This window comes from Protopterus annectens, chromosome 4.part1, assembly GCF_019279795.1.
Source record: "Protopterus annectens isolate FY-2018-M chromosome 4.part1, PAN1.0, whole genome shotgun sequence".
NCBI classification, from domain to species: Eukaryota; Metazoa; Chordata; order Ceratodontiformes; family Protopteridae; genus Protopterus; species Protopterus annectens.
This window is the reverse complement of record NC_056734.1, coordinates 868649094-868721182: the sequence shown is the minus strand read 5'-3', so window position 1 is coordinate 868721182 and position 72089 is coordinate 868649094.

The window sequence follows — 72089 nt, the reverse complement described above, 5'->3', positions numbered from 1 at the left end:
GATTTAGCAAATGGAATGAACATGAAATTGATCCTAATTAGAGTATATATCAAGAGACAGCTTTTGATTCAGTAGATTGGAACTACTTGTTTAAAAAGTTTGGAAGCAATTGCATTTCCAGAACAGTTTATTGGAATATTATAGAATATGTATAGACACCCCAAAGCATATGTTAAAATTGGATCTTACATTTCTCAGGGATTCACTATAAACAAAGGTACTAAACAAGGGTGCACCTTGTCCCCTTTACCATTTGCATTCATTATCGAGCCCTTAGCTAATAGTATAAAAAGCAATGGAAAAATGATGGATTTTCAATTAACAGAGATTGTCAATCTAAAATACATCTTTTGCAGATGATATTTTACTAACTGTAGGAGATTTAAATTATTTGATTGAAGAAATAGATGAGGAAATTGAAAAGTTTCAAGAAGTGTCACTCCTGAAATTTAACATTAATAAAACTGACACTTTAGTGCTAAATCAGTCACTAGATAGTAAGTTTAAAGATAAATATGAACATAATTAGAAAGGAAATTAATTAAAATATTTATGAATAAAAATCTATCCAGATGTAAGACTATTAGCAATTTTGAAAAAGTAATTGAAGAAGTGTTACTTCTTATTATAAAATGGAATTAATTTTTTTCTTTTTTTTTTTTTTTACTTTTGAGGATAGGTTGGTGCTTATTAAAATGATTATATTACCCAAGATTGCATATATATTGCATTCAATAGCTTTAATGCCAAACAAAAAACTTTTAAAGAAAACGGAAAAAAATGTTAACATCATTCTTATGTTATCCTTAAAAACTGAGAATTGTTTGTAGAAATCATATAAAATTATAGGAGTATGGTGGTATTATATTCTAGATAAACTCAACCTACACTAGTCAATGGAAAGCCATCCAAGAGTAGATTATAGTAAATTCTTTTAAGTTTATTAAAGATGATAAATTAGAAAAATGTAGTAATCCTTTCATCTGGTTAACAAAATTTACTTTAGAAGGAAATTCATGTCAGTCTTTAGACTCTGCATATATGAAATCAAATTTTAAAACAATTAACAGATATGTTTTTAAAACTCCATTAACATCAAAATGGAAAAGTTTGTGTTTTCCTATTGCACACACCACTAGAATTACAAAAACTCAGAACAATGTTAAAATGAATTTATTAAAAAGGAATGGATTAATATTATGGTCTGATTGCTTTGCAAAAGGAAAAACTAAGCACTCACAATATTTAATGAAAGAATATAAGTTGGATGAATATGCTAGCTAGCTAGTATTATACATCAGTAAGAGATTAAATTAATTTCTGGATAATATAAGTGTAGAAGAACAGAATATTATTCCCCCATTATATAAATATATGAATGCAGTTGTCAAATGTCAATTGATGTACAAAGAAAGCTTGTCCAAGCTAAATAAGTTAAGGATCTTTTTAGATAGTAATGGATTGGGTGACTCAATAGATGATAAGAATAAAGCTTTGATACTTAAATTAATTAGTCAAACTTCTTCAAGTTTATACTGGAGAGCTTTTATGTGGAAATATATACATTGAATGTTTGTTACTCCATATAAAATCTCAAGTTTAGTAAAATGACTTCTTCAGTTTGTTGGAGATGCAGTAAAGATGTAAAATCTGATTGGACACACAGTTATGGACTGCAGAAAATTAAATGTATATTGGGAAGAGATAAGTATGTTTTAAGGGGGTTATGGTATGATAATGGTTCTTTAACTAGATCAGTAATACTAATGAATGTTATACTTCATGTATGTGTAAATGTCAAAGAGCAAAGACTCTTTTGGGCACTTTTGACAGTTCCCAGAAAAGTTATTATTGGAAATTGAACTTAGTTCCTACATTCAAAGAATTTGTAAATTTAACAAGAATGGTATGTAAAACTAAAAAAGAAGTGATTAGAATAAAGAATAAGATATATAAATCATAGTACAACCTTTAGTTGTTGGGATAACCTTGAAATTTTGCTACTAAAATATCAAGATTCTTAATATGTTAATTGTATAAGATTACCTTGGTGATTCAATGTATTCCTATTATGTATCACAATAATGTGAACTTGAATTTTTTCCTTTCTGTGTTTATATTGTAAATATGTTAAATTAATAAACATTTTGTTAAAAAAGATTTGATACAGGATACAGAACTCAGGGCAGTAAAGCATAAGTAAACATGGTGTTGCATAAGCCAGAAGAAAAAATGAGCAATACAGCTGACACAAATAGAAGTCAACTTACATTGTGTAGGAGCAGTTAGAAGTAACAAAACACATTTTAATACAAAAGAAAACTAGTACAACTCAAACTTATTATCCTACCTCAGTCTGACCATGAATAATTTTAAATGGGACTTCTTCGAGACAGTCACCAAAGCCCTAGAGGAGAGTAAATCTGTGTACACAGTCTACACAGACTTAGCCATGGCCTTTGTCACAATCCTCCACTCAGGCATCTCTGATAAACTCAGCCAGGTGGGTATCAACCCATATATTGTCAGGTGGGTTGCAAAGTGGCTCACTGATAGAACTCATACAGTCAAAATAGGGACTCCACCTCCTCCAGGAGACCTGTAACCAGTGGTGTTCCATAGGGATCGGTTCTGGGACCCCTTCTGTTCAGAAACTACTTCTCTAAAGTGCAGGCTAAAACTAAAGGACTGTGTCTGACAAAGTTTTCTGAGGACTGCAAACTGGGAACAATCATTGAAACCCCTAGTGATGTCAACATCTTGCAAGGAGGTCTTATACAGACTAATCACTGCTGCCAAAGTCACACTCTTAAACTTAATGCAAAAAATGCATTATTACCCCTTTGGCATAAACACATCAGTAGCAATACCCTTAGCATACAGTCAGTGGTGAGAGATCTGGGGACATGGGTTTACAGCAACCTTAAATTCTATCACCATGTCTCCACAGTGGTAAGAAGGGCATTTTATATTACTTGTCTCATAGGTAAGGTCATTGCCTCCAGACAAAAGAGTTTATAACCCCCCTACACACTTCCCTCATGAGGCCAATAATAGAGTACAATGCTTCCTTTAGTATGTACCTTTCCAAACACCAGCTGCAGTTGGAGAGACCACAAAGGTTTATTATGAAGAAAATTCAGGGTCTTCAAGATCTGTCTTATGCGGATAGACTGAAATCATTGTCACTTTACTATGTGTCATACAGACTGCTCAGAGGTGACCTGTGTCTTCCATATAGAGCAATCTCTGACGCAGCTTTGATGGAAATGCTGCACATTTGCAAGTCAAGTGGAACATGGGTCACTCACGCAAAGGACCTTAACCTGGTATGTGACATCAACAGAGCTTGCTGGACAGAGAGATTTGTCTCACAGAGGTTCCTCCACCTTTGGAACAAACTTCCTATTCATGTTAAACAAAGCCCCTCTTTGGCCCTATTTAAGTGCAATTTGGATGATTGGATGGGTAACTGGAAATTCACCCTGGGAGTTCCACCAGTGTCCCTCTTTGAAAGGGGCAATAGGTGCTGATTTTAATGTCTGCTTGAACCAGACACCCTTGGGAACATGGGTTGTAAGGGCCCTTAGACTGTTAGCCTAGTAACCTCCTATGATTCTATGATTCTATGATCCCATGATCCTATAAGGCTGTGGGTATGCATATCAGCATATCTGCAGTGCACTCTCCATATTAGAAGCTTCAGTGGAGACTGGAGACCACACATAAGTACTTCTTTTAAAGGTTTAGGACCTCCTGATGGATTGCAATACTTTTGGAAACAAGTGATAAGCACTTGCTAGGGTCCAGTGCATGGTGAGCCCTTGAGCATGACAGAAGGCATGCACAATGCAGCCCAGCTAGGACTTAACTGAAGAATAAAATAACAATTCCCCAAGTTCTATGACAACATTAGCCACACTGCTCATTTCTGACACATTGAAAGAACAAATGGACTATAGGCATTATAGGTATAGGGGCCTGAATGTGTCACATTGTCAGATGGGGAGAAAGTCTGATAAGATGGAATCAGGAGCAAAAAAATGTGTGAACAGATTTATATATATATATATATATATATATATATATATATATATATATATATTTTTTTTTTTTTTGCAACCAGCAAGGAAGAACTATCATAATTGATTCAGGGAACTTGCACAACACCAATGAAAGGTATTGCATGTACTTTGTGTACCTAACTTTTGATATAGCCTACCTCTAAACCATAGGTGGTGATATACATTTGTGACCCTAGTGGTATGCTGAAAAGATATATAGCTAGGTGCATGATCTAAAACACATTCCCCTACATTTGCACAATGGCAGAAGGAAAAAAAGAAGCTTATCCTGTCTGTTGTTTAAAAGCACTGAAAGTTTTAATTCCCCTCCTTGCCTGTCTCCTTAATTATTCCTCCGCCAAATTATAATGTCTGCTTAAATATCTCTATGGATTCACTCTCTAATATTCCTTCTGGAAGCTCAATCCATAGATCTATATTTTTCTCTATGAGTAAGTATTCTGACAGATCCATGGATCACCTGGTCCTGCAGTCTACTGCCTGTACTCCCTCTTTAACCCCTTCTCCTTCCTGTTCAGCATAACCCTTTTATATCTCAGTGACATTACCTTCTACACCCACATCCTGTCTTGCATCTCTCTGTTTTGGTAAATAGTGAGATGAACTCTTTATCTCTGATTATATTTTTTCTCCACCATTCTATGCACCCTTCTAGTGGCTTTAATTTGGATTGTTTTGAATACCTTGATGTCTCCAGTCTAGTAAACCCTATGCAGAGTGTTGAAGGTGTGGTCTGATCAAACTCTAAAAGGGCAGGGCAATGGAGAATGCACTTGGCATTTTAATGGGGTCATTCAGTTGCCTGTTTGAAGGGTCTACCATAGTACACAACAGACAAGACATCCTACACAGACCTGGCTTGTTCCATGCAACATAGTATGAGAACAGCAGAGTTTGGCAGCTGGTACTTACAGGAACAATGAACAGCAAGCAATGGCACACCACATCTATATGCTGAAGAGAAGGATGTAAGGGATATGCTATCAATTGCACAGGTACATGATTGGCAGCACATGATATTTCTGTGGCAGATTGAAACTCTCTCTGATGAGAACATATATAGAATAACTTGTGTTAGGTGTGAGCATGGCATGCATGAAATTGATGTCCCTCAAATGTTTGCTAGTAATGTCCAGAAAAAAAATATACACATGTATACATGCATGTACCATTATGTTGGTCAGTCTTCAAAACTGAGTACAGTGCATAAAACATGCACTTTGTGGGCTGTACATCAGACATATAATCCATTTTTCCAACTGTATGATGCTTTTGATATCATCATAGCCAACAGTCTCAACAGCATCTGCGAACTGCACTGTCAGTATAACACATGGAAATTAACAGAGGTTACACATGAGTGTTTTGGGGGGATGCTGCTGCTGCTCTGTCCATGTCTATCAGGTGAGATGTCATCACCACCACCTGGCTATACATGCTCTTCTCTTTGAGGATATGAACTTAAAACTGGTTGCTGTTGTGAGGAAGCCTGTCTCTGGCCACATATCCTAACCCAGTACTAGGTGTTTGTAAAGTAGAACACTATAAATGGCATGTCAAGCAGGCATACCATTATTGTCCTTGCATACTTGAAAATTTTATTATAAACTTCATTCATTGGACCATGCAGCAAGGGTAAGGCCAAAACTCTATGCAACAACTAAGATAGGCAATGAAGCAGTAGCCTTGTTGCCTCAGAGCAAGAGGTTCTCTGTTTCGATTCTCAGTAGGGGCGCCTTCTGTGTGGAGTCTGCATGTCCTCCCTGCATTTGTGTGGGTTTCCTCCAGGTGCTCTGGTTTCCTCCTTTGTTATAAAAACATGCGTCTGGAGTGTTTCTCCCTGGGCTTCCACTAAAAATTGGCTTTGTTCCAAGTTGGATTTTCCTGGTAAACAAATAATAAATAAATAAATAAGATATATAAATATGCCTTACAGCAAACCAATAGCACTATCCTATGCTGACTTGCCTATAGCAGTTTGAGTGGGCATACTTAGGTATAATGGGATAAACTACTGGGGAAGCAGGACAGTTTGACCCCAAATGATTTGACCCTGGAAAATTTGACCACAATGCAATCGGATGCACTTTCATATTAAAATTCACATTTATTGTCTATGATAATATTTATTGGACAGTTTGACCAATTACATTTAATAAAAGCATTTTAATACTTAATCCCATGGATTCAATAAACTCCATGCAGGAATAGTGCTATTCCTGCATGGAGTGGTCCATGTCCTTGTAGCCACAGCAGTGTGCCTTGCATATTCATGAAGGCATGCTGCTGTTAAGGCTAAATGGACATGAACCATGAATGAGTGCAGGGGGTGTGTTTAAGTAGTTCACGGACTACAAACATGCCCCCTGCACTCAAAAAGTGCATGTTCAGTGTCTGTGGACACTGAAACCAAAAACAAAGGTTCTTTCAGTTTCCATGGACACTGAAATAAGTAGTAGATCAGGAAATAAATGCAGGGGGTGTGTGACAGGTCTATCACACACCCCCTGCCTTGTAAAAGTGGCGTACAGCACTTTGCAAGTGCTGTCAGTGTCTGTGGACACTGACAGCTAATAAAATAGCTCATGTCAGAGTCTGCAGACACTGGAATAGCCAGCAGATGACGAAGGAAATGCAGGGTGTGTGTGACAGGTTGTGTCACACATTCCTTGCATTGTTGAAGTGCCGTACGGCCATAACCGTTAACTGTAAAGGTGTCTGCAGAATGCCCAGATGCCCGCCTCACATATGTTTCACCCTCCTAGAGCAATAAAGCAGTACAAAGCCATAAATAATGGGGGGACAAAGTCACAAAATTAGGGAAACATCCTAAATAGTGCTCTGACAAACCTGAAAGCTGATAGAATAAAAGGTTTGCAGTAGCATGGACTTCCTGCAGGGTATGAAGATTGAAACAGAAATGTTTGACATGTGAAAGCACCATATGGCCATACCCATTAACTGTGCAGGTGTTTGCAGAATTCCCAGATGCCTGCCTCACATACTTCTCACCCTCCTAGAGCAATAAACCAGAAGAAAGCCCTAAATAATAGTGGGACAAAGCCACAAAAATAAGGACATGTTAAATAATCCCCTCAATTTCAATTTCAAACCTGTATCCACATCTTTTATAAAAAAGCTTCTCTCCAAGCTAAAGCCAGGTTCTAATGCCCCTGACAATATTCCCCCTTCCTTCCTCAAACATGCAGTTGAAGGTATCACCCTTCCAATTAGTATTCAGATTAATAGATCCTTAACTGAGTCATACGTACCCAAACTTTAGCATTCAGCCTACATCCTACCTCTTCACAAAGGAAGCAAAAACACCTCTATTTCTAACTTCCCCCCTATCGGCCTACTCTCTCTAATATCTAAAATTCTAGAAAAATGCGCCCACCACCAATTCTTACCCTATCTCATTCAAAATCACCTCCTTACACCCACCCAGCATGGCTTCCATCCCGGCCACAGTACCATAACTGCATTACTATCCTTCTTAGAAACTATCAGTCAAGCTTGAGACTCTGGACTCATTGTATCCACAATATTGCTAGATCTTTCAAAAGCTTTTGACACCATCTCCCACACACACCTTCTTCATCATCTGGCTAATCTCAAACTCTCCCCAAACACTCTTTCCTGGTTCTCCAGTTACCTATCTGACAGATCTCAAGCAGTCAAATGGAAGAACTCATTCTCTTCCTTTTTGCCTACATCTACTGGTGTTCCTCAGGGATCCATCCTTGGACCCTTGCTTTTCAACATCTTCATAAACAACCTTCACACCTTCATCCCTGACACCACATTCAACCAGTATGCAGATGACTCTACCTTGGTCTGCTCTGCCCCAAACCTTCCTGAACTCCAGACCAAAACCCAATTAGCCTTTACCACCACAGAGAACTGGATGCACCAAAACCACCTTTCTCTCAACTCCAATAAATCCAAAATACTAATGTTTCTCCCCTCCAAAGTTTCCTCTGTGGACAAAAACACTTTCAATGTTCTCAGCCAGACTAACACTGCCATTGAAGTGGTCCCCTCTGCAAAACTCCTTGGCATCACCATAGACGAACACCTCAAATTTGATATTCATATACAACATAACATAAAGAAAACCCACCAAAAGCTAGGTATGCTAAATAGGAACAATCACTTCCTTTCAAACTCCACTAGGCATACCCTGGCAACATCCTTCCTCCTACCTTCCCTTCTATACAGAGCCCCTCTCCTAACCAACTTGTCTGCTACCAACACCTCTAAGCTCAAAGCTTGCTATAATAAGATCTCTAAATTTGCCACCAAATCCAAAACATCAAGTCACCACTGCCACAGCCTTTGTTCACTGAACTGGCTAGAACTCCCTAATCACCTAGACTATCTACAACTAACCACTGCTCACAAACTAATATTCTCCTCTAATAAATGCCCAGCCTTAAAGGACATCCTTCCTCCATACATCCCTAACAGACCACTGAGATCCGAAAACCAAAACCTAATCTCCATTAGTAAACCGAAACGACCAGCTGGCCAGCTTTTACTCTCCTTCTCACTAGGTAAAAAAATGGAACTCTCTGCCTACTTCACTTAGGACTATACCCAACACTGAATCCTTCAAAACTCAACTTTTTCTTCACCTATCCTCCAAATGGAAATGCTCCTGCTTTCACCCCACTTAAATTCCATAGTGACTCCTAACTAAGCACTCCTACTCCTACTCCACTATACTCTCATACTTATTCTAATTTCTCAAAATAACTACAACTAACAGACTTTAAGTGACTGTAAGCATATAAATATTGAAAAAAATATATATATATTCCATCAAGTTCTCTTCAACTCTCAAATGTATTAACCCTACTTGTTTTTACAAACTATATTGTATGTATTTTTTTATTTGTAATCTTTATTTGCATTCTGTAACCTATATTGTATTATGCTGTTCTTGGAGCTTTATTCTGTAACCTATATTGTATTATACTGTTCTTGGAGCTTTTCTCCCTGGGCCTTCACTGAAAATGGGCACTTCATGGCCCAGTGGACTTCCCCGGTAATCAAACTGAAATAAATAAATAAAATATAAATAAATAAATATTGTACTGACAAACCAGAAAGCAGACAGAATAAAAGGTTTGTAGTAGCAATGACTTCCTACAGGGTATGAAGACTGAAACAGAAATGTCTGCCATCTGAAAGTGCCATACGGCAATAGCTGTCAACTCAACAGGTTTGTGCAGAATGCCCAGATGCCTGCCTCACATACCTGTCAACCTCCTAAAGCAAGAAAGATGTGGAAGGCCAGAAATAATATAATCATTTTTTTCCATACTAAGGAATGTTTAAGAGTAGCTGAGCGGGTGTGCATGTTATGGCCCTTTGCTTAGCATTACTTAAACAACCCAGAGGAGATAAATAAAAATATACAGCTAAAAATTCAGAGTCCTGGCTTTACATACAGATGTTCACGGTTTGAGTACCAGCACAGACAATTTGTTTTTACATGGGAAAGCAGTGTTAAATAATTATTTTCATCTTAAAGCATGTAGTAATTGATTTTTGTCAACCAGGGTAGTGTAGCTGGTGTAAAATGGAAGTGTGAGTGCATTTAACATGTGAAACCACCCATGTATACACAAGTGTCCCATACAGTATAGTCACACCCCTTACTAATGTAATGAAAGCACATAGAGGGATGTCATGTAAAGTAAATCATATACACTTACTAAATTAAGTCATTATAAGTGTTCAGCAATTATCCCTTTAACTCATTCACTCAGGAGCAGCTCAGAAAATGCTGCCTGCTTACTTCCACCATAGGAACAATAGTGCAGCCTGAGCTCATTTTCAGATAATCCATTTGTAATACCATACAAAAAACAAATGTTCATAACTCTTTAACCATAAGAGCTATACTAAAAATGTAAATGCAAAAGTTGTTCAGCAGACACTGACCTTTCCAACAGTGTAAATATTGATGGTGCATATCTAAGTCATTACTAAATATTTGCCAAGGAATGCTGATATTGTGCATATTTTTTACCATTTTGGTAAATCAAATCACAATATATTGGTGAATGTACCATGTAGACCCATTCAATTTGCAATTAATTTGTTTGTATGAATGTCAGCTTTAAAATTATACCGTAACCATTACTGTGTGATGCTCCATTACAGAAATATTCACAGAAATATGATTATATTTCTGATAATTGATAAACAAAGCATGATATCTCATCACCTGTAACAGATAGAGACTACATATCAGTGTACAAGTTGTGTGGCTCAATGTCAGCTTCAAAATGATACATCATTTGTGTTGTCACCTTGCTCCCTTGCAAAGATATGGGCATAATAATGAGAAATATTGCAAATGTATAATTTTCATAATCCTACAAGACTAAACAAACTGTGATATCTGTGCATGTGTACAGCATACATACACAGTTCTTTTACCATGTTGTAAGGAGTGATACTGTCTTCAAAATGAGGTATTACTTGGGACATTGACATGCTCCCTTGCAAAGTTATTTACCAAAATATGAAAACGATTCATAGTTTTCATAACCTTACTCCTAAACAGACTGTGATATCTGTACATGTGTACAGCATACAGACACAGCTCTTTTATCATGTTGTAAGGACTAACACTGTATAAAAAATGAGGTATCACTTGGCACAATTACATGCTCCCTGGAAAATGTATTTACCAAAATATGAAAATATCATAACTTCCATTATCTAAGTCCTAGACAAACTGTGATATATGTACATGTGTACAGCCTACTGGCCCAGTTCTTTTACCATGCTGCAAGGACTAACACCATCTTCAAAATGAGGTATTACTTAGTACAATTACTTGCTCCCTAGCAAAGTTATTTACCAAAATATGAAAAATAATAAGTTTTATTTTCATAACCTAAGTTCTAAACAAACTGTGATATCTGTATATGTGTACAGCATACATAAACAGTTATTTTACCATGTTGTAAATACTAATACAGTGTTCAAAATGAGGGATTACTTAGAACACTGACATGCTCCCTAGCAAAGTGTTATAAGAATAAATAAAAATAATTTGTAAAAAATATAATAATTTTCATAACCTAAGTCCTAAACAAATTGTGATATATGTATATGTGTACAGCATACAGACACTGTTCTTTTACCATGTTGTATGTACTAATACAGTCTTCAAAATGAGGGATAACTTAGCACATTGATATGTTCTCTAGCAAAGTTATTTACCAAAAATGAAAGAAAAACTTGGTGGGGTGGGTTATGCATAACTCCACATAGACAGAAACCAAATTCTGGTATGTGCATTCAACAATGTGATAACTTTTAGTAATGTGAATGACAGGGGCAGCTGCTGAGAGCTTTACTTGACAAGTGATAATGACTCAGTGTTATACTCTGACTGCACATATTGTAAATTAATAATGTGATAACGGCTTACATGTGATTACTGCAATAGTCTGCATGCTCAGATGAGGGTGATAACTGCTGCACATAACCTGTTGAATAGACATTCATTACATTCCTGGTGCAGGTGTAATGTCAGAGTCATTACCATCTTTTAGGAAAAGGCCTGACTAATTCAGAAAAAGTGGCATAACAGTTATATATTACTGAGCCCTTTCTCTCACATAAACTGCACACCCAAATACAAAAAGTCAGAAATACTGCCCTACATACTGAGTTGATCAGTGCCAGAACTACTATAAAAGCCATAATAACATTTATATAACATATCACTGAGCCCTTCCTGTCACCTAAACTGTACACACCAATGATAGAGCCAGAAGTATTGCCCAACAGTTTTGATTGTTCCATGCCAGAATTACTTCGCTCAAGGTGAATGCTACCATAATAAATGCTTACATTCCCTAAGACAGCAGCTAATCTTTCTGTGACAGCATCCCTCTAATTAGTTTTGATTTTTTTACTTCATTCAATCCCTATATTTAGCAATGAATACAACTGCTTCTTATACAACTATCACACATTCTACATTCCATAAACATTTCACACAGTCATAGTTTCCCATAACATATTACTCCAACTTATTCACCTTGTCTTAGCATGCATTTTTCTGAAGGATATGAAGTCTGAAACACAAATGTATATATTTATTTTGTGACTTCAGTCCTCAGATTATCCCAGTAAGTTTTCAGAAAATATCTAATTTTATGAGGAACTGATGAAAAAAATGAGGCAGAAATCTGGACATTCTGCCCCCAAGAGCAGCTCCACCTCCACAAGGTAATATTGCAGTAGGGAATGACTGACAAACTGATAAAATGAAAAGTTCATAGATACACAGCATGTCATACAAAGGAGGATAGACTCAGGATTGCAGAATCCCTGCCAGAAAACCACAAATTGTATGAGGAAAAGGCCAAAATATGAGGGAAAATCTGGACTTTTGAGAGGTATGCATACCTCTCAACCTCTTATTGCAAGAAATCTGGACAAAGCTGAATGTAATGGCTATACAATGCCACAAAAATAGAGATAGATTTTAAATATTGCTATTTTTAACTTAGAAAGTTGCTAGAATAACAGCATGCATGTTAGCATGCATTTTCTGAAGGATATGAAGTATGTAACTGATATGCCATTATTCAGTGATTTCAATCCTCCGTGAATGTGCAGAAAACCACACATTTTATGAAGAATTGGGCAAAAATGTGAGGGAAAACTCTGGTCACACCTACACCTACCTTATCTCTACTCACATACACACACACATTCATTTGAACAGAGTGGCTGCCTACTAGCCTATGTCACCTAGTGCTGGATGGACTAGGAAGGACTTCTCTCCCCCATGCCCTCCTCAAATTCATTGCCTGTTGTACCAGGGGGTTATCCTCATCTCTATAATTTTTGTCACCATCTTATCCCTACCATCTTCTACCCTTTCATACTCTCTTTCATATTCCCCTTTCCTCTCTTCATCCAACAAAACCCATGCAATACCATCCACCAGCTTTCTCTGAGCCACATTAATTGCATATGTACAATATATAGTCTATAACCCCAAACCACCTGAACCCTTCTCTGACCACAGTCTGCCTTTTGTAAACCCCTCCATCCCCATTTTCTATATGTCTCTTGCAACCTTCCACTATAAGTAGAGTAAGACCATTGCCACCTTTAATATGAAGAAATAATTGTTGGATGGGTGATCTCAAATTCACACCCTTGTGCTGCCTTCCTCAAGACTGGAGCATTTGAATATGGGTTATTTTAACTTGTAATGGTTGAGTGCCAGTCAGCCTGCTAAAAAACAGCTCCAAACTCAGGACGTACAGCACAAGTCCTATAAGTATTGGGTGCTGTAATTAAAATACCTGAAAACATCAAGTCCAAATGTCAAGGGCATTCCCAAGATTTTATCTGGCTCATGGCAGTGCTACAAGCACCTTCAGGCAAAACAATTAGAACCATTATAAATGATACTCAAGACTAGGACTCATTTAAGTGTATAGACTGTCTCAAGTCACACCACCCCTGAGCAGAAAGTGTTGCATGCCAATTATAAATAAGTCAGTCATACATTAAATGACTGTTGTCATTCTATCTGTTGTGTGGCATTCCAGCAGTTTTTCAGAAACAATCAAGTAAATCATTTCATGTGTATATTTTTACACAGGTTTTTAGCTTTCTTGCCAACCATTTTGGTTGTGCACATTTAGAGTGACAGTATTGTATTTTCTTTATATGTTGCTTTTCAATTGTTCTGGATAATATTTAAGATACAGAAGCAATCACTTAGCTGATCATATTAGTGACATGTAATCAGTCAAGATCACAGGCTACCTAGCCACAACACTCAATGTCAAACGATTGCACCCACCTACTGCCAGAGCAACCGAAGGAAAGTAAGCCAGATATGAACTATTACCCTTATTTAAACCACAATGAATCTTACTCTGCTATTTTGTGGCAACTCTACCATTACCCGACATTCTTTATACAAGCAGTATATGTACTCAGACCTTAGTTTCTCTCGTCTTCTCTCCTACTTACCCATTTCTCTGCTTACTTAAAACTGGTTATTGTTGAGTGCAGTACTATGGTAAACACTGCAATTCCACTGAAAATAAAAGACATATTTACCAACCACTGCTCTCAATACTTGGGGGCAAAGACCAAAATTCATGGACGCTACATAAATCTGTTTATAAATCTATCATAAATAAACCCATAAAAGTAGATTTACATCGACAAGCATATGCATAAGCTTACTTTTACACAAAGTAAGTGACATTAGGAGAATTCAAGTTGCTAACAGTACCATAACACTGCTTCGTGAAGTAATACTCAAGATAGACATTATCATAAAAATAAAAACCATTGCCCAACAGATAGCTACAGAAAGCACATAGTTGTACGTTTACAGAATTAATGGGTACAATGCAGGAAAAGAGGAATACACTACACAAGGGGCACAGTTTGTACAGACTTGAATCATTTCAGCCAAAAGTGGCCAGGATAAGATATTTATGCAAATAAACACAAGACAGACATTTTCATAAAAATGAAAACCATTGCCCAACAGATAGCTACAGAAAGCATGTAGTCTTACATTTACAGAATTAATGGGTACAATACAGGAAAAGAGAAATACACTACACTAGGGGCATAGTCTATACAGACTTGAATAATTTCAGCCAACAGTGGCCAGGAGAAGATATTCATGCAAATAAACACTGACCATCTAGCACTGCGTAGAAGCAATGGAGCCTATGTATGGCACTATGCATTTCTCAAGTGTGAACTACATCTGGGGAAAAAAACAGCAGCTGTATTTCTGTACCAAGGATACAGATCCATATTGTACTACTTTAGACCAATTATCGAGTCTTTCCTAGGATTTGCGACTTTGGTTGTGTAAAATAAGCATTTTTTTGGACCTTTACACTCTAGGGCTTATAACAGCACAGTGGCCTAATGAGGAGGGTGTCTTCTGAGACCGTAAAACAATAAAATATCAATTTATTCACATTTTTCCCCCATTGTGTCCGATGCTCACCAAATGCTTGTTTTGCTACGCAAAGCTTTCCAATCTGGAGAGACAAAACAATCACCAGGGTAGGGATGTGCAATGTTATCTGACCGATAAGGAAAATGACAGCTTACTACTATAGACTGTACATTAGGGGGAATATTATGGTTTACTTGTAAGCATTTTACGTTTCACTGAGAATAACCATAAAAACTACTTCGTGCGTGGAGTAGAGGATTAAGTTTAATAACATTGACCAGAGAGTTTAACATCCCAACCACCACTTGGTAGAGGAAAATAGTGACGTAGCTAGCGATCATACCACCCCGGAAAAAAGGTAAGAAAAGGGGTACCCACATTTCATCAGAAACTTAAACACAACCTTAAACATTCCAAATGAATATAAGCAGAATAAAGCAACACAGACGGAAAGAAAGTATTCTCCTGAGCAGAGTTTTCTCACAGGGGAATCTCACAATAACAGGACAGTATCCCCTGCCCTAACCCAAAGTGGACCTTCAATAAGGGCATCTTCGACATCCACTATTAGCAGCAGTGCAGCCTCCAAAACCATTCTTGCAAATTGCTTACTTATTCTTGCGAAGATTTTAAGAGCAAGTGCTGCTATGGCAGCAGTATACTGGGAGGCAGGGTTACAGTTCTTGACTGATCGGAACTTGTACAAAAGTACTAACTGAACATGAACCAAAACCAGGAGAAGCACTTTATCAGAACAAAATTACCAGCATGTAGTGGAATGAACTCCACTGTTGAAAAATAATGAAAGATCAGCTTCAGGAAGTTGGGTATAATTATAAGCTTTATCACAAAAAAAAAAAAATCACAAATGGCAGCTCAGGATTCTGGTGAATGCAACTTTACAAAGCCGCCATACAAGGTAATAGGATTACAAGCCGATTTTCTAAAAAAAGTCCAATATGCGCAGCACATAACTAACCTATGAACCTATGTTGAAACCTAAGTTATGAAGGTAACTGATAAAGGTCAGTGACTTCTTCAACTTATTTTTCAACAGTGGAGTTAAAATAGAACTGTAAAGTTACTTGTGGTTGTAGAAGGCATTCGGGTGTAACATCATGCATTTCCTATCGTCTTATAGTGCGTTCGGATTTAAGCACAGAGGCGCCATGTGATGGTAGTCGGAGTTAATGAGTTAAGCACTGTTTAACTCAGCTTAGCGGATTTGCGCTCTACTTAGCGGAGCTTAACATGTTCAAAATGGTCCAATGATGGCAAAGGGCTGGGATATCACCATATTTAATTGTCGCAGGCAGGAATACAGACAGAATCTGTTATAGTTCACCTGTGCAGGTACTATCACTGGTGTAGGTGAAGGAGAGTGCTTTCGGGTGCAGAGCTGTAGCATTTAGGAGTCCAGGGTCATGGCTGGACTCCTTGTAGAAAACATGAGGAGACACTGCTGCAGGGCCAGTACCAGGGGTCACAATACAAAGTGGAGGCCTGGGACCATCTCGTACTTGATCTTACTAGTGCCATTGGCATCCCCAGACTGCTGAGCAGGTATGGCACCACTATGGTGACCTAAAGCAGAGGAAGGGGGCACTCTTGGCCCAGTGCATCCAAGATGCATTGGGCACAGAATACTCCAGTAGTGAATAAATATCATTATCAAGTAGCTTGTAGCAAATACTAGCCTGAAAATGTGATAGACAGGTATGAATAATGTTTGTTTTTCTCCCCCACAGCTGCAGCAGGGAGGGCTAGTAACATAGAAGCCCATGCCAACAGTCTGCTGAGGCTTTGCCAACAGACAAAACATATGATGCATGCCTCAGGACAGTGTCTAGACATCTGGTCAGTGGAGATGTATGACCGCAGTCATGTAACAGAATGGAAAAACCCATGACAGTTGCAAACCATGTCACCCAGCACCTTCTGAGCCACAGTAGGACCAACACGGCACCAACACAAATCAGCTCTGGGCAGTTATCCATGTATATCCAAATATATCATGCACTACAGGGATGGAACTGTAGGAAAAAGCAGATAGTGGTGCATGAATGTCCACCCACAACCATTTGCAGCACAGTCACAGTAACATGCCAGTACCCCAGATGAACTCTAGAGTAGAACGACTGTTTGAACAATATATCCTTATTCCCAGTCACACACTACATTGACATATACTGGCCCAACTCACAGTGTACTGGAAATCCTGAGGTTTTACAGGACATTTCTCAGTCTGCCCCTACAAACATACACACCTGATAGACCACCAGCAGCCATTGCAGCATGCACAGTCAGATAGAAAAAGGATCTGTGACACTCTCATCTCTCTCCCTGCTCAGCCAAATAAACATCTACACACAACACTGCTACACAATCTTGGCAGTTGTTTCACAATGGCCAGACATAAATAACTCATATGTACAGATTTCCACAGAATGCCCAGGTTGTGAGATCATATTCATGGCCACTGCTGCATACAACTTCCAGGAGTCTGCTAAGTCAATGGGATGATACCCTGAGTGCAGTCACTAAATAATGATATCACATACCTCTGGCTATCTTACTGGACAAAACATGACATACTTGGGGGACAGGGGGGCCGGAAAGAGGTATATATCTCACATAATGGTGTTATAAACCAAAACAGTTGCCAGTGTGACAAGGCTTTGTTGTAACATAACATCCCTGAAGGATATGATGTCTGAAACACCAGTGGATGTCAACAGTTACTGACTACAATCCTCACATTATCCTACTGCTTCCAGAAAAACATACATTGTCTGGGGAACAGTCCAAACATAACAGATGAACCCCTGGGCAGTCTGTGGACATCAAGACAGTTGAGAGGTATATCAGAGACATATCACTGTCAGACATCAAGTAATGCAGAAAATGCATGTCCAGATGAACCCTGTTAAACTAGGAGCCTTCTATGTGTATAACAACCCTACTAACTTACAATCTGTACCCAATTCTTGGGCTTTGTTCCTCATGTTGTTGGGCTGTCTCCACATGTCCTCTCCTGAGAGGTATTCCCACCTACTATGAAGCTGCAGCCCCCACACCTCCATCATGTCCTCCACACAAGCAAGGAAAAGGGGCAAGGCACACATGAAGGTTGTAATTATAGCACTGTGTTGCTATGGCATTGGCAAATGGAAAGACAACACAGCTGTTCTGGCTGTAAGTAGCAAGTGGGAGACACCTATTGGTGCACAGGCTATCACCTGCTCATGAGCAGTACCTACAAAAGACAAGCTGCTGCCTATGCAACACAGGTCACAACCTATCTACACAAAGACAGACTGCATTTACACAAACCTAAACATTTGCATCCTTGTGAGGAAACCCTGAGGACTATAACAGGTATGTCAATCATGTAAGCTTGTAATGGAATGCAGAAGGGGGGATGTAATGATGTCAAATAGGACATTAAACACTAGCCCCCAACAAGTCCTGCTGGACCCACATGCTGCTGTCCAGCACCTATGGCCATTTCCACTTGCCCTGCCTGCATTGACATGGAGCACGTCTCTGGCCCCTGAGTCACACCAACAAAGGTCAGCTCATGTATGACAACTAATGGAGTCTCTGTTGTCCAACACTGTTTGTTTCACTGGTAGACCAGCTACCTGGGATGTTGTAATTATTCATATGTCACCTGTGAATGCTACTCTGATACATATGCTTGTCTTACAAATATAAGAGATGTACATAGGGTATGTACATACTACATGACAGGTGCAGATGTGTGAGTTGAACTGTATGCGATATACTGAGCCCATACCTGACAACTGTAGAGAGTTTTGCAGACTGACCACATGTCTGGTTCATATATGTAGATAATGCCTCAGACAGTTGTGTATTGTCTGGCACATCACTGGCAACCCATTAAGGACTGAAGTCATAACAAATTAGCATACATTTTATTGTCAGATGTCATATCCTGCAGACTATACCCCTGAATGTGACACCATCTTTGCTGACAACTAAGTGTGTTTCAGCTAGATTCATAAAGTGACACTATTTATTGGCCTTTGCCCACCACCGATGTGTGCCTTTGTGCAGATGTCTTGCTCTAATAGGAGCTAGGTGTCTCACCATGAAACCAATGTCAATGCAAACGCACCTTGTTCTGTAGGATGCTAACATTTGTGCAGTCACTGACACCTGCTTTCTAGCTGTGGAGAGCACACCAACCTTTCAGGTCACTCATCGCATTATACATTTAGACCCCAAATGGAGGCCCACAAAGCCACAAGAGGTGGAGTGCTGACCACTAGCATACACATACACACCTCCAGGCTGGCCAAACAGTATGATGCATGGGTGACATCCCGAGTGCAGTTAATAGTTGACAAAACACCTACTCAAATCATAGCTAGCTATATGCCCCAACCATGTCTACAGACACCCACCACATCTATTGGGACCTGCTGGAATCTATCAGGATTCAACATCTACCCTGTTCCTGGGTGACTTCAAATACCAAACCATAGTGTGCATGACCTATGCCACCTGAACATGAATTCATGTAGATTCCTCAGCTTTGTCAATGGCAATGCAGTGGATCAGCTGGTCAACACTCCTACAGCAGGTGGAAATCTCATGCACCTAGTCCTAACCAACATGAGTAGCCACTGTAGCACTCCTACAGTGCCATTCCACTTGGTAATATCTGACCACATAGCCATGACTGTTCAGGTCACCATCTCCCCTGCCCCATCCTTTACAGTGTCAAACCAAATGATTTCTACACAAATGACTATAAATCCCCTCAGAGCAGGTAGAAGTAGCTGTACAACAAATGTCCCATTTATTGGAACTAGTAGCAGTGTCCAGGCCCACACCACAATACTATGTGGGCACCTACATAGCTGTATGAACTCAGCAGAACCTGACAGGACAACATTATCTCCCACAAGGTAGGGTAAACACCTGTGGTGGACAGCAGCAATACACAAATACCATAATAGGTGGAAACAGTTGCTGGATGGGACAAGAAGGAACAGGTGCCTCATTGGAAGCAATGTTACCTTGGTCTGCACAAGCAAATAAGGGCACAGATGATGTACACTAAGGCAGTCTTTGAGAGCAAATTGGACACATTCACCAAGGCAAATCACTAGGCCTTCCTTATATGTCTGCAATTCCAGAGGCAACACACACATCTGCTCTGTAGTTGTGGTCAATAACACCACATGCACATATGGCATAGATATAGGCAACCGGTTGCAGACAGGTGAAGTGCAAAACATCACTCCCTGTCCCCTCAGTGGTACACATGTGCATGTACAGCACCTGCTCCCCTCCCCTCATCATCAGGAAGCAAGTCCATAATGCCCTCTTAAAGGCAACACACAGAGGTCTCCATAGGCATGATACCATCCCTGGCTGCATCCCACATGAACACAGGCTTGGTCTCTCACATCCATTCCACACTGTAGTCAACCACAGCCTGAGCACCGGTGTCATCCCATCTGCACAGAGGACAGCCACTGTCATCCCTATACACAAGGGTGGAGCAAGCCACCAACCCAGCCAATATCATGCACATTGTCATAACTAGCATACTCTGCAAGGGCATGAAAGGCAATATCAGGGACATTATGAACAGGGGCATTGGCAACATCAAAATGCCTGGGTCCACACACTATAGTATTGTCAAAGGGAGATCAGGCCTGCTAAAGCTGATTAACCTCTCTGCAGTGGTCAACAAACACAGGGATGAGGGGGAAATGGTAAACAGTGCCTACCCTCACCTAGCCCAATCCTCTCACACTAATCTCCAGTTGGATAGGATACATATGCCTACACAGCTAGGCACCAACCTGTAGGTTACCAAATGGGTAGCTAACTGGCCCAAAGTAGTAGAACCCCACCTCAAATAGTAGAGTCATCCACAACAGTGTGCCCCAAGTATTGGGCTGGGGGCCTCTACTGTTTGAGATATACATATCTGAGGTACAGAACAAAAGCAGTGGTTGTGGCTGACCAGGTGGATGGATGCTTGCAAGCTGCCCACTGTCTTACATCCCCTACTGATGTGATCATCACCCAAGAGGCACTCACCCAATTACATTCCCCTACTGATGTGATCATCACCCAGGAGGCACTCACCCAATTACTGACTGGTACAAGAAGCATTACCACAAATGGAATGCCAGGAGAGGCATCATTCCCCCTGCTGTGGCAGATGTCATCCACACTAAGTATGACAATAATAATGTACTGAGCATGCAGTCAGGTGTGTGGTGACTTGTGCAGTGAGATTGATAGCAACCTGAAAGTTTCCCACTGTGCGTGCACAATTGTATGGAAGGCAATCTACATAGGCCACCTCACAAATATGGGTATGTTACAGGTAGGTCAAAGGTAGATGTAAAGTGAAGGCAGACCTCTACAGTATTGAGCAGTACTGTTGTAAAAACAGAAGCCTATACAGTTGTTAATGTACTTTTCTTCTCTCCCCCCACCCCTCAGCTGTATCACTAATTATTAGTCATATACTACGAGTATGTTTTTACCAAACGTAATGTTGGGACATGTGTTACATTATTGTTCATATAATTAATTGGTTGAATGTTAACATACCTTCTTCAAATACCATTGCTGGTGGACAGTTACCGTCATTGTTACTGGCATGCTGTTACAATGCTTACTGTTGTTTCAGTTGTGCATGTGTTCTGTTTGCTATGAAATCATTTCACATCTGTTGCTTTGGGTTAATTTGAGCACCCATGCATGTCTTTAAAACTAATAATGAAATGTTTTGTTCATGACTAACCAACATATCTTGGAAAACCTCAATACCATAACATGTTTGCGAAGGCCGATCCCAGCAGATCTACGTGCCCCGGCCCATCTGGCTGCGACACTGGGCCCCAGCACATCTGGGACCCACCCTGGAACTTCAACTTCTGCAGTCCCTGCACCACCTAGGCACAGGCACAGAGATGAGCCTGTCATCCACCATCATTTCTGGGGTATGGTGTGCAGTGTCATCTGCTCTGAGTTGGGTAACCAGCAGCACCAGATGGAGGGCTTCCTGGTGCAACATAAGGAGCAGGCTGCCCCTCCTGTCCATCTCCCAGCACAGCCAATGCTGGGGCTGTGAAGGTGCAGTCATGACTGGCTGCAGGTGGGGATGTCAGCTCCACTGTATCCATATGGGAGCTAATGGGCCTCTGATTCCCAAAAACCCTCCCTGTCCATGGTGTTTACTGTCCATGGTGTTTACCCCCCACATGTATCATACACCTCCCCTGTCTGTTGTCTTGTCTGTCTCCCTACCCAGCCTCCTCCCTAGACATACCTACAATCCTTCACCAACATCCCACACTCACCTTATCAAAGAAAAAAGGGCATCTGTCCCCAAAAAATGATCACCTCATACATAGCTGTCCGTTTTGCACAGTTGTCTACTGGACACATGTAATCCAGTCCAATTGGCTTAACAACACATTTCTGTTGTACTCCCCCTCTCTCTGGGGTTTGAGTGTCCAAATTCATCTCCAAATTCCATATAAATGCACATCTGTTGCTGTATAAGAAATGGACAGCTATGGACCTTGCCTATACATGTCCTGCACATCCCTAGCTACCTTTCATATTGTTTTTTGATCTGCGTGCCACTTTTTCCCCTTTTTCATTTATTTAAAGAAATTAGAGTGGACGTCAGTGGGAGTAAACAAGTCTGTGCAATGCTAAGTGAAGCTAAAACAGAGTAGGCATCTCTACGGTTAACCATATCTTGGCATCACTTAACATCACGCAAACCAGCTTTAATCTCTCTGTCTCCATCAGCCACTGTTCTGCCTAGCAGCAAACAAATCAGCATTGCCAAGTCTCAAACCCAGGACACCATACACTAGAGTCAGAGCAATGTACCATTACACCATTTAAACCACAGGGCTTTTTTTTTTGCTTTTTCAAACATATCATTCAGTAGAGTCAGTCAACAGTAGGGAAAAACACTCAGATTATGTATATATACATATATAAATGTATGGAGATACCCATATATGAAAAGTATATTAAAGATATATATATATATATATATATATATATATATATATATATATATATATATATATATATATATATACACACATATATATATATATATATATATATATATATATATATATATATATATATATATATATATATATATATATATATATATATATATATATATATATATATATATATATATATATCTATCTATATATATATATATACATAACATGTAGTGCAGTCATACCTCAGAACTATACCTCTCAACCTCTTAATGCAATACATCTGGGCAAAGACTGTCAAAATGGGGAGATAATGGTCCAAATGTAGGGACATACTTTAAATATTGCCAATAGAAACATAGACAGTTGCAAGAGTAACAGGTTTTGTTTCAGCATACATTTCTGAAGGATATGAGGTATGACACTGAAATGTATGTCATCATTTAGTGACAGGAATCCTCAGATCATCACAGTGATTTAACAGAGAAATACGAATCATTTGTGGAACAGTCTGAAAATATGAGCAATACACCTGGACATTCTGAAATAAACTAGCTAGTTGACAGGTATGGTCAAAACCCCTTAGTGCAATGAATTTGGACCAAGCCTGACAAAGTGTGGTGGGGGTCATGAACATAGAGACATATCTGACATACTTGAGTACATAAGCTGAGACAGTTGCTGCAGTAACACCATCTGTTCTAACATATATTGACTGAAATAGCAAAGGTCCAAGACGCAACTGCTTCTCATTAGTTAGTGAAGTAAATCCTAACATCATCCCACTGATTTGTCACAACTACACAATTATGGGGATCAGACAAAAGATATGAGCCAGACAACAGGACATCCTTCGAATATCTGGGCATAGCATGACATTAGGGAAACAACACTGAGCTGCTAAGCATGTCACCAACCACCATCCAAACTCCAGTCAAACTGACACTACTCTACCCCAAATCAACTATGGGGAATTACACATGCATTTGCAAATATACCAGGCACTACAGGGATGTAACAGTAGTAAAAAACAGACATCAGTGTGAAAGTTTATACCCACAACCAATTTCACCACAGTCACAGTGACATGGTGGTAAGACAAATGAACACTAGAGTATAACAACTGTGTGAACAAAAATATCATGTCTGCCACTCACACACTACCCCTACATATACTGGCCCAATTCACAGTGTAGTAGGAATCCTGAGGTGGTATGGAACATGTCTCAGTCTGCCCCTGCAAACATATACAGCTGATAGACCACCAGAAACTGGAGCAGCATGCACAGTCAGATGCAACAGGAGCCATGAAACTTACATCTAGCCTCCCCCCCCATACAGCCCAACTAACATTTACACACTACACTGCTATACAATCCTAACAGTCTGTTAACAATCGCCAGACATGCACAGACCTCTCAACTGTACAGATTCCCGCAGAATATCCCTGCTTTGTCCTCATATATATGGCTTCTACCGCATAACATGTCTGGCAGCCTGCTACATCACTGGGATGATATCAGGAATGAAGGCAATAAATGATATAGCTTACCTATCAACCTCTTACTGCATGGCATCTGGACAAAGCCTGACATAATTGGGGAACAGAGGCCCAAAATCATGGGCATATTTGAAATATTGCTGTTAGAAACTGAGAAAGTTGCTGGTGTTACAGGGTTTGTTGTAACATATCTTTTCTGAGTGATATGAAGTCAGAAACACAAATGGATGTTTGCATTTACTGACTGCAATCCCCAGAATATGCTACTGATTTGCCAAGGACAAAAACTGTCTGAAGAACAGGCTAAACATAGGAGTCAAATATCTGACTATTCTGTGGATAGCCCTACAGTTGAGAGTTATGTCAACCACATAACACTGTCACACACAATATCATGCAGAAAATCCATGTCCACACAAACCATGTTAAACTAGCATTAATCCAATTGTATAACAATACTTACATTCTGTCCCTAGATATGGAACCTTCTCTTCCATTTTGTTGGGCTGTCTCTACATTTTTTGTTGTAAGTGGTATTTCCAACTACCCTCTGTGATGCTGTTTTTCACCTCCATGATGTCCTCCTCACAGGCAAGGAAGATGGCCAATGCCCACATGAAGTACACAATATTAGGAGTGTGTTGCCGTACTGTTGGCTATAAGAATAACAGCACAGCTGTTCTGCATACAATTAGCAAGTGGGGACACCAAATGATGCACATGCCATCAACTGCTCATGAGCATTACCTACAAAAGGCAAGCTACTGCCTATGCAAAACAGATGTGTACCCAACATCTCTGAGAGAGAGAGAGAGAGAGACAGACAGACAGACAAACAAAAACAAACAAACAGAAATTGGAAGCAAACCAACTATAGTTAGGGAAAAAAGGTAAAGGTATGTCAATCAAGTAAGCATGTAATGGAATGCAGTTGGGGGTATGTAATAACTGGAAATAGGAAGTTTCACAAATATGTCTCAACAAGACTTGCTCTACTGCTATATTGCTGATCAGTACCTATGGCCATAGCACCTGGGTCTGTTTGCAGTGACATAGATCATAGCTCAGGCCCCTGAGTCATCCCAGGAAAGGATGGCTCACATATGACTACTATTGGAGTGTCTGTTGTAGAATACTGACTCTGACACTGCTAGGCCAGCTAGTGGGATATCGTAAATATCCATATGTTATTTGTAAATACAACTATAATACACGTTTGTCTCACAAATCTAGGAGACCTATACAGGGTATGTGCATAGTAAACTACTGTCGCAGACATGTGTGTTGAAATGCATGTGATATACTGAGCTCATACCATTCAATTGTCCAGTGTTATGCACACTGACCCTATGTGTGCCTCATATTTGTAGTCATTTACTCACAGAGTTGTGTTATGTCTGGCAAATCATTGGCAAATCTGTGAAGACTGACATTAGAACATAATAGCGTATATATGAGTGTCGGACATCCTCCAGGTTATTTCTGTGAATGCAAAGCCTACTGTACTGTCACCTGACTTAAGTGTGTTACAGCAATAGTAATAAAGTGCCACTAATGTTGGGTGTGTGGCATCCTCCAGATGTCCTGCTTTAACGGGTTGAGAGCTATCCAAAGGGAGGAAGAACAGCAAAGTCCTTCATAGAAAACACTCTTTTATTGAATAAAACCACAGTAGTTAAGCACTTTCATCACTCTCATAGGGACTTCTTCAGAACAATACCATCATAGGAAATCTTGATGGCATTGTTCTGAAGAAGTTCCTATGAGAGGGATGAAAGTGCTTAAACTGAATCAATTTAAAGGAGTATTTTCTATTTCTTTTTTGTTCTTCCTCACTATCCTGGTTTGTGGATATTTTCAGTTGATAGGTTGAGAGGTATGACTGAGCAGCAAGAGTGTAAATACAGTGTGCCATACTGACATATAACAGATATGTGTATCAGGTATTACCTGTGCACATGCATGTATGTATGTATGTATGTATGAGTAGGTGTAGCTGGAAGCCTCATAACAGCAGACATGAGATGCAAAACATCAAGTAAATAAGCTGTACATGTTGTACACATGTAATCTTATAGGTTCATAGGTTCATAGGTTCATAGGTTCATACTAGGCTATCTGCCCAAGGGCATTTATAAGCCTAGCCCATAGTTATTTGGCTTTCACCACCCCTTTAGTTTGAATAAAACTATGCCTATTATTTTGCTGTGCCTCTGTCAAGCAGTGACACTGAAGTAATCCCTGGGGTATATCTGCGATCCCCCATCCATTGGTCAAGATTCCTCTTGAACAAGGCCAGCGAGGTGCTCTGCCTCACATGTACCGGGATTTTGTTCCACAGCATACGGAGTCTCTGGGTGCTGAATCTGTCCCTCCAGCATGTTCTATTAATAACCGTGTCAAGCTTTAAGTGTCCGCCTTGTGGTTCTGAGGGATCTAGATTTTTGAGGTGAAGCATATTCATCAAATCAGGGTTTGACATGGCCTTATATGTCAGGCACAGGTCACCTCTGAGCAAGCGGTATGAGACTGAATAGAGCTGGAGTTCTTTCAGTCGGGCAGCATAAGACATATTTTTGAGACCCTTTATCCTTTTGGTGAGGAACTTTTGGGGCCTTTCCAGCTGCTGCAGGTGTCTGGTCAGATACATTCCGAATGGGGCATTGTACTCAATCATAGGTCTAATGAGTGATGAGTACAGGGGCGATGACCTCCCTTGATCTAGATGTGAATCCTTCATGATCAGGTGGGCAATGTAGAAGGTTTTCCTAACTACTTTAGCAACATGAGTGTCAAACGAAGGCTACTGTCAACCTGGGTCCCCAGATCCCTGATGACTTCTTCTGTGCTCAGTGGATTGCCACCTATATGGTAGCTAGTAATCTTGTTTTTCGAAGGGTATGAGTAAGCATTTCTTGGCATTTAACTGTAGGCCATGGCTCTGGCACCAGTTATCCGTTTCTGTGAGGCCCTTCTGAAGGATATCTGTGTCAGATGTGTTTCGACTATGGCCCAGTTTGCAGTCATCTGCAAACTTTGTCAGCCATAACCCTCCTGTGTTTGCTTGTACTTCAGAAAAGTAGATGCCGAACAAGAGTGGACCCAGGACTGAGCCCTGTGGGACACCACTTGTGACAGGCTTTGAGTCTGACATGGCTCCAGCAACTCTGACCCTGTGGGTTCTGTCACTTAGCCAGTTTGCAACCCATCTTGTGATGTATGGGTTTACATTCAAGCTGATGAGTTTTTGATGATACCTGAGTGGGGTATTGTGTCGAAGGCCTTTGCCAGGTCAAGGTAGGCTGTATGGACTGCCTTTCCTCATCAATGGCCTTGGTGACTGTCTCGAAAAAGTCAACCAAGTTTAAAAGGCATGATCTGCCTTTGACAAAGCCAAACTGTTGGATCCAAAGTCTGCAAGTTCCCTATGTCTTTATTTATGAGTTCCATTATGATCCTCTCCATGGCTTTGCAGATAAGGCTTGTCAAGCTAATGGGGGTAATTTCCAGGGTCGGAGGCACCGCCTTGTGAAGTGGGACCACAGTGCGTGCGCCACCCTTGGAGTGTATCCTGAGGTGAGGCTAAGATTAAACAGCTGTCCTAACTGTGGGTTTAATTCCTCATTGAGTTCATGGAGCACACAGCCGGGGACACCATCCGGTCCCATGTATGCTGTGTTTTTTGCTTTGGAGAGCAGTTCTCACCTGGGCGTTGGAGATGTTTGGGGGCTACAATCCTCTGGTATAGATATCTCTCCTTTTGGGGGAAATAAGTTAGCACTGAACCTGTCAGCCAGTGTGTTGGCAATGTGTGTAGGTTCAGTAATCTTCACATCATTTTAAACTAATTCTGAGCATATCTGGGAGTTTCCTCCTAGGTTTCTAACATAGCTAAAGAAGGCCTTATGATTGTCTTTTGAATCCTTGGCGATTTTTCTCTCAAAATTTGCCTTGGATGATTTTATGAGAGCTCTTAGTTTTTTACTTATAATGATCAAGGGTGTCTTACCTTTCAAGGATTTTGCTCTATCTTGTAGTAGCTTCCTCCTTTTGTTGTAGAGCTTGTTTATGGCTGGGGTCCACCAGACTGGACGCTTGACTTTGGTACAAAGAGTCTTAGTTTTGTTTGGGATTGCCTGATCCATGCAGTCCTGTAGGTGCTGGTAGAAGGCATTTGTAAGTGATTCAGCGGTTTGAGTAATGTTTACCACTGACTCAGGGGCCTTAAAGGAGACCACACTAGTTTTTAGAAGTGTGAAGTCGGCTTTTGAGAAGTTTTTCACTGTGGTCTTTTTTGTTTCAGGTGGGGCGGGATCCGGACCTCCGGCGACATTACTTTATGCTCTGATCTCACCAGTGAGGGTATACTTCGGTGTTGAACATTGTGATCCCATGTTCGTGATGATGAGATCAAGTATGTTTTCTCCTCTTGTGGGGATGGTGACTAGTTGTTCCATGGCATTTGAGTTTATGATCTCCAGGAACCTTTGGGCTAGAGTGTTTGGGCTTGAGTAGTGTTCCCAGTCTATATTAGGGTAGTTGAAGTCACCTAGTATGATGGTATTTGGAGATACATTTATTCCCTCCATTGTTTTCAGGAAGGTCATGTGAGGTTCCTGAGTTTGAGAGGGTGGCCTGTAACATGCTACAAATTGCAGAGCAGTCTTGCCTATGGTTAATTGCACCTGGATGGTCTCCGATGCATCGTGCGTTGCCACCAACCTTGAGGTGTGGGTGTCCTTTATGAATATGGACACCCCCCCTCCTTTCTTGGTGTTGTCCGGATTTTGGGGCCGGAACGCATGATATGAGGTGAAATCTGCTAGTGCTGGGGTGCTCTCAGGAGCCTTGAACCAGGTTTCTGTCACAGCACAGACATCGATGTTCTCCATACTGAGAAGGGCCTGGAGTGCGTGCATCTTGAGATTGAGACTTCTGGCATTGAGCAGCATTACCCTTAGTTTTTACTTTTTGTGTTCTAGGGTGGTAGGTTTAGAATTTGAGCCTTGCCTAAAAAGGCACTATGGGGTGGCAAGAGCCTTTGCCAATATCCGAAGCCTAGGGGTGACAGGTGCAAGTCGGCAGCGTGGCTTGTCCAGCATGTCATCCCAGGCAGACAGACATTGATCCCTTGAATGACACCAGAATTTAAGCCAATTATTAAAGCTGATCATCTTATCACTGTATTGTGGCATCATTCTAGGTGAAGGTAGGATACTGCTCAAGGTCAGGGTCATACCTGCCTGGGCTACATAATCAGAGAGCTCCTCAATGTCTCTTTTCATGTAGTCAAGGAGGTACGTCTCAGGTCGTTGACACCAGCGTGGACAATGACTGAGTCGTACTTGTACCTGCTGTTGAGAGACCTGAGTGCTTGTGTTATGTGGCGGATTCTAGCGCCCGACAGGCAGCTTACTGTGACCTTCTCCTTACTCAGTCTGGTGAGCGGGACGTCAGTGTGTCTGACTATGGAGTCACCTATGACAAGTATGTTTGGTGTTGACTGCTTTGCACACTGATTTTGTTGTTTATGTGTTGTTTGTGTGGTGTATTGAGTTTGCAGTTGCTTGGGTGTCTGCTTTGGAGGCCTCTGCTGTTTAGGTAAATTTTTACTCAGAGCCTCCGAGTATGTCTTAGTGTGTTTATGTGTTTGATTCAGTGGTGTGGTTGAGTTATGTGAGACTGGTATTGTGGTGTGTGTAGTTGCCTTCTCCTCCTGCCTGGTCTTGCCAGTCCTGAGTTGAGAGAGCTCAGCCTCCAGTCTGGCTAAATAGCTGCATCTCTCACAAGTGTTAGTGTTACATGGGAGGAGGAGATGGTTGTCCGTGTACATGAGGCAATTGTAACATTGTCTCAGAATTCCCAGATTCACCAAATGGGCAGGAGAGGACACCAGCATCTGACCCTTCGACATGCTAGAAAGAATTATGAGTTGGTATGAGACAGAAAAGTAGTGGGCTTAGCAGGGAAGTGGGCACTCCTGGGGGTTTTGCTAGTGAGAGATTTGTATAATATAGGAGTGCTTGACCTGCAAAGAGAATGCTTATAAGAAAAGGGATATGCTTATAAGACAAGTGCTGAGCTTTTTGAGAAGAAAAGCTATTTGGAACAAGTGCTGCACTTTTTAGTGTAGGTGTAAACTGTTTAGGTTCCTAACAGAGCAGTTCTAAGGGAAAAATTGAAGAACAGACTTTCTGGAGCCAGAAAGAGTTTAACCTTGTTGAACCGCGCTGCCCGATGCTGCTCTAGTGGCAACTCTGGCTAACGCGCTAAAGCACGTTAAAGCGTGCTTGATGGCAGGGGCTGGAAAGAAGCAGGAATAGACCAAAAAGGAAAATAAAACTACAGTTTGAAGTCAGTAACCACCTCTACGGGGGCAGGGAAGCTGCTCAATGTTAGTCACTGCCACTGATGAACAGAGAGACCCTCCTTCAGCCCAAGCAAAAATGGCCTCACAGAAACTTTCAAACAGTTCAGGAACAGCAAGCCTGTAACTGAACTTTTTTAACTCTCAGAAAAGTGGGAAAAAGCAAGATTTTTTTTTGTTTTTGTTTTTTACAGAGATAGCAGAGGTTCACAAGTAATATCAAGTTATAACAGTGCAGTAAATGACCCCACACAAGAGTGCTAGGTCAAGGACAGAAAATATGCAAGTTTTAAGAAAAAACGATTTAAAATTAAGTGCAAACAGGAAATTCAGCAAACAGCTTTTGGTTGTGCTCTAAATACAGCTACTAATACAGAAATCAAGTTTAACAAGCCAGGAAATGCTCAAGCTAGGCAGCTATGCAGAAAAACTTAGCAAATAAACAGAGAAAAAATACTTAAAATCTCAAAAGTGGCTCCCTTCTTCTCTCAGCGTTTTTTCCTCTTGGAGGGTGCTTCACCAACAGCCAACAAGCCTGAAAAGATGCTCAAACCACGAGGCAACGAGGTTTTAAGAGAGGAAGATGAAGGAGTTATGGAAATGACCCCTAGTGGCCAATAAAACTACAGTTTCAAGTCAGTAACCACCTCTACGGGGGGCAGGGAAGCTGCTCAATGTTAGTCACTGCCACTGATGAACAGAGAGACCCTCCTTCAGCCCAAGCAAAAATGGCCTCACAGAAACTTTCAAACAGTTAGTTTCTGTGCATCCAACAGACATACATTTCTACAGCTACTGGTTGTTGCATTGCCCTGACACAAACATGGGTACCAGAATAAGCATGATTATCGGGTTGAAACTGGAGAGCTGTCCAACTGTGTTATGATCTTGTGTTCATGCCTACTACAAACAGCTATATGAGCAGTGCACCAACATAGCTATCTGGACTCAGCAGTAACTTACTGATAAAACCTGCCTCCAGCAAGGTAGAGTAATCCCCTTTGTTGGACAGCAGCAGTACACAAACCACATAATTGATTGCTATATTGGCTGTACAGGGCCAAGTAGGAGCAGGCACCAACTTGGAAGCAAGCCAGCCTCTGTCTGAATGAGCAAATAAGGTCACAGGTGAATTACTGTAATGTTAACTATGAGTACAAATTGGACACTTCCACCAAGGCCAATCACAAGGCCATCTTCACATATGTCCTCAGTTTCAGAGGCAACAATCCAACCCACCCTTTAATGATGGTCAATCACACCACATACACACACACCATAGCTATAGCCATATTACTCAGACAGGTTAAGGGAATACATCACCTTCCTGTCCCACCATCAGTATAGGTGGATATGCACAGCACCTACACCCCACCCCACATCATCAGGGAGAAGGTACATAATGCCTAATCAAAGTCAACAAAAGTAAGTCTCCATGGGACCTGATAACATCCCTGTCTGCATACTACATGAAATCAGGCATATGCTCCCAGGTCCATTACACACTGTACGCAAGCAAAGCCTGAGCACCATTGACATCCCATCTACAAGGAAGATAGCCACTGTCATCCCTCTACACAAAGGTGAATGATAAATGGTGGATTATGCAATTTACTGTCCCTCATTGGGGGGAACATGTCACATCAGGACCAAGAGTGCAATGAAAGTTCATACTGTGCTGACAGATGGCAGGGGTATGATGTGGATGTAAGTGGTAGCTAATGATAGTCAATGTTGATGTGTAGGTTCTGCAAATAACTTTGACCAATGTATGAGGTCCTGTGATGTGTTTCCCTGTTTATGTCTTCCAGGTGACATGCAGCGGCCAAGACAGCCAGCATATACCGCAGCTGAAAATGCAGCCATCACAGATATCATCACCCAGCACCATGGGGTGATGTTTGGCTGTAGCCAACACAATCTGTGGGAGTGGACTACCTGTGGGATGACCTTGTCCACTAAGTTGACAACTTGGGCCACCTTGGACACACATATGATCAGGTCAGGAATCGGGCAACTGACCTGATATGCCATTCCCGGCAAAGGGCTGTTGCTGTGGCCAGGGACCATACCATTACAGGCAGGGGTCCTGCCACAAAGGACCCACTTACACCAACATAGGAGCTTCTTGCCAACCTTGGGGCAGCCACCACATACCAGCAAAGCCAACAAACACAAGTCGTGGAGGTGGGTGCTACCCAGGCAACAGTCGAGGAGCATCCAGTTAAGGCCCCAGTGCACATCAATTGAATAGTATAGCAGTCATGCTGGCTTCCATAGAGTATCTAGATGCATATGTCAGGTCAAACTGCATTTGTGTGTGGGGTTTTGTAATGCACATAAGTGGACATCCATGGTGAAGGACAGCAAATTGTGTAGTATCAGAGCTTGTACAGTACATGTGCAGAAAAGTAGCATTCATTTTGTACCAGTGGAACATGTAAGTCTGCTGACAGTACTTCTCCTCCACAACTACATAGATTCCTCTGGTCTGGACATGAGACAGCAGCCTGAAACCAGTGATTATGGGATTGTCCTGTTGTGGCTCACCAGTACCCCAGGCATGTTCATAGGTTCATAGATTGATACTAGGCTAACTGCCCTTGTAAGCCATTTCAAGCCTAGCCAATTATCCCTTGTGAGACTCAAACCCTGCACTTTATGTTTGCAAGGCAAACACCTTAACCATTAGGTCCAGGTCATTAATTTTACCATGCATACAACTGTTACTCTTAGCCATATTGTGATATGTGCATGTTCACTTGTGGTGGGGTTAACTACATTGCATCACAGTGATCATCACAGGGGCCTATTTGCAGGAGATGTAACATATCTGTAGCATACCTCACAACCTGTCATTACAAGACATCTGGACAAAGACTGACAAAATGGGGGGGACAAAGGCCCAAAACTAGGGACATATTTTAAAAATTAGTCTTATACAGTGCATATAAAAGGTGTACACACCCCTGTTAAAATGCCAGGTATTTGTGATATACAAAAATGAGACCACAATAAAACATTTCCAAACTCTTCCAACCTTTAATGTGACCTATAACCTTTTCAATTCAATTGGCAAACAAACAAATCTGTTAGGGGAACAATTATGAAAAAACAAAACATACAATAAGCTAGATGCATAAGTGTGCACAGGCTGAAGCTAATAGTGTGTTGAATCAGCTTTTGATATAATTACAGCATTAGGTCTTCTTCGGTAAACACCTGCCATCAATTACAGAGACTCTTTGATTAACATCAAATAATGGTCGGCTGTCCCATTCAGCTGTCCTTTTAGGATTTTCCTGACTGACTCAGTTGCCTGCTACAGCAACGGCCATGGTTCACATAGAGGTTACAAAGCATCAAAGGGATCCCATTGTTGAAAGGTATCAGTCCGGAGAAGGGTACAGTAACATTTCCACAGCATTGCATATACCATGGAACACAATAAAGACGGTCATCAAAAGGAGTTGAAAATATGGGGCAACAGTGACATTGCAAATAAGTGGACATCCCTCAAAATGTGATGAAAGGACAACACCAAAACTGGTCAGGGAGAATGCCAGGAGACCTACAGCAACACTAAAGGAGTTGCAGGAATCTCTGGCAAGTACTGGTTGTGTACTACATGTGACAGTAGTCTGCCGTATTCTCCACATGTGTGGCCTATGGGGAGGGTTGGAAGATGGAAGCCTTTTCTCACAGAACAACATCCAGGTCTGGCTAAATTCTCAGGAACAATACATCAGGTCTCCCAAACGCATGTGAGAAAATGTGTTATGGTGTAATGAGACCAAGGTTGCATTTTCTGGCCACAATTCCAAAAGGTTTGCTTGGTGCAATAACAACACTGTGCATAACCATAAGAACACCATCCCCATGGTGAAGCATGGTGATGACAGTGTCCTGCTTTGGGGTGGGGTTGCTGTTCATAAGCTGGAAGTGGGTCTTTAGCCAAGGTGGAGGGGATGATGAACAGTTTCAAATACCAGTCCTGTTTGGCCCAAAATCTTCAGGTGTCTGCTAGAAATCTGTAGATGATGGAGAATTTCACTTTTCAAAATGATAATGACCCAAATCATACATCCAAATAAAAAAAAGAATGGCTTCACCAGAAGGCAATCAACATTTTGGAATGGGCCAGCCAGAGTCCACACCTACATCCAATAGAAAATCTGTAGGGTGACCTGACGAGGGTTGTGCACAAGAGATGCCCTCGCAATCTGACAGAGTTGGAGGGCTTCTCCAAGGAAGAGTGTGCAAATATTGCTGAGTCAAGATGCGCCATGCTGATAGACACCTTCCCAAGAGGACTGACTGCTGTAATTAAATCAAAACAAGCTTTAACAAAGTATTAGTTTAAGGGTGTGCACACTCATGCAACCAGCCTATTGTATGTATTACACTTTCTATATGTTATCCGCTAACTGATGTGTTTGTTCTTCAATTGGATTGCACAGGTTATAGGTCACATTAAAGGTGGCAAATATTATGACATGCTTTATGTGGTCTCATGTTATATATCAGAAAAACCTGGTATGTTAACAGTGGTGTGTACACTTATTATATACACTGTAAGCTTAGAAGGTTGTTGGAGTAACTGGTTTTGTTGTAACATACATTTACTGCAGGTTTTGAAGTGTGAAACTCAGATTATGTCATTAATTAGTGATGCCAATCTTCATATCATCCCAGTAATGTGTCAGACAAACATAGGCTTTATGAGGAACAGACTAAAAATATTAGCCACACATCTAGACATTCAGGGAAACTCTGTACAGTTGAGAGGTATGTTCTGTAGGGGTTGCCACTATGCTATACAGGTGAACAGCAATAATGTGTACATGGCTGCAGTGTGTGCTGGGTGAAGGACCATCATCTACTAACACTAATCACATATCCCAGAGGTGGATATTCATAGTAATATTGAGTGAAAAGGGCTGTAATGCATGATGTTGAGGGCCTGTCCAGAGTGTGTATGTTGTGGTATGACTGTGTCGTGAATGTCACCAGTTGGCTATTGTGAGGTCTATGTAATGCCTTTGTGCCACCTCACCTGTATGTGTCTGTGTGTCCATGTGTGTGTGTGTGTGTGTGTGTGTGTGTGTGTGTGTGTGTGTGTGTGTGTGTGTGTGTGTGCGTGTGTGAGTACCTGCAAACCTTATAGCACAGGTTAATTTACATATGTTGTCTTGCCCTCACAGGTGGACATGGTGGTCATGGTCCCTCCCACTCAGAATCTGATATCTTGTGTCTCTGCAGCCTCTGACAATGATGGTGGTCATAGTGGGGCACAGATGGGGTTGTCAGGGGCTGAATCTGTACCATCAGTTGGCATTCCACAGTCATCCACAATGTTCCCGCACACAGTCACAATGCCCACACATACCCTGTCCCCAAAAGCCACAGATAATGGACTGTTGATAGGTGGTGGCATGGAACAGGCTAGTGTGGTGACTATGGCAAGTATGAGTGTAGCCACTAGCCATAGCCAGAGTGCAAGTGAGTTCCTACAGAGGCAGATGGACAGGGGTGCTCAGAAGTGGACTGCTGCCTGTCAAGCTGCTGTCACAATTGCTGCAGTAGGGGTTACCAGATGCATGTTTTGGGCTGTCATGGATGCACAGGCACGTAGTAAATGCAACACCAGACAAATACTCAGGGTCTTGGATGCAACTCTTCCTGGCTTACATGGTGACATACACGACCTTGTTGAGGCCACTCATCAAAATACTGAGGTCATGAATAGATGGTAGGGTGAGACCTTGGCAATCCTCGACTGTAACATGTCTGTGCTAGAGCGTGTGGTAGGAGATGGGCATTGGCGATGTGGACGTAGGTCAGCACCAACATTAGCTGAGAGTCTATGGGGCTGTGCAACTTCACACTCCTGTAGTGGCAGTACCAACAGCACTACTGAAGGGGGGGGTGCTGTCCACACCACAACAGAGCAGGCCATGGGCACATGGTCCTGGCATGTCCCATCAGGGACACGGATCCAGCCAGACAGCAGTCACCATCGGGAAGCAGTACTGCATCTAGCCTTGGGCCTGGTGGCGCCAGTCAGACCCCTGGCATGACCAGTTCTCATGTCCATGGCCGGAAATGGTGAACTGTACAACCTGCTATGTACAGTCAACAGCTGTCCAACACACCCCTGTGTAGGACAGCTACATGCATGCAAACCCACTCATCACGGTCACAGCCAGGTCACCTCCCGACTCATACACACCACCTCTGCACAGCCCATTCAGTGAACATATATTTATTTATATAATTATTATTTAATATTTGTTTGCCAGGATAGTTCAACTGGACAACAAGTGTCCATTTTCAGTAGAGTCCTGGGGAGAAAAATTCCATAAGTTTAGAGAGAGAAGAAACATTCACAAAAGAGATATTACAGAGTAGTAGCATTCATTTTGTAGACTTTACAGCCGTTGGTATACAATAAGAGGATATTTTCCCTTTTGGTTGAAAATACTCATGTGCAAAATATACAATGAGAGTAGATAAGAACCTGGTAGAGCATTGCAAGGTATTTCACAACTGAATAAGAGTATATAAATGTTTAAGTTTCCATACGTTCAAGCAAATATACTTGTAAGAGCATATATGCACATATATACAAACACACACACACACACACACACACACACACACACACACACACACACACACACACACACACACACACACACACACACACACACAAACACACACACATATACATATGGGTCTAGGACACATGCTCGACTAGCATATGTCTGAATCACAAAACAATGAACACACATACACGAAAAGCAACATCGAAGCTTCTGTGCATGTGTTGTTAAAAAAAAAAAAACTACTTTTCTGCAGGGGGGCTTTGCCCCCCTCCACACACCCCTACTTTATTATTCTCACTCCGAGATCGCACTACAGTGGGGAAAGGGGAATTTTCCCTTACCGGAACTGTAGTCTGATCTACAAAACAGGCACACATACACAGAAGCAGTTGTCGATGTTAAGCGCTTTCGTGTATGTGTGTTCGATGTTTTGTGATTTGGACATATGTTAGTCGAGCATGTATGGGTCTATATTACATAGTCAAAATATGACAACTTTGACAGGGGGGCTTTACTAGACTGTAGCGTGACCTTGGAGATGGTATATTTAAAGACCAGGGGGTGTGGCGGTTCAGGGTGGCTTGTCCCCCTGCATATAAACTTTTACTTTCTTTTCCCCTTTTTTTTTAAATTTTTTTTTATACGTATTTATTTTATTCTAAATTTTGTAATTTTTTATGCTATTGTTTAACCATATATTTTACATTTGTTTTTTTTTTACAAATTATGTTTTCAATATTTCTTTGTATGTATTTGTGTGGAGCTTTTCTCCCCGGGCCTCTACTGAAAATGGATATTACTCCAGCTAGACTAGCCCAGTCAACAAATGTAAAATAAATAAATAAATAAAATAAAACAAGTATTCGAAGTTCTGTAACTTCGGACATATGTGTTTGCACATATGGTAGTCGAAGTTATGGAACTTTGACTATGTAATATAGACCTATATATATATATATATATATATATATATATATATATACACATACATATATACATATATACATACACATACACACACACACACACACGCGCACACACACACACACACACACACACACACACACACACACACACACACACACACACACACGTACTTACACTCATATATAGATTATTGCTCACACATGGATAGGTATAGTTAGATGGAGTTGTTTGTGTTGTCCAGGACAGATTAAGTGTAGAAATAGTGAGTGGACAATGGTTCAGGGGGTCAATTTCACTTGCATAGATGGTTGATGAAGAGATATGTTTTAAGTAGGCTTTTGAAGGAGGGTGTGGAGTTTTGTAGTCTGAGGTCAGGGGGAAGATTTTTCCATATCTTTGCTATTTCATGTGCAAATAGTGATTTCCTGGAGTAGTTTTTGCATGTGATGGTTTCGATTAAGGATTTGTTGGAGGATTGAACTTGTCTATTTGAATTGTAGAAGTTCAGCATGCCAGTCAGGTTAGGGGTTTTCTTAGGATAGTAGAGAATTAGATGAGCTAGGCTGAGTTAATAGGTTCTGAAATTCAAGCCAGTGCAAGGCTTGTAGGGAAAGGTAGTGGTGGGATCATGATTTGGCTTTTGTAGCAAATCTAGCGATCTTGTTGTAACAGATGGAAAGTTTATTAAAGTCAGTTTTGCAAAGATTAGTTAGAATTGGGGATGCATAAAGTAGAGTAGATAGGAGGTGTGTCTTGGCTATTGCAATTTGAGATTTGCTGGTTAGATAACTTTTACAGCAATAGGGGGAACCTAGCTTTTTGTGGACTTTAGTGATGGTTGTTGATTTGTGCTTTGTGAATTTGAGTTGCTGGTCAATGGTAACTCCTAGGAGCTTAGCCTCAGTGACAGGGGCGATTTGGGTTTTGTTGGTGGAGACTACAGAGAAGGTAAGTTTGCTCATTTTAGTAGAGTGGAATAGCATTAGCTGTGGTTTCTTAGGCTTTAGTATGAGTTTTGAGTTGTTAAGCTAGTTCTCTCTTTCAGAGAAAGCTTCTTGCCTTTTTGTTGGAGAAGTTGGATGTTGGGTGCAGAGCATATGAGAGTTGTGTCACCAGCATATTAGACTATCCTGCTTTACAGGTAAATGAGCGGAGATGGTTTGTGAAGATATTAAAAAAAAGGAATCCTAGGATTGATTCTTGTGGCATGCCTAAGGACGTAGGAAGTGGAGGGTAGAGAGTTATGCCATTTTGACGGATTGTTGGTGGTTTTCTAAATAGCTTTTAAACCAAAATAGGGTGGAGTTGTTAATGCTGAGGTCAGAGAGACAAGACAGTAGTTTATTATGTGAGACTGTGTCAAATGCCTTGGATAAATCTAGGAAGGTAGCTGAGACAAATTTATCTAGATTCCTGTGGGAGTTTTTAGTATTGTTGAATTAGAGTAGGGAAGTGGTGGTGCTGTGGGATGGGCAAAATCCATGTTGGGTTGAGGAGAGAAGGTTGGTGAGGAGATAGGAGAGGAACTGTTGATGAATACATCTTTCTAGAATCGTAGAGAGGGGGGAAAGAATTGCAATTGGTCGATAGTTGAAAAGGCCTAGGGAGTGGCCCAACTTTGTGGAGTGCTATGATGGATGGAATGGTGTGTTGAGGGATGGATCTATTTATTAGAAGTGAAATGGGATAGGCTATAGCTGTGGATGCAATTTGGAGGTATTCGGCAGGAAAGTTATCAGCTGCAAGGGTGGCTGGTTTAAGTTTGGCTAGAAGTTTTTAGATAGTAGAGGTAGGAACAGACTTAAGCGTGAAAGGTATGGTATTGATTTTGGGCCTGAGGTGGTTGTGGGGTGTTGGAGGAAGTGATGTTATTTAACAGTTTGAGTAATGAGGTGGTGAAATAGTTATTAAAGCTGGAGGCTATGTCCACATCTGTACCTGTTATATTGGGGGTAGGAGTGGTGGTTCTTCCTGGCTGTAGGATGTTATTTATTGTTGCCCAGAATTTTTGTGGTTTGTTACTGTATTTGTTTTGTTGAGTGATATAGTAATTTTGTTTATCGAGCTTAACCTGTGTTTTGCTTCCCTTCCACATTAACATCCCTTCAACATCCCTTTAAACACACACACATGATGTCAACCACATGGCCCAGCCTAGGCCTCTGGCAAAATCACACAACACCCTGTGCATATGATGATACCTGTGACACATCCCTGTCATCCATACCTCCAATACAGGGACATTGGGATATGGTTCTGATGCACAGGGTGAATTAAGTACAATTTAGCTATGTAATGCTGTGTAAGGTGCTGTCAGCTGTCATTTGTAATGGGTACACTTCAGATTGTGTGTACCTTTTCAGTCATGATGCATTATTGGTGTTAGTAATGCTAACTGAATGTAGTCTCAAATGCTGTATTCTGTTTGTGTTCTAGGTGTCTGTGTGTCAGCAGGATGTGGCCCTGCAGACATTGCCAATGAGGGGTATGGCAGAGTGATAACACATTGATCGTGTCAGAGCCGAGGTAGAGCTGTATATGTACACATTTACCAGGTCTGTGTAATAGTTATTGCATGTGCCATGGAGCTTACAGGGCTGAGGGTGTATACAGGTAAGTGTGTTGTGGTTGAAGTCAGCAGCCCTTGTAAAGTGGACAATGGTAAGTGCAATGGGTGGAACACACCTCAGATTGGTAAAACCCACACCCCCAAGGATATTGTGTTGCTCACACAGAGAATACTGTTCCCACACACACACATGCACACACGCACACACGCACACACGCACTCACGCACTCACACTCACACACACACACACACACACACACACACACACACACACACACACACACACACACACACATGCTCAGGATCACAGTTGCCAGTGCTGAGTTTGGAACCTCTACCCATCTAATTAGTGGTACTACAGTGTTATGCGGTTATCGCAGTTGGTATAGAACTAATAGTGTGATGACTGTTCCGAGGTAACTGTAAAGTAAATAACATCAACTGCCCTTGTGAGGTATGGCAATGGGGGAGTCTATATCAGTCCGTCGAAATGGCTGATGATCGAACACCATATGTTCGAACTGTGAGGTTCAAACACTGATTATCATGAAGCCGCAGAACACCAAATTCTTTCCCAGGGAAAGAATTTGGTGGGCCATTTCTGTGGCTTAGCGATTTTCAGGACTGTGGTGGAAAGTTACAGGTCGGGTTCAAGTAAGTGTGCCATTGTGTGGATGTTAGGGTTTGGGCATGGGTTAGGTGAGTTAAAATGATGGTGCTGGTCAGGTGAGTGTGTGATGGTGATGGACCTAAGGGTTAGGGTTGGGGTTAAGGTAAGTGGATAGATCGTAGTGTATTCATAGTTTAGTGTAGGGTTAGATGTAGGATTTTAAATGTATGTGTGTGGATTGCTGTTTTTTTGGTGTGCTTGTGTTGTGTGTGTGTTTCTTGGAACAGCGATTTCTTTCCCTGGGGAAAAAATCGCTGTTCTAAGACTTCAGTGTTTTTGCACTTTGTGGTTAGAAGTTCGAACATATGGTTTTCGCACTTCAACCATTTTGGTTAACTGATATATACCCGGCAATGAGGGGTGTACTGGGTGTGGAAGGAATCATTAGACAGTCACCTATGAGTCTACATACTCACAAACACTGCTATACACACCAATGCACACACAATTGCCAGTACTGATATTAGCAGACCTGTCTATCATGTTATTAATTTCATACTGTTACATAACTGTTGCAAATGGCATGGGGCTTATAGGGCTGAGAAGTAAAGTGGACTTTGGGATGTGTACTGTGAGTACCATGGACTAAAAATGTAAACCCCCACCTTTGGATATAGTTCTCACTCACACACATACACAGGATACAGTTCTCGCACACGCGCCTGTGTGTGCGCGTACATACACACACACACACACACACACACACACACACACACACACACACACACACACACACACACAAACACACATTTGCCAGAACTGAGAATCCCTACCTATCTAGTTATTGTTAATACAGTGTTGCACATTCCATGGGGCTTATAGTGTAAAGAGTGTCCCGCAGTATGTCAATGGGCAGTGTACTGGGAGAGTGAGGCCTCAAAATGCTGTAGCCTACAAATATACACACTTACAAACACACATTTGCTAGGACTCAAATTAGAACCCCTACCTATGTAGTCATTGGTACTAGAGTGTTATGCAGTTACTGCACGCACCACGGAGCTTATAGGATGAAGTGTCCCAAGGTACCTATATAGTGAATAACATCACCAGCCCTTGTAAAGTATGACAATGGTAGGTGTACTGAGTGAGAAGGGCCTCAAACTACTTTCACCCACATAAAGAAATAAACTTTCAAGACCGGAAAAACAAACTAGCAAAAACCACTGCTAATTCAAAAGCCAAGAACACGACTCAGGCCAGTCCAAAACATAAAAAAACATGAAAAACAACATATTTTATTAAGCCACTGTAAAAGCTTTTCGTTAGTACCTTGCACTAACTTCTTCAGACAAGCAAAATATTCCCATCATTACAAGTGAGTTTAAATACCAGCATTGAAACACTTAACCATGCCCCTTGCTCTCCCTTTAGCTCCTTAAAGGTACAGATCACAGCTAACTAAGGTGCATTTGCAATTCTCTATTAACATAATAAAACATAAAAAAATTAAAAATTCATACACCAAGACTGTAATAATAGCAGGCTTTGAAACTGAAAGAATTATTTATTATTTATTATTTTTTATTTTTTATTTTTTAAACTCACTTGTAATGGTGGGAATTTATGTGAAGTCTATTCCATAGCATGGGCAGTCTGGGTTATGAACCTGTCCTTCCAGCATGTTCTGTTGATTGTAATAATGAGGTTGAGGTCTCTGGGGCATGTGATGTGGACAGATTTGGTTCTTTAGATGTAGCATTCCTAACAGGTCTGGGTCAGACATGGCTTTGTAAGTCAAGCAGACATCGCCTCTAAGTAGCCAAAATGAGACACAGAATAATTGAAGTTCTTGGGATCTGTCCATATAGGACAAGAGTTTAAGGCCTAGAATCCTCTTTGTGAGGTACATTTACAACCTCTACAGTTGTTGCAGGTGTTCTGTGAGGTACATGCCAAATGGCCCATTATACTCATTGATTGGCCTAATGAGGGGAGAGTAGAGGGAGACAATGACCTCTTACTTCCTGTATGCAACACCCTTAGTAATGAGATGTGCCACATAGGATTTTCTGAACACAGTGGCACTGTTGTGGTCAACAGTGAGCTCACTGTCAACCTGTGTTCCCAGTTCCCTTATAACGACTTCAGTGTTCATTGGACTACCATCAATGTGGTGATTCATGGGAAGGAGATGTCTGCACATTTTTTGGTATTGAACTGAAGTCCAGGGTTCTGACACCAGTCGTAGGTTTCAGTGTGAAGCCTTTCTGCAGACTGTCAACATCATGTGGGGAGGTAATAATAGCACCCACCTTGCAGTCGTCTGCAAACATTGTCAGCCAGTGTCCCTTCATGTTGAGCTGGACTTCAGAGGCGTAGATACCGAACACGAGGGGACCCAGGACCAAACCCTTTGGGGCTCCACTCATGATCGGTGGGCAGTCTGACATGGAGTACACTGCTTTCACACCATGGGTTCTATCTGTGAGCCAGTTTGCAAGCCACCTAGCTATATAGGGGTTGATGCCTAGCTGTATGTGTTTGCCTATGATTCCTGAGTGGGGAATGGTATCCAAGGATTAGAAGGCCCACCTATCTTGCTATTTATTCCATACTGTTACATAGTTATTGCACTTGGCACAGAGCTTATAGGGCTGCAGAATGTCTACAGCTACCTCTACAGTGAATGACAACAGTGTGCCTTGTAAAGTGGACATTGTGATGTGTAGTGGGTGGACCACAGCAATAAAATTGCAAAACCCACCCCCTAATGGCTATAGTTCATGCAAGCGCACACACACACACACACACACACACACACACACACACACGCACACACACACACACACACACACACACACACACACACACACACACACACACACACACACTTGCCAGGATTAAGATTAGAACCCCTATCTATCTAGTTATTGCTACTACAGTGTTGTGCATTTATCACATGTGTCATGGTGCTTATAGGGAGAAGGGTGTCCAAAGGTAATTCTTAGGTGAGGAACATAACCAGCCCTTGTAAAGTATGGCAATAGGAGATGTACTTGGTGAGAGAGTCCACACAATACTTTGACAGATATACACACTTACAAACACAAATACACTCACATTTGCCAGTACTGAGATTAGACCCATACCTATCTTATTATTGCTACTAAGGTGTTATGCATTTTTCACATGTGCCACAGAGCTTATAGGGAGAAGGGTGTCCCAAGGTACTTCTAAGGTGAGGAACTTTACCAGCCCTTGTAAAGTATGGTGATGGGAAATGTACTTGGCTCAAAATCTTTAAATTATAGACACACACACACACCTTTACATTTGGTGCAACTAAGATTAGAACCCCTACCTAAATAGCTATCTGTACAATAGTGTTATGCAGTTATTGCATACACCACAAAGCTTATAGGGCAGAAGCTAGTCCAACAGTACTTCTACAGTGAATTACTTTAGGAGATTTTGTAAAGTAGGGAAATGGGAAGTGTACTGGGTGGGTAAGGCATCATAATACTTAGACCTACAGACACACAGTTATTGTTATTGCTATTGCCAGAACTGAGGTCAAAAGATAGGTGAAGTGATATTCCAGCCTCCACCTCAGTACTATCAGAAAATGAATCTCATCTTCATGCTAGCACATGCCAGTGGTAACAACTGGTCTACAGCTGTCTGCAGCAGGACATCACTCTCTGCCATTCAGGGTATCCCTGTGTATGACTCACTCTGTGTGTGTGTCTCCCTGTGTATCTCACTCTATTACTGTCTGTCCCTCTCTTCCCCATGTCTATGTGTGTGCATGTTTGATATATTGTTATATGTTGCCCATATATATATATATATATATATATATATATATATATATATATATATGTGTGTGTGTGTGTGTGTGTGTGTGTGTATATATATATATATATATATACATGTGTGTGTGTGTGTGTGTGTGTGTGTGTGTGTATCGCACGCAACAGATGCAGATATACCACATATGTGCCACCTACAGCTAGATGTGAGTAATCCTGTCTGATGGGTGTGTATGGAGACATTTAGGTTTACATTTGCACAATACAGAGCAATATAGTCCAATGCAGTTTCAAACATGGGCTTCACTTCTCTAAGTGTAAGAGCATGCTTAGTATGACCTTTTATAGTAAGTATGGGAATCCATTCCAGGGACAGTTGTACTCCAGTCCAGGGTGTTGTGTGCTACAGCCATACCTTGCAACCTGTTTGTGCAAGATATCTGGAGATAGGCTGCCAATATCGGGAAACAATGGGCCAAACATGGGGGGGGGTACTGCAACTATTGCTCTTATCAATTTATGAGTTGCTTGAGTTACAGGGTTTGTTTTAGCAGACATTTTTTTACATATAGAATGTTTGACACTGTACTGTATTGTGTCATTACCTCCTGACATATGTAATCAGATCATCATAGTTATTTAACAGAGAAATACCAGATGGATGATGCACAGACCTATATTATGAGGTGAAGGCTAGACATTCTTGCACAATCCGGCCAGTTGGGAGGTGTGGCTACAGCCGATTGACTGATGAAGATGTATAAAAGGTCCAGCACCTTGGTGATTTACTGGATGAGGATCCCCTGGTTGTGCAGTATTCTTCTTATCTGAAAGGTCATATCCTGGTGTGGCCATACCTGTCAACTGTACATATTCTCACAGATTTTCCAGATTCATGCCTCATATATCTGCTCATTTTCCGTTAACATTGTGGTTTACTAGCACATTTGTTGCAAATCACTCCGGGGTACACTCACAGAATAATGACAGAACATTAAAGTTTCAGACTTCACACCCTTCATGATATCCCCGTCTGTCATTCTATCAACTTTCTATCATTATGAGAGCAATATTTCAAATGTGTCCCTATAGTTGGGCCTTTATCCCACCACTATGTATAGCTTCCTCTATGAGCGTGAGAGGTATGCTATAGCATTTAGCAGCATGGCCTTACATTTGCATTTTGATGAATGTGTTATGTTGGTAGTATGGACACCGTGACTTTCCGTACAAAGATACTATGGGTGAGTCATCGACCTTTGCCAGAGGCCTGTAGGCCATGTGAGACTGATGTAGGCCATCTGTAGCAAGGCATTACATTCTACCACTCATATGTTCTCAGGATACCAGGCAGTGGACCCCCCTGGGGTGACAATGGTAAGTGACAGAATGCACTGCTGTGCTACTAGGCACCATACCTCTCTACATATGTGAGCCAGACATCTGGACAAAGCCATGAGTAATTGGGTGACAAAGACCTAACTATATGGACCATTGTAACTATTGGCCTTACAAACCTGGAATGGTGATACAATAATAGATTTTGCACTAGCATGCATATTTCTATAAGGTATGTGGTTTGAGACACTACAATCCATCTTTATTTTCTGACTTTAAACTTTTGTGGTTTGCCAATGATTTGCCAGACAACCACTATTTCGGAATAAAGACACCACAAATATGATGCAAACCTCAGTACATTCTGCAAAAGGTCTGTACAGTTTGGAGGTATAGTAGGCACTGTGTAGGTTACTCCAACCTGTGTACTGTTCATAAGTGTGGCCCCCTGTACATGACCTGTCCAGCTTCCTGGCAGTAATGGATATTGACATCTGGACAGTGTGTAGAACTCCCACCGTAGGTGTAGCTAACATGCAAAATAGTCGGCACTGCAGATTGTTGAACATGGCCATGTCTACCATAGAACTGTACCTAGGCCACTAGGACACAACAGCCTTGAGAAGTTGTTGGCTACATCCTGACAGTATTCCCCACACATATGCATAGCTCTTTGACCCCCGCATATTGTGGACAAGCAACAATTTATCATGTTGATTGGGACAGCCCTGGCAATGTGTGGTATGGTGCTATTACCCTACAAACTTACATGTTACTGCATTTCTATGGGAATATGGGTGTGGGGGGGGCATACCTGTCAATGGTACACAATTACATAGACTGTGCTGATATTGGCTTTAGATTTTGGTTCCATTTAGCATAGTATTGTGCCCTGTCTTGAATAATAGAGGCATATCACTAGAAACCACAGGTTAGATTGTAATGTCATACAATAGAGTTTCAGACTTCTTACCCTTCAGAGCCTTACTGCAAATACAAGGCCGGCTGTGATATCACTGTGTAAGTCTGTAGGAGGGTATTCCATCATTGTCACCATTTGTGGACCTTTGCCAGACATTCCTTTATGGTTTTCTATGGCTGACTTGGTGTGTGAGTCTGAGGGGTGAGTGTGGGATCCCCACTGTGACATCCATGCATGTGACCTCTGACCCCCCTTAGATGGCCCCGCACATATACTGCAGTGGGATTTGTCACCTTAAATGATACTACATAGTGTGGGGAAGCCAGTATTGTGCAGACATTTCCTGGTGCCCCATATAGCTGTCTGTTGTCTGCTGCTATGCCAGTAGGCCACCTCATTCCCTTGCATGCATGCAGCATTACCATAGATATGCTACCAAAACATACTAATCCATTCATTTATTGTTAAGAGAGGGCTGTCTATGTTGGATGCACACAGTACACTGCCCATACAGGGTAAGTTACAGGTAAAGTGATGTGTGTGTCATCCATTTTACTGTGTGTGCAAGTCAGAGAGAGGTGTCAGTCCATGGGTCCCCACAGTGTCCATGTGTGTGCTATGCATTGCCTCTTTTCCATGGCCTGGGCATACTGGTCATGCCTTCATCTGCCTACAGGAGCAGGCTCAGGGTCTTCCTCCTCTGAGTCTCTCTGTGCCTGTGGGGACCTTGGCAATGGTGGGGGGCTGTGTGGCCCTTCCCCGTGCTGTTCCTGCTGCAGCTGTTTCTGCAGGATCATATTGTGTAGCATGGCACATACTAGGAACATGTGTGCACATGTGGCTGGAGAGTACTGTAACACTGTACCAGATATGTCAAGGCAGTGGAACCATGACTTGAGCATCTCAAACACACACTCTATAATGATCCTGGTTTGCGCGTATGCCTCATTATGGTGTTCTTGAGTGAGTGTGTGCACATTTCTGATGGGTGTCATCAACTACAGCTCCAGTGCATAGCCAGCCTTCCCCACCAGATGGCCATACAGGATTTCCCCACTGGCAAATGCCTTGTACAGCTGTGATGAATACCAGATGTGGGAATCGTTATAGCATCTTGGGCTGCCAGCGCACACATTCATGGTAATGCCCTGAGCATTGCACATGACCTGGCAGTTGATGGAGGGGAAACCCTTGTGGTTTATGTAGACCCTACCTTGTTCTCCAGGTGGTGCTTTGATGTGGATGTGTGTGCAGTCTATCGCAACCAGTACCTCCAGGTATTCTGCTACACGGTAGAAGAGACACATACTGCTGATCCTTTCCTCATGGGTGTTGGGGAAGTAAATGTGCTCACTGGCATGTAGTAGGATGGCATCCAGGAACTGGTGGAGTACCCTGGATGCCGATGCCTGTGAGAACCCCATGATGTACCCAGTAGGTCTTTGGAAATTACCTGGAGCTAGTATTCTTAAGGCTACATATTCCTTGGTATCCACTGGGATGTGTTCCTGTCTGTTGGCTCTGGGTCTAAGTTGAGGCCGGCACAGCTCGATGATTTGCTGAATTATGTCTTTGTCCACCCTGTAGCACTCTACTACCTCCAGATCATGTAGCCCTTGGTAAGTTACCCTGGGTCTGAACACTCTTCTCCTACTCCTCAGTCTGTGGCGGTTGTCAGCATTATCCTTCTCACCTCCCTGAGCCTCTAGCACATACTGATGGAACAAAACAATGACAGCCCCTAACATTTTTTGGTTAAAATTCCCTCACATGTATACACCAATGGTGCAGAGTTTGTGGGAAAAAACAGACTGTAAGGTATTTGCATAGTTTATACTGTTGTGCTGCAGATGCTGCCTGTATGATTGTCTGACTATGATGTATTCCACCTGCAGCTGTGTTACCTGTACTTTATTGCTTTTATTCTGCTATTTCCCTTTTTTTCCCTTCCCATTTCCACCCCTTTTAAGCCCCGAGGTGTGCCACACAAACCCAGTGCCCAAATGTAAACAGTCCTGCTATTTCCATATTTTTTTTTTGTTTGTTTGTTTTAGACCCAGTGCCTGCTGCGGATACCTGATTAGCTAAGGTAAACGGTGAGAAATGGTCCACCCCTGGACATGAACATGCTTTTCGTTTTATGGAATAAGTCAATACAGTCTCAGACATACCTCCTTGCTTAGCTGTGCTTAGCTAAGCTCAAATGTGAGCCATGGCACTCCAATGTGCTTACACCAAGCATGACACACTGCCTTTTCATGTCAGCTGCTTCTCCTGTTTACACTAGTGCCTTAGAGCTCTTACACAGTTACATACAGTTTGGCACTTGTCTTCTTTTTGTGATTCAGTAAATTTTCCTCATTAGCATACCCCACTGCCTTAGTCTCTAGTTACAGCACTACACGAAAGCCTTTCCCCTTAGCAACCACTGTTCACTGCTGTTGTTTTGATTCTGCATGCCTAGACTATAATGGCAAAAGGCAGATTTCACTTAAAATTGCCTTATCACATTTTTTCTTATTTTTGGCTCTATCCTGTTTGTGTGCCACTGCCCTATGCTTACACGGCCGAGATAGGCCAAAAAAAGAAACTTTGATTTTTATAATTTTGCAACACTTTTCCATGCCAATGACCCTATATTTGGTCATTGGCATGCCTAAGTATTATAATACATGCTTTAGTTTGAGCTGTCCTGCCTCTGTTTTGATTTTTGCAAAAATATATTTGGCTAGTAGCCGAATACATTTCTGCATTCTACCCTATTCTGCCACGGATGCCTGCCTGCTTTCTGGATCACTAATTGACCTCATTTGCATGGTTTTCACCAGCAAATTAGGTCATTAGCATAATCCAGTTGTGTCCGTGGCAGAATAGTGTTAGCAGGCTTGTGCACTTCCCCAGTCTTGTTTACTGGATCGTTCGGGAGACATATTCCTTGCAGGAATTGCTATAGTATTCCTGCACAGAATCTTTAGTTTATTGAATCCCGGGGAGTATTTTAATTAGGACTTTTAGATAGGAATTTAATGTATTATTTAGCATTTTATTATGTAAATGTTAATTTATTTAACACATTTAATATCTAAATATAATTTATTTAATTAACAATAGTTTGTAATATGTTAACAATGAAATCAATTATGAATATTGCACAGGAAGTTAACATTCAACTACTGTATTTGAAGATTTACTCAGTGTATCTGAAGTTTTATTCAATTTTATGCATTTAATTGCTTTTGAAACTGGTTTTATTCTCCAGGCAGTCTTCTGTTTTTTCACTTTGATAATGTGAGTTCTCTATGATTGCACCAGGTTACAGACTAGTAATGTGAATAATATTTTGTTCTGTCTAATGATCAGTTATTTTCTGAGTATTTGTGTATGATTGTCATATGTTTTCACCATTCTTGATGAGTGTTATGAACTATTTTAAAGCCTTGTTAATTAGATCATAACAGTAGTATCAAACAGTATTCAAAGTGTTACATATCTAAACATGGAATGTGTTAATGCAGAGGTCAAAATGTCCAGGGTCAAAACATCCCATACCCAGCACTGGTAGCTCAGATGGGTGTCAAACCTTTACATGACATGCACAATGGCTATCTCTGCTTGTGCCAGTAGATTGACTGATCATGGTTTATCATTAATAGTGTATATCAGAACTGTACACTACTGTGCATGCCACCAAATGCTAGAGTTTTCACTAGTGACCGCACAGGAGCATCCGTGTTGCCAATTAAGTTATCACTCCCTCCTGGGTGTCATGGTGCTATTATATAACTGTGGAAAGAGCAGAGCTATGAGATTCTTGCAAGATCTGATACACTGCCAATGTGATGTGTGTATGATGGTAATCTTTTAGGAAAACTCATTTACCAGTGTTACTGTCAGATGCATATAACCCATAATGCGCTTGCATAATACAACAGTTATGACCTGTTTAACAGACATTATGTCACTGTCGTGTAAAAACATGTAAGATACAGTTTGTCTTATGAGGACATACAATGGACTCATTGTCTTTTGTATCCATCCTCAGAGCATTCTGTTAAATAGACATAGCACCTTTCTCTAGGTGTAATAAGATAAATGTGTCATAATGTTTGCAAATCTGCATAGAAGTATAGCATACACAGCCAGTTATTCATACCCACTGTACAGCCCACAAAGTTGAATACAGACCTGACATATGGGTTTTTTGGATGCTGTAAAAATTAAGAGGCAGAGTTTTTTGTGTTTAGCAGAGATTGAACTAATGAATCTTGTGTAGAGACTTAGCTCCTATGCACATAAGCTGTGGTTAAGACAGTGCCTCTTCTATCCATTTCAGGTTCTATCTCCCCAACGCTCCCAGTGAAAGGCCAACTACATTAAGGGAACTACCAGCTGCTAGCTCCTAGGAATGGGAAACAGTACATCTCTGCCCTACTATTTGTAAAAACAATAAAAGGATAATATCTACAAACCTAAGGATATTTTCACTGTTACCATGCTGAACTGGGTCCAAAGCACTGGAAATTACACCCGTGCCCCTATAAACTGTTATAACTGTACCTAACCTTGTTTTACATACAGTCACTCACAATATTGTTACCCAAGGATAAATATGGATATATACATACCCAGTTTATTTAACAGCCAGTATAAATAAAATTTACATCTAGCTTCACTTAGGGAAGTTACCTACTTTGCAAACCCTGAACAAATGTACCTTGAAATTTGGTTAATCCTCGCTTTGCTCACCCTTGTTTCACTCGGGCTCTCTTCGTGCCCCACCCTGCCCCCAAATTCCCCCCGCCCCTGGTATCCCAAAATTTATACCTAGTAAACCATTCCCCCTCCTAACTGAATAACCACCAAAGCTCCACTCTAACAGCTCTGCCTACCTCTAGAAGCCAATTACCAAGTCTCTCTACAGTCTGTTTATAATAACAGCTAACCACACTACAACCTGTCACAATGCCAGTAGCCAAAGTACTCATCATTCTTCCTTTACTAACCCTGCTAGCCCTCTCACATATCCTTACAATGTATGAATATCAATTCAACCTAGGTTTTCATTATCCCAAATTCCATACCTCCTCCCTACCACTACTGATCAAGCATGAATACTTCTCTACTTCCCTTTCATCCAACTCCTCCGCCCCCAAATACTTCCACCCAATCAGATCCAATTGCACCACCTCAAAAACAAAATATTACCATAACCTCTTACTTAAAATAGTAAAACTCACAGAGCATGGCAACATCCATCTTAACCCTGGCCCTGTCCCTACTGTAGCACCTGGCTCCTAACTAATAATCCTACCAACATCACTCTGTTTGATAGACCACACAACTCATTCTTAGCCTGTCATCTAAACATTAGAAGCTTAAATAATAAAGTTCACTACATGCATGCCCTGTTAGCTGGCCATTCCTCAGACACACTATGTCTTACTGAAACCTGGTTAAAACCAACAACTAAAGAAAATGAGATAACACCCCCTGGCTATCAGATACTTAGACATGACAGAGCTGATAGGAAAGGTGGTGGAGTTGCTTTTCTCTACAAATCAAACCTAACAGTCACAGCAGATATCCAGCAACCACCCCAAGACAGTAATGCTGAAACCCTAATTACCAAACTTTAAATTAATAAAAACAAATGTAGATATATTGTCTTGTATTGATGACCTCCACATCATTATTCCTAAGGCAGCATGTATTCAGTATACAGATGACTCCACGTTGATCTGCTCAGCCACCTCACAATCTTATCTGCTGTCTTTAACCCAGAGTACGTTCAATACTGTTGAGAACTGGCTCACTAATCACTGTTTGTTATTAAACCCTAAAAAAACAAAGCTGCTCCTGGTCACACCCACTCGTAGGTCCAACCCTCCAACCATTACCATAATATCTAACAATGGGACCATTATCTCCCCTGAAGCCCAAACCAATCTCCTGGGAGTCACAATAGACAATAACCTTACATATGATGCACATGTCAGTCAAACCATCAAAACCATAAACAAAAAACCTGGATCCCTTTACAAGCTTAAACCCTCACTCCTCTTTCCAGAACTGCCATTGCCCACTCTCCTCTTCTATCCACTCTCCTTTATGCCTCCCCCCTACTCACAGGCTTGTGCATTACTGAAATTAACAAACTATTCCACTGCTACAACCATATAGCTAGATTTGCCACTAGTTCAGCCTACAGGACTCACTAGTGTCACAATCTAAATCTATCTCCTAGGGTGGCTTGAACTTCCCTCCCTAGTACAGTTTATCCAGGTCACAATAGCTCATAAAGCTCTCTATCACCCTGATAATATACCTTCACTCAAAATATTGTCAGCCCATATAGTATGAACTAATAACTAAGACTAAACAGCTTTCTCCACTACAGAGAATTGGATGCACCAAAACCACCTCTCCCTCAACTCCAATAAATCTAAAATACTAATTTTCCTGCCCACCAGGGTTTCCTCCTTTGACAAAAACATCTTTAATTTCCTAAGCCAAACTAACAGTGCTATTGAAGTGGTCCCCTGTGCAAAACTCCTTGGCATCACCATAGACGAACACCTTAAATTCGACCTCCACATACAACAAAACATAAAGAAAACCCACCAAAAGCTAGGTATGCTATATAGGAATAACCAATTTCTCTCCAACTCCTCTAGGCATTCCCTAGCAATTACTTACCTCCTTCCATCTCTTCTATATGGAGCCCCCCTTCTAACCAATCTGTCTACTTCCAATGCCTGTAAACTTGAAGCTTGCTACAATAAGATCTCCAAATTTGCCACTAAATCCAAAATCTCAACTCACCACTGCCTTAGCCTAAAATCTCTGAACTGGTTAGAACTCCCTAACCACCTAGACTATAACCAACTAACCACCGCTCACAAATTAATATTCTCCCCAGATAAATGCCTAGCCTTAACGAACATCCTTCCCCTATACATCCCAAACAGATCCCTTATATCTGAAAACCAAAACCTAATTTCCATCCACAAGCCCAAACGTCCCACTGGCCAGCTCCTACTCTCCTTCTCTCTAGGTAAAACATGGAACTCTCTTCCTCCTTCTCTTAGTTATACATAACACTGAATCCTTCAAAACCCAACTTTTCCTACACCTATCTTCCACATGGAAATGCTCCTGCTTTCACCCTACATAAACACTAACGAGTCTCCCCACTAGCTCTCGACAATCCTCTTCCACTTTACTCTCAAGTTTTTTTTCTTTCTATTCCTCCAAAAGCAGAACTAGCAGACTTTAATTAACTCCAACTTTGTAAATATGTAAATATTGTAAACATCTGAAGAACCTCAAAAAAAAAAAAAAAAAAGCCTGTTTTATACTGTCCTATGAGGTATTTTGCAATTTCCTGAATGTATGAATCTCACTCTTCTATTTTACCTCTACATTATGCAACCTTTATTGTATTTTGTAACCTTTCATAGTATTGTATTGCTATTGGAGCTTTTCTCCCTGGGCCTCCACTGAAAATGGGCACTTCTCGGCCCAGTGGACTTCCCCGATAATCAAACTGAAAATAAATAAATAAAATATAGTAATCACAGTAAACTCTGCTCATCCAATAGACTCTTTATCCAAAAAAGCAAATCCAGCAACTCAGCTGGCAAAGCCTTATTTGCCAATTCGACTGGTAAAATCTGGAATCGACTCCCAGCTGACCGCACTCTTCAAACTTCACATACACTATTCAAAGAATATCTCAGAAAACATTTTAAATCACACTGGCTATGCCCTGCTCTGAACCTGATTAGCATCATCTCTGTATCTCAAAGACTCTAACTCAATTGGATATTGCATGCTAAGTGTCTTAATGAAGAATTACATAATTTTATCTTCTGTCTATTGACCTACCATGTATAGTGTAAATAACTGATATAAAATTTGCTTACACAGTGTGTCTCATGTATTCTGTAAGCTGTCTGTTATAATGTTTTGTATATATCAATTTATTTTTGTAGAGCGTTTCTCCCCGAGCCTCTGCTAAAAATGGACATGTATCCAGTCGGACTATCCCAGTCAAGAAATGTAAAATAAAAAATAAAAATAAATAAAATAAAATAAACATATTCGATGGTACATTAGCATGTGTGGAGGCTACTGCAGCAGTTACATCAAGGGTACAGACAGCGTCTTCAAATGTAAGTAGTAAACTCACTCATTTTTTAGCATTGTCTTTGTAACTGACATCTTCCCTTTCTAATTTTCCCAAACAGCAGAGAAATTATATTACCAGAACTTTCCATTCTAGAAGTTTAGCACTGCTTTGTTTCCTCTGAGTGATGGCAGAGAGCTAGTGGTTGCTTACAAAATACAACAATACTGCATGTTTTGTTACTGAGTTTAATCCCATTTTTAGTGCAGCAGCTATTGACAAGTGTAAGCTCATGTAGGATTACCTGTATGTCTGACGAGGACATAATGACAACTCCCAGCTTACAATCATCCATAAATTTTTTAACCAAAGATTCTCTCTTGATAACTGGAGATCTCAGAAGTGGATGCTGAACAGCAGAGGTCTCAGCACAAATCCTTGCAGAATTCCAGTGGCCACCCTCATGATCTCACTGGATACATACTCCCCAACTCATACTTTGTAAGTTCTGCCTTTAAGCCATTTGGCTATCCACCAAACAACGTACAGGTCAAATTGGGATTCCTTCTATTTGCTTATTATATTTTCATGCAATATGGTATTGAATGCTTTGTCAAGCTTTTGAAAAATCTTGTGAATTGGATATTCAGAATGAGTTTAAATATTTAAAATTTGAAAAACATTTTATCTAAGTATTGAAGAACATACTTTACTTAAACAATTTAGAACATATAAAGAGCTAAGAATTATGAAACCTGATAAGGGTGGGGGGGTTGTGTTGTTTAATAGTATCGACTATGTCAACAATCTTATAATGATCTTTGCCGACAATGAGAACTATCAAACTGCATCTAAGAACGAAGTTATGTTAACACGTAGAAAAATTCAATTATTTTTAGAAGATTCCCTTTTACAAAGAGCCATCTCAGAGGATTTATATAATTTTTTTATTTATCACCCACTTATCCCAACCACCTTTGGCATCCCAAAAGTACATAAGTGCATAGAGGAACCCCCATTTAGGATTATTATTTCAGCACAGAATAGTTCTACACATACTCTTTGTACATTTGTAGACAGAATTCTAAAGGATATTATTGGTTCAGTGGATTATCTGCTAAAGGACTCTTGGACTTTCTGTCTAAATTTAATGAGTCTTGGTACAATTACAGTGTTATTTTTTCCACTATTGATATAGTGGACATATTCACTTCCATCCCCCACAAGGAGGGTTTGGATTGATTCTATGAAGCTGTTAGAGAACTTACTAAATTTTCTGACACTATGTTGAATTTTTTGATGGCAGTAATGGACTATATTTTGTCCAACAATGTTTTTACATTTGAAGATGAATTCTATAGGCAAATACAAGGTGTAGCAATGGGGGCAACATGTGCCCCCATTTACACCAATTTGGTCCTATACGCAAGGGAAAAGAAACACATCTTTACAAGTGCTTACAAACCTTTATGGTGTACTTGCTATCGCTTTTTGGATGATGTTTTTATCTTATAGAATGACTCGAATGTAGATCTTGATGGGTTTTTGGACCACATCAACCAGATATGTGCATTTTTTAAATCTACAGCTAAACATTCTAGTGAGAAAATAAAATATTTGGATGTGATTATTTCTAAGGACATATCCAATAAAAGATTTGTTTCTAAAATATTTTGAAAGGACACTTTCTCCTACAGCTACCTTGATTTTCAGAGTAGCCAACCCTTTCATATGAAGAGAAACATCTATAAGGGGTAATTGGTAAGGGCTGGGAGAATGTGCTCAACATATGACACCTTCTTGGAAGAAGTTTCCAACATTACAGAAACGTTTAGGTAAGGGGTTACCCAAAAGGACTTATTGAAGAAGTAGCAAAAGGAATGATGGAAGGATGGGGCTCAAAATACAAGCCTTTACTGGGAAATGGTGAGACCATCCAAAAATGGGTAGTCAACACACTGGAAGGGTTAATTTTGACACTAGTATGGTCATCCCTTATGGTTCAGGTGAATGTACATTGAGGGACATTATAAAGAAGAACTGGCACATATTTAAAGGAAACTTTGATATTTTTCATACACTTGATGAGACACCTAGCTTTGCATAGAAAGCTGGAAAAAACTTTAAATATTTGATAGAGTACACTTTTTTGAACAGGAATATGGTTATTAAAGGCACCACTAAATGTGGCAGTTGTAATCAATGCCCTTATATCTTAGATAGTGATGTGGCTTTTATAGCCGGGCATGATACGGGTATTCCTCTCCACAAGGGTAACTGTAATAAGAGAGGTGTTATACACATTTCAGTCTGCCAAACTTGTTCATATTACTATATTGGCAAAACGGAAAAGAATTTTAAGACCAGAATATATAAACATCTTTATGCCATTAACAAGGGGAATGTAAATAATGCATTGTATAGGCACACATTAGTTTGTGAAAGAGACACATGATTTAAGTTCAGTATTTTAGAAGTTGTCCCACGTAATTTTTGAGGTGGTTGGTGGGAGCTTCAGGTTGATCTCAGAGAGTTTTACTGGATTGCTAGATTATACGCTACTGTTGAACCAGGGTTAAATGATCATATTTCCCTGGTCCCTTTTCTAAGAAAAAGGGCTTTAATCATTTGAATTTTTTATTGTACTTTAAACAATATATATTTATTTTTAATAATGCAAAATTTAACATTTCTAATGGTTTTTTTGTGTATTTAAAGTAGAAAAGCTTTTTAGGGTTTTACTGTCTATGTCTTTAAATTTGTGTAAGATTAATTGATTAATTAATTGTTTTATTGTGTATAAAAAAGGGTGTTGACTTAGAGATACGTATTTTCTTCTGTTTCTTGTTCTGAGGAAGTCCCCAAGGTTTACACTGGGGAAGAAGAGCTTAACAATAAAGAGACTGGAGTAATGCACTCTCTGGATTAACTTTGTTTCATGTGATGGGCTTTTGGTGTAGCTACTTGTTCATATTGGCATCTTTGAAGTGTTATTAGTTGATTTAGGGTGCCTCATCAAACGGATTTGTTGTTTTATTGGTGTTTGATGTCCCTTTCTAATTTTGCCAAACAACAGAGAAATTATATTACCAGAGCTTTCCATTCTAGAAGTTTAGTACTGCTTTTTTTCCTCTGAGTAATGGCAGAGAGCTAGGGGTTGCTTGCAAAATACAACAATACTGCATGTTTTGTGACTGAGTTTAATCCCGTTTTTAGTGCAACAGCTATTGACAAGTGTAAGCTCATGTAGGATTACCTGTATGTCTGACAAGGACATAATGACAACTCCCAGCTTACAATAATCCACACATTTTTTAACCAAAGATTCTCTTTTGATAACTGGAGATCTCAGAAGTGGATGCTGAACAGCAGAGGTCTCAGCACAAATCCTTGCAGAATTCCAATGGCCACTGTCATGATCTCACTGGATACATACTCCCCAACTCATACTTTGTAAGTTTTGCCTTTAAGCCATTTGGCTATCCACCAAACAATATGCAGGTCAAATTGGGATTCCTTCTACTTGCTTATTATATTTTCATGCAATATGGTATTGAATGCTTTGTCAAGGTCAACTTACACTGTGTGGACAGCTTGTCTATAGTCTACATCCTCAGTAATCCTATTTAAAAAGTTTACAAGATTCATTGTACAGAATCTACTCTTGACAAAGCCAAACTGCTTGGGGTCTTGAATGATAAAATATTTGATATTATAGTTAATTAGGTCACTTATGAATGTTCCATAGCTTTGCATATAAGACTTATTAGGCTGACTGGTGTATGGTGGGGTCAACTTTGTGTGGTGGCATCACAACAGCTGTACACCACTTCCATAGGACAAAGCCAGTTACTGAGCTCAGGTTAGTTATGTTGAGGAGAGGACCCACTAATGCTTGCTTACTGTTATTATTTAGATTGTGGATGAGCTATTCTCCATTTTCAGCAGAACCTTCATTACATGGTCTTTTGTAATGTTTAGTGGTTTAATTCCATGAGGCATAAGTGGCTTTGGAATATTAGTGGCTTTGTAATATAAGTTTCTTTGTAATATAAGTGGCTTTGGAATATAAGTTGTTTTGGAATACAAGTATCTTTGGAATATAAGTATCTTTGCAATATGTGATTTTGGAATAGATGACTATGTGGTGAAGCTGACACTGAATTTGTTAGCCAGTATATTGTCAATATCAGAGTTATATCAACATCCATACACAATGATTGAGTAGTGAGCACCATCTGAGGTGAATAAAGTGCTGACATGGCAGGCACCCTATGGTGACTGTGGAGACAAATTTAACATTGATTGCTATCTGGTCTATGCACCACATCAAATGGCAGCAGAGTATTATTGTATACACACACTCACATGGCTGGCTGTTAGAGGAGATGTTAGGGATGTCCACATGTCAGACAAGCTGCTGTTCAACCAATGTTCTTCATGTAATACTTTCCAGAATATGAAAAAAAGTAAATTTGGCAGGGCACAGTTGTCTGTCAGCAGGGATACAAATGCATAGCATTCACTTATCTGCAATGTTAAACAGAACCTCATCTCCATACCCATCTACAAGTACAGTTACCAATGCTGGATCTCAAGCCAAGGATAAAGCAAATCCACTGATACTGACTTACATTGTGAGACAACTGTCTATGGGGAAATGTTAGTGCAACCTATAAAAGATGGGAGCCTTACTTATGGTCACTGGTCAGAAGACTGATATTCAAAATGTCATCACAGAAAAATCACTGATTTCTTGTCATTCTGCTGTTGCTATACTGATTTCTCATGTAGTGTCTGCATAAAGATATAGAATGTCAGTGATTGTCCTTGTAAATATAAAGCAATTCATTGTTAATATATGGTAATGAATGAATGAATGGTCGCAGTATGAAATTTAGTAAATAACAATATACAAAAAAGGTCATCACTGAACGATAACTTCTGTCTTGTCATTCTGGTGACACTTGGAGAAGACCGAGAAGGTGAGTTTTGCATTTCATGACTTTCTCCCTGTTCTCCAAATTTCTGCAATCACAGATATGGTGTATCTGTCTATCTATCTATCTATCTATCTATCTATCTATCTATCTATCTATCTAAGCCATCTCTCTATCTATCTATTTTTTCCTCTCTCTTTCTCTTGCTGTTTTGTTCTCTTGTTCTCTCTCTTGCTTCTCCATAAAGTATTCCTCAAATGCTTGCCTTGTGGCTCATATATATTAACTGTTTTAATGAGGGCAATCTATCCCCTTCAGTGCAAATCAGAAATCATTCTGTTGCAATTTTACTTACATTGCTCTTCAGCATTAACTAACACCTGATGGTGTCTCTGGATTTGCACAATTTTCACTTCTTAAACGAATGGTTTCTGCAAATCAGGGACTTAAAGTGCAAGCAAAACATATGGCAGTGACTCATTTGAAAGAAATGAAGTAGTGATCAGTAACTTGCTAAATAGTATGTGCCAAACAAGAAATGCAACATGTGGCAAACTTACTACTGATTTAAACAAGTATATTCTAATGAAAAATAATTCTTAATTTAATTTCTACAAAATAAGAGCTAAAGTTTGTCCCTTTGTTCCCATAAGCTTGGTTCTTTGACTTAAAATTGCCCATAACCATCACATCTCTCCCTTCCCCTCAGCCCTTCCCCTTCTACCTATATCTAACTTTCTTAACACCACTTAACCCTTAACTCTCCACAACGAGCTAACTGCTGACCAAGCTTTCTCTTTGCTACATATGTTAATGAATATATTAATTATTCTAACATTTTATAATTACAATGCAGACTTTTGCAATACTGTATATATGTATATATTATGCAGCCCTATGCTTTGTTTGATTGTTAGCATTTTATAATTACCATACTTTGTCTTATATTATCCACTCGATTACATTTTCAATAACTGTCTTTGTACTATTTTTGCTTTCACTTTACTTTGCTAAATCATTCTATTGGCAGAGTTTAGTTGATGAGGGCATACTTATTATTAAAAACTATAAGTGATTATTATGATGCATTATCCAGCACTGTCAGTTTATTATTCTTCGGGCTGGTATTCTCTCATGTGACTTGATGGATCCTAAATTTGGCATTTCTCGTCCATCAAATTTGTTTGCATCTGAAAAGAAAATACAAATAAATATGCCTCAGCCTGTGGTTGGTGATTCTTTAAAGGCCAATGCTTGATCTGCAGACCACTTATCTGCTGGACTATCTCCCACTGGTGTAGCTTTGCCATCCACTATGGAACAGGGTTTAGACACAGCCACTCTGGCTGTTCCAGTAGAGAACCAAACTAGAGGAAGACCAAACCCTTTAGATGCAGGAGCAGTCTGAGTAATAGATTCCTTTGCAAGACATAATAATCTGTCCCCAGATGTTTTAATAGCAGAAAGGTTCACAATAAATGAAACAGAAGCTTCATCATATAGCTGATAATCAGATTATAGCTGTTTATACGGGTGATGTCATTTCCATGGCTAAGATTGTTCTGTAGACAGATAATTCTGGTGGATGTGTTCCCATACATGGCTCTAGTCCCAATTTGGCTACAAAACTTTCTGTTGTTTTAGAGAATGATTAAGAATCTGATGCGGACAATGGTGATTTCCTAGATGGCCCAGAGTCCAGTCAATCAGATTCTTTGGAAAGTCGATCTGAGCTTAAATCCAAACAAGTGCTCACTTTTCCCCAGATAATTTGAGATTTAGTCATGTTGTCGCTTCAACAGCTGTGAACTACCACAGAACTAGGCAGGGTATATGACCTTGTAGAGGATGAAATGCCCAATTCTGTGCCTCCCCAATACCTGCATTGAAAGATATTTATAAAGCTGCTTGCAGGACACCAGTATCAATTCTAGCAGTCCTCTAAATGGCTCAGAGAAAATATAGGGTCTCCTTGGATATGGCAGGTCTCTTTTCTTATTTGACTGTTGATCCAGCTTCAGTCTATCCAGCTGTCTGCTCAAATGAAAAGTCCGTGGCTTCACTTAATCCAATGCCCCTTGATAAAGAGGAGGAAATTATTAGATCTTTGGTGTAAAGGATGTTTCTTGCTAGCAATCTAACCTTTAGGTTCTATGTAGAAATTTATTTTCATTATATTTTATTTTTCAATCTGTGTAAAGTTTCGATAAAGGAAATTGTTCTAATCTGACTCAGGTTTTTAAACATACTTTCAGAGGTGTGCTTGAAAGTGCAGCTAAAGTGTTGAGAAATGTTGCTCCATTTGTATTAAGATGGTATACTTAGTTCGTAATCAAAACTTCTCTGATGATTTAAAATTTTGAATTCACCTTTAAGTTCTGAATTGGTGTTTGGCCCCTCTGTTACAAAGATGCTCAAACAGTGGGATGATAGATGCTAATTCATTTCTTTGGTAACTAGGATGTCTCATATACCCAAGTTCTGCCAAACAAGGCACCAACCTCCAAGGGACAGAACAAACAAAATCTTAGCCAAACAAAACTCAGGGATCTCCAAAGCAAAACACAGCATCCATGGGACCTGATGGTGTCCCCGCTGTGTGCTCCATGAACTCAATGAGGAATTAAACCCACAGCTAGGACAGCTGTTTAATCAAAGTCTTACCTCTGGATATCGCACTCCAGGAGTGCCGCACGGCAACTGTGGTACCACTTCACAAAGGCGGTGCCTCCACCGACCCTGGAAATTACCGCCCATTAGCTTGACAAGCCTTATCTGCAAAGCCATGGAGAGGATCATAATGGACCTCATAAATAAAGACATAGGAATTTGCAGACTTTGGATCCAACCCAGTTTGGCTTTGTCAAAGGCAGATCATGCCTTTTAAACTTGGTTGACTTTTCAAAACAGTCACCAAAGCCATTGATGAGGGAAAGGCAGTCCATACAGCCTACCTCGATCTGGCTAAGGCCTTCGATACAATACCCCACTGGTATCATTGAAAAACTCATCAGCTTAAATGTCAACCCATACATCACAAGATGGGCTGCAAACTGGCTGGAGTGACAGAACCCACAGGGTCAGAGTTGCTGGCTTCATGTCAGACTCAAGGCCTGTCACAAGTGGTGTCCCACAGGTCTCAGTCCTGGGCCCACTCTTGTTTGGCATCTACTTTTCCTCAAGTACAAGCAAACACAGGAGGGTTATAGCTGACAAAGTTTGCAGATGACTGCAACTGGGCTTCATAGTAGAAAACACATCTGACACAGATATCCTTCAGAAGGGTCTCACAGAAACGGATAACTGGTGCCAGAGCCACGGCCTAAAGTTAAATGCCAAAAATGCATAGTCATACCCTTCGGGAAAACAAGGTTACCCCTAGCTACCAAATAGGTGGCAATCCACTGAGCACAGAAGAAGTTATCAGGACCTGGGGACCCAGGTTGATAGTAGTCTGTCATTTGACACCCATGTAGCTAAAGTAGTTAGAAGACCTTCTACATTGCCCACCTTATCATGAAGGGATTCTCATCTAGATCAAGGGAGGTCATAGTCTTCCTTTACTCATCACTCATCAGACCAATGATTGAGTACAATGCCCCATTTGGAATGTATCTGACCCGACACTTGCAGCAGCTGGAGAGGCCACAAAAGTTCCTCACCAAAAGGATAAAGGGTCTCAAAATCTGTCCTATGCTGCCCCACTGAAAGAACTCCAGCTCTATTCAGTCGCTTACCGCTTGCTCAGAGGTGACCTTTGCCTAACATACAAGGCCATGTCAAACCCAGATTTGATGAATATGCTTCACCTCAAAAAATCTAGATCCATCAGAGCCACAAGGGCGGGAGACTTAAACCTTGACACGGCTATTAATAGGACGTGCTGGAGGGATAGATTCATCACCCAAAGACTCCCTATGCTGTGGAACAAAATCCCAGTACATGTGAGGCAGAGCACCTCGCTGGCCTTGTTCAAGAGAAATCTTGACCAATGGATGGGAGATTGCAGATATACCCCAGGGATTACCTCAGTGTCGCTGCTCGACAGAGGCACAGCAAAATAATGGGTATAGTTCCCCATACTAAAGGGGTGGCGTAGTTACTAAAAACGATGGGCTAGGCTTGTAAATGCCCTCAGGCAGATAGCCTAGTATGAACCTATGAACCTATGAACCTAAATATATCTAACTTTCTTAACACCACTTAACCCTTAACTCTCCACAACTAGCTAACTGCTGACCAAGCTTTCTCTTTGCTACATATGTTAATGAATGTATTAATCATTCTAGCATTTTATAATTACAATGCAGACTTTTGAAACACTGTATATATGTATATATTATGCAGCCCTATGCTTTGTTTGATTGTTAGCATTTTATAATTACCATACTTTGTCTTATATTATCCACTCGATTACATTCTCAATAACTGTCTTTGTACTATTTTTGCTTTCACTTTACTTTGCTAAATCATTCTATTGGCAGAGTTTAGTTGATGAGGGCATACTTATTATTAAAAACTATAAGTGATTATTATGATGCATTATCCAGCACTGTCAGTTTATTATTCTTCGGGCTGGTATTCTCTCATGTGACTTGATGGATCCTAAATTTGGCATTTCTCGTCCATCAAATTTGTTTGCATCTGAAAAGAAAATACAAATAAATATGCCTCAGCCTGTGGTTGGTGATTCTTTAAAGGCCAATGCTTGATCTGCAGACCACTTATCTGTTGGACTATCTCCCAGTAGTGTAGCTTTGCCATCCACTATGGAACAGGGTTTAGACACAGCCACTCTGGCTGTTCCAATAGAGAACCAAACTAGAGGAAGACCAAACCCTTTAGATGCAGGAGCAGTCTGAGTAATAGATTCCTTTGCAAGACATAATAATCTGTCCCCAGATGTTTTAATAGCAGAAAGGTTCACAATAAATGAAACAGAAGCTTCATCATATAGCTGATAATTAGATTATAGCTGTTTATAAGGGTGATGTAATTTCCATGGCTAAGATTGTTCTGTAGACAGCTAATTCTGGTGGTTGTGTTCCCATACATGGCTCTAGTCCCAATTTGGCTACAAAACTTTCTGTTGTTTTAGAGAATGATTAAGAATCTGATGCGGACAATGGTGATTTCCTAGATGGCACAGAGTCCAGTCAATCAGATTCTTTGGAAAGTCAACCTGAGCTTAAATCCAAACAAGTGCTCACTTTTCCCCAGATAATTTGAGATTTAGTCATGTTTTTGCTTCAACAGCTGTGAACTACCACAGAACTAGGCAGGGTATATGACCTTGTAGAGGATGAAATGCCCAATTCTGTGCCTCCCCAATACCTGCATTGAAAGATATTTATAAAGCTGCTTGCAGGACACCAGTATCAATTCTAGCAGTCCTCTAAATGGCTCAGAGAAAATATAGGGTCTCCTTGGATATGGCAGGTCTCTTTTCTTATTTGACTGTTGATCCAGCTTCAGTCTATCCAGCTGTCTGCTCAAATGAAAAGTCCGTGGCTTCACTTAATCCAATGCCCCTTGATAAAGAGGAGGAAATTATTAGATCTTTGGTGTAAAGGATGTTTCTTGCTAGCAATCTAACCTTTAGGTTCTATGTAGAAATTTATTTTTCATTATATTTTATTTTTCAATCTGTGTAAAGTTTCGATAAAGGAAATTGTTCTAATCTGACTCAGGTTTTTAAACATACTTTCAGAGGTGTGCTTGAAAGTGCAGCTAAAGTGTTGAGAAATGTTGCTCCATTTGTATTAAGATGGTATACTTAGTTACGTAATCAAAACTTCTCTGATGATTTAAAATTTTGAATTCACCTTTAAGTTCTGAATTGGTGTTTGGCCCCTCTGTTACAAAGATGCTCAAACAGTGGGATGATAGATGCAAATTCATTCATTTGGTATCTAGGATGTCTCATATACCCAAGTTCTGCCAAACAAGGCACCATCCTTCAAGGGACAGAACAAACAAAAATCTTAGCCAAACAAAACTCAGGGATCTGAAAGGGAATGGCAGAAGGATAATTATTTGCAATCAATCAGAAGGGGCTCCTTTCTATAAAAGAATAAATAATAAACCTCTGCAAAAGAATAAAGAATAAACCTCTGCAAATATATGAATATGCCATGTTACACAGAATCCCTCCCAACACCATTCTGTCTCTTCCCTTTCCTCGGTTTTTCACTCAACAGTGCAGCCTGGTCACAAGTATTCTCAGAAAAATGGGTTCTGAGAATATTTTGGAGAGGATACACTTGGCAGTGGTTAGAAATCATCCACCTTTTAGGGGAATTCCCCCACACCCACCAGACTATACCATACCAGACTAAATATGTTTCCTCCAGTGCTCCATCAATGACAGGAGCAGGGGTCATAGAACCAGTGCATGTGATACACAAAGGCAAAGGAGTTTACTCCAGAATGATTCTGGTACCAAAAAAGGAGCTCTCATTGAGACCTGCCCAAGATTTATCATTTCTGTAACCTCTGTAGAAGTTCTAAAATTCAGAATGCTCAGCTAACAGTCAGTCCTAACACTTTTCAAAGTGCTGTTTCATGGTGACTCTAGATCTCAGGAACATTTATCATTATATTCCTATTCTTCCCATTTCAGGAATTGTTTTGAGACTTGTCACATCTGGCTTACATTATCAGCTTTCTACATTACCCTTTGGGCTATCTACTGCACCTCACACATTTACAAAGTGAATGGACCTAGTGGTTGCCTATTGAAGAATCCACATTTTTTCCTTATTTAGTCAACGTGCTGATTTGTGAAGATTCTGTATACAGATGCTTGGAGTCCTTAGACAAGGTTACATCCCTCCTTTCCCACCTGGTCTTCAAATTGAACCTTCAAAACTCTTCCTCACACGTGAAACAAGAACTTCAGTTCTAGAGGGATCAACTGTCTCTGAATCCAGGCATCCGTCTCTGTCTTCAGACCCTAATCCAATCTGTCCAGGCAAACTCTTCAGATTTTGTGTGGAGACCAATGTCCATTGGAGTTCAAGTACAAGGTTTCTGAGACACTCAGGACATGCCAAAGCACATAATTGTAAAGGAGATGTTGGCAAAGGTTCATACATGAAATGTTCTTCACCATTCATTGACTCTGGTTCCTCTTTGAGTGGTCACAGACAGCACTACCATTTTGTGGTACTGGAACAAGCAAGAGAGTACAAGGTCATACCATATTTGGCAGTTGGCAATGATGGCCTGAGATCTGGCTCTGCAGTATTTATTATCTGACTCTTCAAGCCTCATACATTCTGTCAAAGCAAAACACAGTGGCAGACAGACTAAACAGATCCCGGACAGACCCTCATGAGAGGAAGCACCATGTAGAAGTCCTCCAAGACTTGATTCAGATGTGGGGAACACTTCAATTAGATCTGTTCACCTTCTTTCAAGACATCCTTGCAGCCATGCTTGGAAGGCAGACATTCTATCATTCTTATGGTTGGGAATATTCCTATTTGCATTTCCACCTTTTCCAATGATTCCAAAGTACTTCTAAACATTTACAAAGAATTATCAAAGATCATTCTGGAAGGTAAAGTTGGCTCTCCCTTTTAATGGACTTGGACAAGAGTGACTAACACAAGCTTCCTCACAGACTCCATTTGCTGGCACAGCATCAGGGGTGAATGTCAGACCCCAGCTTACAACAATTGCAGTTGACAGCCTGTGTGTTTCTATTTTGATACCTTTTAGTTGTTTTTTCCATAAGGATATGCAGCAAGTATTTAAGGAGGCAAGAAACCCTGCAACTAGAAAATGTTAGTTTACACATGGAAGAGGTTTGTCAGGTAGTACCTAGCCTATACTGGAGGTCTTGAAAGGGTTTTGACCCCTCTGGTTTTGAAATATTTGTGTGAGGTACTGAGAGATGGTTTGTCATACGCTTCTATCAGAGTGCGTCTTGCAGCCAACTCCGATTGTCTGCCCAGGGATCCCCCTCTTTCACCTCTTTTTCTTGTCAAACATTTTATGAAAGGATATGAGAGACCCTCTTGAAAGAAAATTCCTCCTTCTGGGTACCACATCTTTGTTCTTGAAAATTTGAGCTTGCATTCTTTTGAGCATGCCTCTTTGGCTGATTTACAATTTGTTACATGGAACACTGATTTACTTACTGCTCAGACATCTGCAAGGTAAATCTTATGGTGGGCCAACCATATGTGATGTTTCACAAGGACTTGTTATACACTAATCCAGCATTCATGCCTAAAGCTATTTCTGAATTTTTCTTGAATTAAGACCTCAATCTCCCAGTGTTCTATCCTGATCCTAAAAAAGGGAAAAAAAAGATTATACATACCTTGGATGTATACAAGTAGCTAAAGTACTACTTTGACAGAACAATGCACTTTAGGAATGCTGAACAGCTGTTTGCCTCCTATATGGGGATTTAGAAAGGTCAACCTGTCTGTAAGCAAACTGTTTCATGATGGTTGTCCTCTTCTATTGTCTTCTGTTACTCCTACCATGGTAAATCTCATAGGTTCACCTGATTAGGGCATTATCCTCTTCTATGATGAACTGGAAATGGGTGGACTCTAGATGCATTCTAGAGGCATTAACCTGCTCCTCTGTCCATGCCTTCACCAAACACTACAAACTGGATTCCTTTCAAGGTCTACAGCATGCTTTTCCAGACCATTCTCTAGGGGGTCTGGGATCCTTATTCTTCTATCTCCTAGGTAGGGCACTTTGGGAATCTACCGAAAATTGCAGTGAGGCAGTGGGAATGATGGACATAGTACAGTTGCATAAGTCCTACTTGCATTTAACAGTAGATGTAGATGTTTGAATTCTTCTCTACCTCAGCGACAGCAGTCGTCACCCATCATCCCCCAGACTGTGCATAGCTTAGGGGGGGGGTTCAACATATTTGATTCAATTGTTGTTGGATTTGGCTTTTATATGGTATTGTGATTGGCTGCAAATTTACTCTTGCTAGATGATTCTGGCTACAGGTACTTTCCTCTCTTTTGTGTAAGCCAAAAAGAGTGAACACACTTCCTACGGTAGCTGAATGCTTCACTCACAGGACATGCTCTGATGATCAGCTGCCACAAGAAGAGAGATAGAAAGAGAGAGAGAGATGGATAGGAGCCAGACTTTTGAAAGCTGGCCAGTACTGGGTTGCCTTGGCAGATAACCCAAAATGCCATTGAGGCAGTGAAGCCTTTGAACATCTACTGTTATAGGTAATTGGGACTATACTTTATGCAGTATGCCTCCTTTGGATGTATGCTCTACACAACCTTCTCCTACAACAACTTACCATGAAGTCAACTAGTCTTCCTGGTGAAAAGAATGGAAATCAGGGTGGACCCTCCATTGTAAGGACAGATGACACAATAGCAGTGTCGAATAGTGGTCAGCCATCAGAGTATGTCCCAAATGGATGTGCCTCCTGGAGTTAGGCAAGGACCTCATTACTACTATCTTGAAGTTGATTTGTTTGCCTGTGTGTGTGTGTGTGTGTGTGTGTGTGTGTGTGTGTGTGTGTGTGTGTGTGTGTGTGTGTGTGTGTGTGTGTGTGTGTGTGTGTGTGTGTGTGTGTGTGTGTGTGTGTGTGTCTGTCTGCATCTATGCCCATCTGCAAAAGTGATGTGCAGACACACAGAGGCACATGTCTCTTTCACTCTCACTACAATTATAAATACAGATTAGGATATCTTTAAAGGAAAGTTGTTTTTGTTATCACTGTCTTATTCTGTTGTACTATTTGTTTTAATTGCATTCTCTCTGTTTAACTGTAAATAATTGCTTTGTTTGGAGCTTTTCTCCCTGGGTCTCCACTGAAAATGGGCTTCTAGCCCAGCCAGACATTTACCCAGTAATCAAATGTAAAATAAATAAAGAAAATAAATAAATAAACCGTGTTCCATTACTGTAGCCACTCATTTTAAACATGTATGATTGCAATAAACAAAGAAGAAATGGAGCCCAAGGTTCATTGCACAGTGAGCTATTTTATATGGCTTGGCAGTGGTGAATACATATACTCTAAATGCAGTGCCTTTTTCTTCTTCTTCAAGTATTCCCGAAGACTGACATATGCCTAGCTACACCCTTGACATCATCTTAGATGCTTACTTTGTTGACCTGTTCTAAAGCAAAGACCATCGTATACATGTAGCATGAGGAAGAATTGTAACTTTTCCTCTGATTTTGTTGTATGCATTTAGTTGGGATGACTGTCATCTGGATAGACATTATCTTGTAATCCATTCTTCACTTTTTTTTCTCCTCTGGCTGTCACAGAGGTTAGCTACTGGCTTGGTTCTGAAATACTATCATTAGAAAATGACAGTAGTTGTAAAATGTCTGAATCAGTGAGAAGGCAAATGGTCACCTTAAATGTATTAACTAAAAGATGGCACATTCCATTCAGAGGTGGGAAGCGATCTGTGAATTTTAGGTAGTGAAGGTGTAACCTTGGCGTTGTTTCCCTCAAACTAGTTGGAAGCAGAAGCCATTAACAAAACCATATTTATTCAGCACAAACTGACATTACAGAATTGTGCTTTGTTTCTATAGTAAGGATAAAAATATCCAAACACTAATGTGCACTAGTAGTATTATATAATCAATATAATTATCTAATGAATGCTATTTAAGAGAAGCTGTTTTGGCAGAAATGAATTGGTTTGTATCTGTCAATGTATAATGTTTGTGACTGACTGAACATACTGGTTTCTGGGATATAGGGAAGTATAAAATCACATATGCCGTGATGTACAAATGAGTTTTTTTTTTTCAGGAGTTGTCATTCTGACCTAAACAAAGGCACTAGGTTTATAGTTTTCAAACACAAAAATTAAACAACAAAAAAAATGAACCAGCAAAGAAGAAAACTGTTTTCACATTGTTGTGTGTTTTCTGTATTACTAACAAATTAAAACATTCTAGCAGGGAATTTAAGAATATATTGCATATCTTTAATTCATATTTAAAATATATGCCATAGAACAAATTGCAATTATTTTAGGAGGGTGGAAAAGAAAGGAGGTTTGGTGAACAAATATGACATTGTTGGCTATACTGCTGACTGAATGTTCTCCCAAATATATGATATAAATAATTCAGAAATTACTTTAAAAAGTCCTTTAATTGCTTGTGTCTGGCAAATGGGGAGGGGCTGACTCATTTCTCTAGTCATTTGTCTTTACTCTTTCATAAGTGCTCATAAGGTGTCTTATGAAAGGCAGACCTTTCTGAAGAGAAAGCACA